The sequence below is a fragment of the Chenopodium quinoa genome, unplaced genomic scaffold, assembly GCF_001683475.1.
Source record: "Chenopodium quinoa cultivar QQ74 unplaced genomic scaffold, ASM168347v1, whole genome shotgun sequence".
Taxonomy (NCBI): Eukaryota; Viridiplantae; Streptophyta; class Magnoliopsida; order Caryophyllales; family Amaranthaceae; genus Chenopodium; species Chenopodium quinoa.
The window spans coordinates 7,314,001-7,386,089 of NW_018743331.1; the positions used below are offsets into that span (position 1 = coordinate 7,314,001).

The 72,089-nt window shown below is 38.1% G+C and overlaps 2 protein-coding genes and 1 long non-coding RNA gene across 10 annotated transcripts in view; 2 read left to right on the forward strand and 1 right to left on the reverse strand.

The window, feature by feature from the left end:
• The first annotated feature begins 21,901 nt into the window (after positions 1-21,901).
• Positions 21,902-34,315, forward strand: LOC110737862. Of its 7 annotated transcripts, none has more exons than XR_002514488.1 (5): positions 21,902-23,063; positions 24,050-24,459; positions 28,379-28,646; positions 28,749-29,052; positions 32,076-32,515. XR_002514488.1 is itself a non-coding variant. In XM_021918211.1 (5 exons), the coding sequence occupies exon 1, from the start codon at positions 24,924-24,926 to the stop codon at positions 26,355-26,357; it is 1,434 nt and encodes a 477-aa protein (XP_021773903.1). In that variant the 5' UTR covers positions 24,466-24,923; the 3' UTR covers positions 26,358-27,454; positions 27,555-28,138; positions 28,379-28,646; positions 28,749-29,052; positions 32,076-32,515. The 7 variants fall into 7 exon arrangements, 4 of the variants coding, with proteins under 4 accessions (XP_021773903.1, XP_021773902.1, XP_021773901.1 ...); XR_002514489.1 differs by having other exon boundaries at positions 24,345-24,459; XM_021918211.1 differs by lacking the exons at positions 21,902-23,063; positions 24,050-24,459 and adding exons at positions 24,466-27,454; positions 27,555-28,138.
• On the reverse strand, positions 34,155-38,517 carry LOC110737863. 2 transcript variants are annotated; one of them, XR_002514491.1, is made up of 6 exons: positions 38,084-38,517; positions 37,889-37,997; positions 37,057-37,118; positions 35,277-35,375; positions 35,049-35,098; positions 34,155-34,366 (listed from the first exon to the last, which is right to left on the reverse strand). It is a non-coding gene; the product is annotated as an uncharacterized LOC110737863 (long non-coding RNA). The 2 variants fall into 2 exon arrangements; XR_002514490.1 differs by having other exon boundaries at positions 37,889-37,914; positions 38,084-38,504.
• Positions 38,518-63,183: 24,666 nt separating this feature from the next.
• Positions 63,184-72,089, forward strand: part of LOC110737864 (zinc finger BED domain-containing protein RICESLEEPER 1-like) — a 9,799-nt gene continuing 893 nt past the window's right edge. Inside the window, exons 1-2 of the mRNA XM_021918214.1 lie at positions 63,184-63,363; positions 70,376-72,089. The exon at positions 70,376-72,089 is cut by the window's right edge and continues 279 nt beyond it. Of these exons, the coding sequence (XP_021773906.1) occupies positions 70,406-72,089 (1,684 nt within the window). The 5' untranslated portion in view covers positions 63,184-63,363; positions 70,376-70,405. The remainder of the gene's footprint in view (positions 63,364-70,375) is intronic.

Genomic DNA, 72,089 nt, shown 5'->3' on the forward strand with positions numbered 1-72,089 from the left:
GCATATGCCATGGAAATGGTGAAGAGGTGCGATAAGTGTCAAAAATTTGGTAAACTCATACACTGTCCGGCTACTGATCTAACGACTATCTACAGCCTAGTGCCATTCGCAAAATGGGGCATGGACATTCTGCGTCCATATACATCTGCAACAGGCGGACGAAGGTATATTCTAGTTGCCGTTGATTACTTCACTAAATGGGTAGAGGCAGAGGCGGTCAAGGGCATAAATACAAAGGATGTCATCTCCTTCATTTGGAGGAACATTGTCACTCGGTTTGGGGTACCTATCTCTATGGTTTTTGATAATGACCCTCAGTTTGAAACGCCTACCCTCAAGAGCTGGTTGGGGGATCAAGGGATCTCACATTGCTTTGCCTCAGTCGGCCGTCCCAAAGCAAACGGCCAAGTTGAAGCCTTCAACAAACTCATCTCAGACGACATTAAGAAGAAAATTGAAAGGGATGGCGGTCTATGGGCAGATGAGTTGCCTCATGTCCTATGGGCCATCAGAACAACTAAAAAAGGGGCAACCATTAAAACCCAGTTTCTTATGAACTATAACACAAACGGCGCTACCGATTGTCTAGATTTAAGATAACTCACAGTCGTTTCAATGATCAATTGAAACTTGGATATAACCGGCTATTGCTCAAAGGCAATACAAACGGTAACTAAAATCTTGGTTGGATATAATCGGTCATTGTTCAGTAACAATACAAACGGTTACCACAATTGAAGATTTACGTTAAATCAAAACCTTAGCAGTTAAAACATAACTTGGTTATGACACCTACACACGGTCAATGGCCGCTTGTTATTAGATAATTGGCAAAGACTGACTAACCCAAGGGGTAAGTCACAGCCGGTTGATTCAAAAGATTCAAAGTTGGAACCCAAACGCCATAAAGAAAATCGCCTGTTATTCTAACTTGGAATTAAATAATAAGAATTGTTTCAGAGACGGACAATGACCGCTCGACGTCCATCCGGATGTCTATTGGACGACTGTTCGCTTGGGTAGGGACAATTGCCAAGCAAACACCCGTCCAGGGGCAAAATACGCCTGTTGTACCTGATGAGCCGCATGCATTTTGGCACTTAACAAAAATTCCAGAAAACAAAGTGCACATCCGTCTAGGGGCAAATTAGCCTGTTGCAACCGGTTAACCACCTGCACTCTGGTACTTAACAAAAAATGCTAAAAAACAAAAACTCGCACGCATTCGGATTCTTAGCAAAATTGCAAGAATTGGAAAAACCCGCATGCATTCGAATACTTAGCAAAATTGCAAGAATTGAAATTTTGAAGCGAGAGTGGACAAATACTGACACAGCAGCCGGTAGAAAATTTCATTAAAAGTCGGCCAAAAGGCCGATAGAGTAATTGTTAACCGGATCCCCATCCGGTGGAAAGACATAAAATACACGACATGCAGGCCGGAAGTACAAATAGCTTAATTATTGAGCCGGGGCAGAGGCAACATCCTTGGCAGGCAGGGCCGGAGCAGAGGTCTCTTGGACTTCCTCGTGATCCTCCTCCTTTCTCTCAGAGTCCGCCTCATCCTCCTCCTCGACGACTGCGGCTTCCTTCTTCAGCCAGTCTTGGAAGGGCTCGGGCGTCGGCTGGTCTCTTCCTTATCCAGAATAGCAAGATCAACATATTTGTATACACGTTCCTAGGTGTTGTACTCTGCCTCTGGACTCATGAGGGACCAGGCCATCCTCATGCGGTTTTCACAGTCGTGCTCATTCTCCTCGATGAGCCGGCTCTAATTAGCCTCTAAGGCGGCCCTAAAGTTTTTCTCAACAGCGGCCTTTTCCTTCAACAGGCGGTCGTTGTTAGCTTTCAAGGGGATGTTCTCCTTCTTGGTTTCATCTAAGGACTTGAAAGCATCGTCTTTCTTTTTTAGCTTGAGCTCAGCATTGTCAACTGCCGCCTCAATATTATGGATTTTGGTGTTGTCCTCATCGAGGGATTTTTGAAGCCGCTTGAGGGATTCCGCCTGTTGCAAAAGCTCAGAATTAGTCTCGAGGTCATGAATAATCATTTGATACTGAGCAACATCAGATTTGTTGATAGCGACTCTTTTCGCCCGCCTTACCTCTCCTTGTTTCCGGGCATACAACTTCTTCAACCCCTCCACCCGCAGCATCTTCTGTACAGTAAAAGTGTTAAAGTGCAGCCGACAAATACTAAGAAGTCAAAAACTAAAAGTGAAACATTCATACCTCAGCCAGCTGGGCTAGGATGCGGTCAACACTGTACGCATGTATACTTAGGATGGCCTCTTTGTCTTCCTTGGATATGGCCTATAGCATGGCCTTGGAAAATTGATGTACATCCGGCCATCGGGGAGACATATCTGCACCAGAAAGAGACGGTGAGAAAGCAGCATAACCGCCTCCAATAGATTGCCGGCTGCCAGAGGAACCGTCTGACTGAAGACGAGAATGTGACTTAAGCCGCATGGGCCAGCCAAGCTCAAGGGAGTTGAAGAATTCAGCAATACCTTGGTGAGGTGGCTGAAGGCTCAAATTGCCTGCAGCCCAAGGGGACGGGACACCAGACGGCGCCGCAGCAACATCCGGCTGGGAGGCAAGGTCTACGTGTACTTGTAGACTCTTTCCTCCAACAGACGCCCGAGAGGCCGTCTGAGCAGATGAGGTCTTCCTGGCCTTGTTGTCAGACGTCTCCTCACCAGACCTTGGAAAAGGATCTAGGAGCCTTGTCTTCCTCCTAGAAAACAAGTCAGAAATTAGACATAAAGCTGGGATCAGGCACAAATTATACAAACGGTTTGTCACCGTCTATACACCAAGAAATAAAGCAAAAAATTAGAAGCTAAGTTAGGCGTTTAATACCTTGTTTTTAGCCACCTGCGAAACTATGTTCTTCTTCGCATTCTCCCTGCGGATGTCCGCGGTGGACTTAGCAAGCATTTTGTCCACTAGAAGCATGTTTAATGCAGTTTATGCAAAAGAAAACCGTTTGTTAGATCATCGAGCAAGAAAAATACAAGTTATAAAAGATAGAGACGGCAAAACATAGCCGAAAAAACTATATACATACGTCTGTTAAATTGGGTGCTCAACCCACAAGCATACAAAAACACCTTCTTCCTCAAAAATTCATGTTTAGGTACCCAGTTTTTGGGTACACTAATTAATTCACCGGTTGAGAGGGTAGTGGTTGTAAGTCAAAAAACCCCGCCTCTATTATTTTTTCGTAATCCTCATCCGGGATTTGAGGCAACTTGCACTTCTGTCCTAGAAGGTCTGGTTTCCGATTGTATGTGCGAAGTTCAAAGTTTTCTCTCTTAGTGGGGGCAGAAACCAGATAGAAGCGGGTTTTCCAGTCTGACCACTTAGACGGTTTTTCTAGGGTCATCAGGTATTTAGGGTACGTGGTTAAGGTGTACCATGCCCTCCACCCGCCTGGACTTCGGCTTAGATAGTGCATCTTGGCAAAGGCCTCCCAGCCGGGATGAAGGCCCTGCATCTCACAGGCGGCGATGTAGCCCAAGATGTTAACCTAGGAGTTTAGGGTTAACTGCCACACGCCTAGGCCATATCCTCTAAGGATAGTCTTTATTGCATTATGAAGGGGGAAGCAGAGCCTAGCCAAATATGCCGCCTCATAGAAGCCGAAATATTTGTTGGCGCCTGGCTGGTCGTCATTCTAGGCTATGGTCCCAAACTCAGGCAGCACCTGGATAGTGTATCCCGCACCCAGAGGATGCTTGAGTTTAACCGTCTCCAGGTGCCTCTCCATATTTGCCCTATCTTTGGCAGAAATATAGATTTGAAGTGGATCCCCTTTATTATTCCATGTTGGCCTCTCCTCTTCCTCGCAATCCACATCCGGAGTTAGAGAGCTGCTTGAGCCAGAACCAGAGGCGGATTCACTCCCGTCTCTTTTAGAGGCACTTCCACCCGCCTCCTCCTGACCAGACGCGGAGGCGGCCTCTCCTCCGTCTCCATTTTCGGACTCTAGAATCCCATCACTAGGTGTGCAATCATTAATTGCAGATATTCTCTTGGAATCCGAGAAAATTCTTTACTTTTCGCACTTTTTACAGACTCCATACACGTTTTAACTTGATCGTTGGAGGCGGAACTCCACCCACCCGGAGTCTCCGTTGCAGGTACAGTCGTTCAGAGACCAGTCTTGGTATTGTAAATCTCCTGCAAGACATTAAAAAACCCCGAAACACCACCCAAAAGAGATTTTTTTTACTTATCTTGACTTAAACACGTTGACTAAGGGGAGATAGATTTTGAAACCACGTTAAAACTTAGTCTAACGATGCGCTAATTTTTAGTTGGAATCACGCCCAGCTATCGCTGGCTGGTCTCCCGCAACACAAATGAACAATTACTAGAAAAAAAATGAACATTTATTTCTAATCATTATAAAAATGAACATTTATAATATAAGAGTAAAATAAAGAGACTATAAAACTGAAGAAAAAAAATTATACATCTAATATTATATAACTGAACATTTCAGTTGTAAATAAAAATGAACATATATGTTGTTGCTTATTCATCTAACATTTTTTTTTAGCTTCAAGTGAAATACCTTGATTTGTTCAATCCTCTTGAATGGATATCTTGTAATTCGCTAAACTATAAGATTTAATACCAATTAAATAAATCAACAATATGTTTTTTTAATAATGAACATAATGCTAATGTCTAACATTATTAATGTTAATGTTAATTGAACATCCTTTACTATAAAAACGAACATTTTAAACAATTGAACAAACACAAAAATTTGTATTAATTAAAAAAGAAAATGGAACATTTATTTTATAAGAATGAACAATTTTTTTTTTTGAAAGATTATAAGATTGAACATCTTACTGCATGAAAATGAACATTTATTTTATAAGAATGAACATCATACTGCATGAAAATGAACATTTGATTATTGAGAAATACAAAATTGTTGTAAAATATGTTCAGTTAGAAATTGTTCATTTTTGTTATAATAAATATTCATATCTCAACAAGGGACCAGCCAGAGCTGACTAGGCTCGAGTCCAGCTATTAACGTTTGCTAACGATGAGAGTATGATTGAATGAACGAGGCCCAATTGGAAAGCCCAAAAATAAGAATGGAACCAGTTATAAAGCAAATAGGGTGCTTTAAATTTCAAAAGGGATTGGCGCCAAGAGCCAAAACCGTCTAGTGGTTATTGGAGTTAGTGGAGTAAGCCGCATCAAGTTTGGCTATAAATAGAAAGAAACACTCAAGAGAATGACATCAGGAAATCAATCAACAAAAAGCATTTCATTTTCTTCAAGCTTTCTTGTTAGCTTTCTTAAATTTCCCTAGGCTTAGTAGTCAAGCGATAGTTTAGTTCCTTAGCATCTTTTGAAGATCTATCGTTTCTTCCAATTTATGAATATGAAGGTACCTTTCCTTCCACTTGTACAATTCTAACCCTGACTTTATCTTTCAATTAGTTAATGAAAAGTATTTGTATCTTTTGTCATATGTTTGTCTACTCTTTTCTTTATAAACCCAACTTGTTTAACTTCTTTAATGACAACTTCTTTACTATTTTATTGTGTTGAGTTAGCGAGGTTATCAATCATTTGAAACTAGTAACAATAGGTAGGCCCCTTGATACTTTAGAGCAAGATAGGGTATCTGGCTTGTTGGTAAAGAACAATATTTACCTTAACAAATGTAAAAGTCAAATGGTGTCAACTAAAAAAAAGGAGGACGTATATATAGATTAGTTACATCTATTTTTAAAATATTTTTTTAGTATATGAAAGTACTCATACTATTTAAAATATCAGCGCGTTTTTTGTGTGGTACTGCCGCCGTGGCACTGCCGCCTTCACCACCACCACTACCACCCCCACGAAACCACCACCACTACCAACCCCACGAAACCACTACCGCCCCCACGAAACCAGCACCACCCTCACGAAAACCCACCATCCCCACGAAATCACCACCGTACCACCCACAAAAACCCAGACCACCACCTCCAAACAAATATCCCCTCATTCGTCTTCCCCTCTCTTTTCCGGCAGCCTCCTCCCTCGTCTTTTTCTCCTTTTTCCGGCAGCCCCCTCCCTAACCTAAACCCAGAAATCCCAAACCCAAAAATTCAGAAATTGTCACCCAAAACACATAAAACCCACTCCCTAGAACCCTAATTCAGAAATCGTCACCATCATCACCTTCAATAAAACCCAAAACCCACGCCCTGAAACCCTAACCTAGAAATCCGACCATCATCATCACCTTTAATCGAAATCAAAACCCAAAAATCGAAATCAAAACCTTGAAAATCAAAACTGAGAAAATTGAAATCAAAATCCAGAAAATCAAAACTTAGAAATTCGAAATCAAAACCTAGAAAATCAAAATCAAAACCTTGAAAAATCAAAATCCAGAAAATCAAAACTCAGAAATTCAAAATCAAAACCCAAAAAATCGAAATCAAAACCCACAAAATCGAAACTCAGAAAATCGAACGGTGGCGGGAGAGACTCAAAACCCAGAAAATCGAAACTCAGAACATCGAAACTCAAAAAACCCAAAACTTGTGAGGGAGGAGAGATGAAGAGGATCATTCGTGGTGGTGGGAGCTAAGGGCTGTGGTCATAGGGAAGAAAAAGACGCTGGTACGTAGGATGGAAGGTGGTCGTGAAGGAGGAGAGAGAATGGTGGTGGGTGGGGCGGTGGTCGTGACTCGCGAGGGAGGAGGGATGAAGAGGTTGAAAGAGATGAAGAGGGTGAAGGTGAAAGAGATGAAGAGGGTTATAGAGATGAAGAGAGGTTGAGGAAAGAGATGAATGGGTGGTGGGTAGACTAGGAGATGAGTAAATGGGGTGGGTAGAATTAGGTTAATGATTTTAGATTAGATTAAAAAGGTTATTGTGATTAAAATAAGATAAGGGTAAAATTAAGAAAATCAAAATTTTTAAGTAAGGGTAAATATATTATTTTCAGGGTTTTTGTTTACTAAAAATAGAAAGAAAGCAGAGAGTTGCACATAACCCTGATCATCCCGAAATGGAAAAAGTTGCACATAACATTTAATGGAGGGAGTACATTAATTTCGTAATTATAACATGGTTGATAATTGTAGACACCTAAAAATATCTTCCCAAAACCAAACCCGATGATGAACAACCTTTCACCGCCATTATTGGTCGGGTCAAGTATTTAATCTCGGGAGTGCTTAAAAGCCATATTCAGTCAAACATATTCAGTCCACAAATTAGTCCAAAAATTTAGTCAAGCTCAGTCTAACTCGATCACATTTCAGCCGAAACCCTTTTTAATCCATTCCGTTATATTTATTAATTAAGCCCGATTAAAACCCTAAACCTAAAATAAAAGATATTAATTAAGTCCAAAGCACTGAAACGACGCCTTGATTAACCCGTACTTAATGCAAAATAAAAGATAAAAATGAACTTAGACAATAATCCAGAAAACACAAATGTCGCAACACGCCAAAATCTACCGCGTCACGAAAATTCTGCTGTGACACGGCAAATTTGTAGGGTTTCTCCACGGCGCATTTCATTTTCTAGGGTTTCGTGCATCACCCTGCTCATTTCCTCTATAAATACGAGGCTGATTTCTCAGTTTCGTGGCACCAAACAATTCTCTCTTTCTCTCTTATACCAAATCATTCTCTCCCTCTCTCTTATGCTCTAGCCTAAACACTGGCCTTCCCTATTCTTCCACAATACATCTCCTAAGCACTCCCCGGAGTCCATACAACACCCAAAATCCCATACTTAAACCAAGGCGTGAAAGGTAGAACCGATTTAGGATTTGGACCAAATCAACTCTATTTTCCTTTAATCTTATTTCAATTTTATTTATTATTCTTTGAAGTTACTAACAATTCATTCATGATGTAGTGATTTAAAGATGTAGTGATTTAAAGAAGCGTGGAACGTGAGTAATTAATTCACTTAATTACTCTTATTTTTATTCTTATTGCTAGTATCATGATCAGGGTTAATATTAACGTGACTAAAGTTATTATAGTTAAATTGCTTCCAATATTATTGTTTATTCTATTGTTGTTGTTGATCACTATATTGCTTGTTTAATGGGAATACGTAATTGAATATCACGACTAATAAGATAATTTAGACAACCGGTTAGGATCCTTTTTAATCTTGTTTTTTAATCAAGTGACCAAAATATTTTAGAATTATATATTGCATTAATATTCAAGAAATTTAGCTTAATAATAGTTTGGAGCAAATTGAATCTTTGTTTGCATGCCTTTGAAATCCCAGTAATCACTTTTCTTAATAAGAATCGAGTAGAGGCCAATACGGGCGAATGTGACTCCATGACTCACTTCATACCATCGTCCCCGATCTCCTTTCGTGGTTCCGAACCATATGGAGTTAGTAATCTCATGGATTATGAATGGGGTGTAACCTTCACGGGTCAATCGTTGTTGCTTATCGTTGTCCCTTATCGTGGTTGCGTTTTATGATACGTGGACAGTTTACAAGTTCCTTAAAAACTTGTTGGCGGCTCCCTACTTTGCTTTGTCCCTAATCGTGTCCCTAATCGTATATCAATTTTCCACTTCCTATGAGTGCCAAGCATATTCCTAACATGATTACGTAGGCGCGCTTCAAATGACGCCTACAATTTAGCGACTCCACTGGGGAGGATTCTTGGTTATTCATCGATTTGATTGATCGATATTTAATTGAGATGAGTGGATGAGATTTAAAAGATTCTTGAATTTTATTTCTCTGATTAATTTGGCATTTTTGCATATGCATCGATGTTTTAACGTCGTATTTAGGTTCACCTCGTAGGAAAAATTGAATAACCTTATCGCGAACGAAAAAACAGAGGCACTGGTCAGATTTCCTACCTGCCACGCCACGGCAAAATTTCTGTGTCACGACACAAATCACTGTCACGAGGCAATATGTAACGTGACATAGTATTTTCGGCCGTGTCGCGGCAGTCCTGAAATCCTTCTAGTGGCTTTGTATTTCTCTCGTTATTAGCTTTCTTCGTTTTTTCTGAAAACCGTATGTGTTAAACATACGTTTTATCCCCAGGGGATTTAAGCTTTATCAACCCGAAAACGTTCATGACAATAAGGGTTCATCCGAGTTATTAAATCCAGCCAAACCATGGAGTCAAGTTTGATTTAATCGCGAACTTACGAAGCCGCCCGTTGGCATACACCTTCAAGGGAGGTTGCCTTGCTAACGCGTCCAAACTCTTAATCATGGTACCCTTTTGACACCAAATAAACCTGACCATAGTGGAACATAGAACTTGACCATAGGTTGCGAACTTCATTGCATCTCTATGACTACGTGCCTTATGCATGTATATTTGATCGTTTTGATCCTAACCTTAATGATCATTCTTTGTCTATGGTGTTGTTTTATTTCATGACTAACAAATGCCATCGGACTGTACTTATTTATTAATTAGCGCAAACTCTAAATTTGACAATAACCTGAAAAAAACGCACAAAACAGAACCTGGAGCTGAATACTGTGCCACGACACTACTGCCGTGCCACGACAATCAGTGTCGTGTCACGACAAGTTTTACCGCACCACGGTGCTTTTTGCCGAGTCACGACAGTAGTGCCGTCCCACGGTGCCTAGGTTTAAGATCAGTTAGTCCGTATTTTAGTCTTCTGTGCTATTTTTAGTCCTCACGTCAGTCGTTTTGATACTGTTTACATGTCTAGCCATGCGATCATACCACGAGACTTATAACATCACTCAATCACTCACGAGTCAAGTATAGTACTATAGTCCACACACTTTTTTATGTTTGATTTGAGTCGTGCACCATGTCGTTTATGATCGTACACTAAGTTCATGCATGTGTCTCCTTTTTTCTGTCACAATAAAGAATGAGTGGAGTTTTCTTATCTATTTTTGTAAAAAATTTCCTCCCTCTTTTTCTTTCCTATTTGGAATGTTGAGTCAAACCATTATATGAATTTTTTTTGTTTCAAAATACTTGGTCAAGAAGCAGGGGTAGATTGGTACGATTCGAGTCACTGCCACAACAACCTCTTATACCTAAGAGGCGTACAAGGAAACCACCATAATCGTTTCCACGAAGTTCATCTCCATCACCATCTCCTGTTTACTTTTAATTCATTCCAATGGCCACTAAGGAAGATATTGAGGGCATTCACAAGTCCATCGAGGCACTTTCTGCCATGATGCAAAAACTCACTACCCAAGTTAATACCATAGAACAAACCAAGGTCACTGTCGCTGTAGTTGACAGGATCAAAGAACAAGTGAGCAAGATTTTTGAGGACTTCACCTATGTGGAACAACCTACCACTTCTTTGGATGTGAATGACAAGCTCCCGGAAAAGTTCTCCATTGCTGATATATCAAAGTTCAAGCCTATTGACAACCCAATGTTCCATTTGAAGGCTTTCTCTGCAACTATGGCTCTTACAGGACTAGATGTAACACTCTTCCCTACGGTGTTCCCTCTCTCCTTAGATCATGCTTGCCAACAATGGTTTTATTCTCTAGATGCCAAGCACACTGCAACTTGGCAAGATGTCATTAAAAGTTTTATGAATCATTACAAGTGTAACATTCAAGCTAGAACTTCTAAACGTGAACTCTCCATTCTCAAACAGAAAGAGAATGAAAGCTTCACCGCTTATCTGAACAGGTGGAGGGAAAAAACTGCACTCTTAGTGGATCTCCCCAAAGAAAAGGAGATGGTTCTTCTCTTTATCCAAAATTTGACTCACAAGTACAGGCAACATCTCAAATTCTTGCCATTGAACACTTTTGAAGCTGTATACGATATTGGCATCAATATTGAGGATGAGCTAATAAAGACTGTTAGTAGTAATAACAATAATAACACTTCGAAAAACAAGAAGAATGATCTTCCTTTTTCTTCGTCTTCTAAGCCCGAAAATACTACCAACAATATAAGCTAGGTTGATCTAAATGAATTTTGGCTCTTGATGCTCCATTTCCCAAGAAAAGGAGAACTTACACTCCTTTGGGAATGATATAAGATGTTGCCTTTGATCGCCTTTACGGTCAAGGCTTGATCACACCTATTGGACCATTCCTAGAGCCAAAACCTGAAGGAAAGAGCGCCAAGTGGAATCCTAATGCACACTACAAGTTCCATCAAGGAAGGGGCCACACTACTGAGCAATGTTGGAATTTGAAGGACGCTATTCAAGATTTAGTGGATGCCAACAAACTTCCTGTCCTTCCAGGCGGCAAGAAGTAATAATAAGCAATGAAGACAAGGCGCACGACGAATCCTTCATGCAAGATTTCATGATTTCTTTTGTTGGGTTTCGTAGTGACCCACACTACGCGGAAAGAAACCCGCCAAGACCCGCCCCCATAATAAATGCAATTAACAAGCAAAACATAATTAAACACAAGAAAGGATAAAAGATTATACCTTTGACGCGTGCTTCGCTCAACAATGAGCTCTTACTTGAACCCCGAAAACACGAGGTCTCCAACGGGATCATACCCTTGAACCCGACCCGAGCGTCCTAAGTCTTGAAGGTTAGTCGAGACCCGGACAAATAAAACTATGATTTTTACGAATCAAGGTTTACTCAAATCAAGAGTTGCCTTTTAATTCCACTCAAGGTTGTGTTTTCCCAAATACCCAAGCCTTTGGTATTTATAGGGAAATGCACCCTTGATTTCTAATCTCCCACCAATGTGGGAGAGTTGGTAAAAATCAATAATTTATTTAATTCCAAATTAAATAAATAATTAAGACCAATCACAACGCGACAAGTGGCATAATTATATGCTTATGAGTGATGCCTAAGGTTAGGTGGGGGGGACCATAGCCTTGCTCCCCAAGGCATTGCTTGGTCCCCACACCCACACACAAACCGCCTCAAGGAGGGCTGTGCTGGCTGCCAGCTAGCACCAGCCAGCAGCCTTGCATCCCCAGCCAGGCAGTGTGTGCTGGAGCTGGGCGATGCTTGGCGCTGGTGCGTGCTAGTGCTAGGTTGTGCCAGCATGCTGGCGCTGGCCCAACACTCCCATGCATTGCCTCGCACACACTCGTATCCCTCGCACAAGCTCTACGCATAGCCATGCCTGCCAGCCCCTCACGCACGCAAGGCCTAGCATGCGTGCTGCTAGCGAGCCACGCATGCTGGGCTTGGTGTTGGGCAATGGTGCACATGCACACGCACTGAGCGAGGCTAGTGTTGCTTGCTAGCTTGTTGTGCTTGGTGCTGCCATGCGAAGGCACGCACGCAAGCACACAGCTATGCGAATGCTCGGTGCTGCATTGCTAGGCTGCTGGGCAATGGTGCACACGCACACGCACACACGCATGTGCCTAGCACTACGATGGTGCTGTGTGTGGTGCTAGGGCTGCGATGGCGCCTAGGCATGATGCTAGGGTTGCGATGGCGCCTAGGCATCATGCTAGGGCTGCGATGGCGCCTAGGCATCATGCTGAGGCTGCGATGGCGCCTAGGCATAATGCTACGCCTAGCACACCATGGTGCGCCTAGCACACACATGGTGCGCCTGGGCTTGGGATGAGCTAGCCTAGCCTAGATACGACTATGCTCGTACTTGTCGCTTGTGATTTTGCGATGCTCGGTCTCGACGCCCTAGACTCGATATCCGACGTTTGTATTCGTAAAACTCTGTCGACTCATTAAATCCTTCGGATTAATTCGTCGTCTCGGATCGGTTGTTCGATTGGGTTCGACCCGAAGGGTTCAGTAGGATTAAGCTGTAATATTAATTGTACCTTAATATTACTGATCGGAAGCGGCCTCTACCTAGGCATTCCGATCACTTGACCTTACTGAAGAATTACTTTTGTAATAATTTTAAACCCTCTATTAGAATAATACACTTGTTAGAAGGACACCATTCCTTTCAATCTCCCACTTGTCCTTCCGGACAAGTGTGCATATAGTGTATAGCCCATTTCCTATGTCGCTTAATGTCTCTTCGTGAACTATATGGTAAGATTCATCGTCATCCTTATTATGTTCAGAAGTGTTTTTCAATCTCCGAGTTCGACTGTCAATAAGCAGATGATTTCTAAAATCCATCTGAGCAGGACCATGCATTTTCACAGTCTCGCTCATCGAGCGGCCTTGTAAACAACAAAGACATATTCCCTATTGTTAATAGGGGGACATTCCTAGTCTTGCATTGTAAGTTTCTCTTACTAAGAGGACCTAATCTCCTGAGTGTTGTTATGATCCCCAGTTACGTCAAACGTTAGGCAACGTCAAAGAGACTAGTTCTTAAACAAGAAAACTTCACAATACTCATGGTCGAGGAAACGAGTTCCGATAGCTATAATGAGAAATGTACTTATGACAATTTTTGAATCTCTTAAAGTACTCTCATAGGTCGATCTAGTGCAGTTCCAAACTGGCACCTGTGCAAATGATTTATGACCATCATGTCCTTGCAGCACAAGAAACGGTGTTGTAAATCATACTACACACTAATCTCTGGTGGTCATCAATCGTCCATCAGTTAGATGACCTTGATTAGGGATAATTTTCGATTTAAATATTCAATGTTCACTTAACAGGTGTTTCTTTATCCAATACATGGTCTTGATACCCTGTTTTGAATATTTCCATAAATCGAACGGACTCATTATTTAATTCTAAACCACAATTAAATAGCAATGGAGTGAATGATAATTTTTCACAAAATTAACTACTCCATTAATGAATGGTTTCAATACTATGTCTTACATTAAAACAACTAGTTTAATTAAAACACATGTACAGGGAATTTCAAAGCCAGTCTCCCACGTGCTTGATTCCCATTGCCTCAACGTGCTTGTTGTGTTTCACTTGAGGTAAAAGGTTTAGTCAAAGGATCGGCTACATTATCATCCGTGTCGATCTTGCAAATTCTAATTTCACCCTCAGATTTCCATTCCCTTATCATGTGAAATCGCCTTTGGACATGTTTGACCTTCTGGTGCTCTCTTGGCTCTCTAGCCTGAGCGATAGCTCCATTGTTGTCACAGTAAAGATCTATCGGACCCTTGATGGAGGGTAAAACACCAAGTTCACTGACGAACTTCTGAATCCAAACAACCTCCTTAGCAGCTTCTGAAGCAGCCAAGTATTCGGCTTCAGTTGTAGAGTCTGCAGTTGTGCTCTACTTGACACTCTTCCAGCTAAATGCTCCTCCATTTAGGCAAAATATGTACCTTGACTGTGACTTAAAGTCGTCTCTGTCAGTCTGGAAGTTAGCGTCGGTGTAACCTTCAACAACCAGATCTTTATGGCCACCATAAACCAGGAATTTATCCTTGTTCCTTTTCAGGTACTTCATGATATTCTTGGCCGCAGTCCAATGCGCCTCTCCTGGGTTTGATTGGTATCGGCTCGTAGCACTCAAGGCATACGAGACATCTGGCCTGGTATATATCATGACATACATGATCGACTCAATTAGCGAAGCATATGGAATTTGATCCATTCTCTCTCGCTCAACAGGTGTCTGTGGACACTGTTTCTTGCTGAGAGTTACGCCATGGGACATGGGTAGATGCTCTCTCTTGGCATTCTCCATGTTGAATCGTGCCATTTCTTTATCAATGTAAGTACTCTGGCTCAATCCAATCATCCTCTTAGATCTATCCCTGTAGATCTTGATGCCCAATATGTACTGTGCCTCTCCTAAGTCCTTCATTGAAAAGCACTTTCCCAACCAGCCCTTTACGGACTCCAGTAATTTTATGTTGTTTCCAATGAGCAGTATGTCATCGACATATAGGACTAGGAATGCGATGTCACTCCCACTGACCTTCTTGTATACACAAGATTCATCTGGATTCTTGATAAAACCAAACTTGCTGATGGCTTCATCAAATCGTAGATTCCAACTCTTGTTGGCTTGCTTTAGTCCATAAATGGACTTCTTAAGCTTGCAAACCTTTCCAGTGTTGCTTGGACCGACAAAACCTTCTAGCTGTGTCATGTACATAGTTTCTTCCAAAATCCCATTCAGGAAGGCGGTTTTGACATCCATCTGCCATATTTCATAATCGTAATATGCAGCAATCGCTAGAATAATCCAGACAGACTTTAGCATTGCAACTGGTGAAAAGGTTTCATCATAGTCAATCCCGTGGACTTGCCTATAACCTTTTGCCACCAGTCTAGCCTTGTATATCGATACATTTCCATCCTTGTCTGTCTTCAATTTGAAGATCCATTTGCAACCAATGGGTGTGTAACCCTCGGGCAAATTCACCAAGTCCCAGACTTGATTTTCAGACATGGAGTCCATCTCGGATTTCATGGCCTCTTGCCATTTAGCAGAGTCGGGGCTCGTCATAGCTTGCTTGTATGTCGCTGGCTCATCTCCATCCATAACTAGGATGTCTTGATCATTGGTTAAGACAATACCAAGGTATCTGTCTGGTTGAGATCTTTGCCGTTGCGACCTACGAAGGGTAATAGGTTGAGCATTTACATTGTCTGTTTGATTCTGACCAATCTTCCCAGCTGCTTCCAAAGCACTTAGATTGTCAGTTTTATCAGGTTGACATTGTTGCTCGTCCTCTCGAACTTCGCCGAGTTCGATTTTCCTCCCACTTGTCATTTTGGAAAGGTGTTCCTTCTCCAAAAAGACACCATCACGAGCAACAAACACTTTGTTCTCGGATTTATTGTATAAGTAATACCCTTTGGTTTCTTTTGGATATCCCACAAAGAAACACTTATCCGATTTAGGGTGAAGTTTGTCCGAAATTAATCGCTTGACATATGCTTCACATCCCTAAATCTTGAGAAAAGACAACTTAGGAGGTTTCTTAGTCCATAATTCATATGGAGTCTTTTCAACAGCTTTTGACGAAGCTCGGTTCAGTGTTAGTGCCGCGGTTTGTAGAGCATGTCCCCAGAAAGAGATAGGAAGTTCACTAAGACCCATCATTGATCGAACCATGTCTAACAAGGTTCGATTTCTCCGTTCGGACACTCCGTTCCATTGAGGAGTTCCGGGAGGTGTCAACTCTAAAAGAATACCATTTTCTTTCAAGTGATCGTCGAATTCATGGCTCAAATATTTTCCACCTCGATCCGATCGAAGTGCTTTAATTTTCTTGCCAAGTTGATTCTCAACTTCTTTCTGAAATTCTTTGAATCTGTCAAAGGTTTCAGATTTTATTCGACATTAAGTAGGTATAGCCATATCTATTAATGTTTGTTAACGAAGTTGAATTCTTAGATGTCTTAGTTATTGGTATCATCTTTTGTCTAATCATATGTAAAAACATGCAGTTTCCATTGAACATATATTTGCAAGACAATTTTGAAACAACTATTGTCAAAGTCTTACATGCAAAATAACTAGGTGTCCAACACCATAGATCATAGTATGTTCAAAATCATGATGAAAAACTAAGATTAGTTTAATTACATGTCATAGACAAAATAGTGCATGCAAGCACGACCGAGAAACCATCTTCGTCGTCTACTTGTCCATGCACCAACACTTGATAAACTTCTCACTTGGTCCCTGAAAAGGCAACATAAAGTGAGTCATACTTGGTATCCAATACCTATGATAAGCTTAATTCACAAGTGTTTAGGAAGATACCTGAGGCAGATGCTCCATTTCTCTCCTCTTTTTCCTTGAAGAGCTTGCATTCTCTTTTGTAGTGGCCTTTCCCACCACAATAGAAGCAACGCATCTTCTCCTTAACCTTCTTGAACTCCCTTCTCCTTGCTCTTAAGGGCCTCTTGGTCATTCCACATGCGGTGGCTCGGCTGAGTAGTTGCACCACCTCCATTAAGGAGCGTGTCTCCTTTCCTGTAGCTATATGCACTCTAAGTGCATCATAGCCCGAGTGGAGCGAAGCAAGCAAGATATGCCCCACCATCTCATCCTCTAATGAGATTCCGAGAAGCTGCATGTGTTTGAAGAGCCTAGTCATTCCAAGCACAAAAGGTCGGATGGGCATGCCGGGTCTCAATTTGGCATTGTAGACCTTGGTCCAAAGCCGACGCCTTTCCTTAGAAAGACATCCCACGTTTAGTGGCTTTATCCTGATGTTTGAGAGAAACCTAGTCTAGTCAAACACGAGTCCATCAAAGTTGCCATTGTCACTCTTGGTGACTCTTACATTGACAACGTCTTCAAGTGCTTTGAGGAACATGTCCGGAAGGTAGGAGGAAAGGGTTTCCTTCCAATCTTCCGGGATGGAATTTGCCATAAGTCGTGAGACCCTTTTGCAATTGGAAGACCATTCTTCATGAGCCTCATCGTTCATGATCCCTTTGGCAAAGAAGCTTGGAATGGGAGTATTAAGAATATACTCCAAGGAAAAATTCCGGAGAGTTCTCCTGAGTTCCTCCTCCCATTCCTTGAAGTTGACCAAGTTTAAAGACAAGGCCAACTTTTCTGGGAGTTCCGGGCACACATGGTTGTTGTTTGAGTTACTTGCAGACATTGTTCTACAATTGAAAGGATTTAAAATGAAAAACCATTCATAAATCAATAAGTTGAAATTTAAAAGCGTTCATGCATATTTTCAATCTTATTGAGCATTTTATCCACGCATTAATAAATTGTCCCTTATGGGCGAGAATAAAATGATTCCGAGATCCCAAAGATCAAGAAATGGTTAAGCATGCTTTGGCTTGTCTTAATCATTAAATATCTCAAGGTAAGAAATTCAATTGCTAATAGCTCCAAGCTACTCTCGGTTTGATAAAATGTCGCATCTAATGCATCCTTGACATTTTATCTCATTTGCCACGACATCTAAGGACTCCTTACTGATATCGTTGAGCTTAACCAAGACAACTTGTATACCTAGTATACCTTACGTTCCTAGGGAAGTAGTGATGCCTCGCTTTGTCATAGCCCATCACATACACGCATTAGTTCGGTAAGTGTTGTTCTTGGAACGACAAATTTTAGCTCAATATTATTAAGGGACCTAGGGTTTCTATGTTGGTTTGATTTAAGTGAACTTAACTAATCGTCGCAACATATGAAATCCTAGACATGCATCTAACATTCATATATAACAATAATATATATAAAGCATAAATTAGATGCATTTGGCAACTAGCATGACCCCTTGAAATCTTCAATTTCCATGGGTCTTCATCTTGGCTCGTCTTCATCGAAACGCCGTCTTGAGACATCTTGGCCAAAATAAAATAACTAGCTACAACGACTAAGATTAATCTATAGTACAAAAATACTTAACGGTTCGCAGACCGTATTTTAGATTTACAAAAAATACATAACGGAACACAGCTCGTATTTTCTATCCTAGTCGGGCCCCACTAGTTGCCATTTCAATAACATGTTTTGAAAACAATCTTTCATTCACCCATTCACTATTTGTGAATGGCCCATGCATTTTACGAAATACACAATTAAACACGCAAAACTAGTAACTAACTTAGGTGGTTAATCCAATTAACGCGCCTAATTAAAACTAGATAAAGCTTTTTAATCCATTATTTCTAAAAACAAAATGCTCACGTAATTAACTTAGCTCCCACTAAATTCCGCATCCACACTTAATTGATCGATTAATTAAGTCGGCATAACCTATAATTTGTCAAAATCAAAAAATTTTGCAAAAGCCGGAAAAATCAAGGTCTAACCTCGTTAAAATAATTACATAAATAATTTAAAGCGGCAAAATTTTCGCAAAATTGCATAGCTCAAAAATTAAGCAAAATAGCCCCACCCAAGCATGGTGCATTGCGCACCATGGCTGCTAGGCAGCAGTGGGCTGGCTGGCTGGGGCTTGCTGCCTCGATGCCCAGCAGCAGCACAAGCTTGCCAGCAGCCTACGCCACACAGCACCAGCAGCATCAAGGGATGTGCTGGCGCTTGGTGCTAGCATGCTGCGCCCAGCACAGCACACTACGCTGGCCAGCATCACGCATGCCTGCTCGCATGCTGGCGCCTGCCAGCAAGTGGGGGATGGCTGGTGCTTGCTACCACACTGCCCAGCAGCGCTCCAAGCAGCCATCAGCCAATGCCACTGCCCAAGCCCAGCACTTTAGCACCCCTCGCCACACAGCCACGCAACATTGATGCTCAGCCATGCGCGCACCATAGGCAGCCTACATGTGGGCTGCTAGGCAGCCCGGCTAGCCTTGGTGACGCTTGCGTTTTTGCATCGATTTGCGTGCATTTTACTCGGAATTTTAATTTCGTTTTGTGTGTGACAAAAATTAATCCTAAATTACATTTTAGAATCAATTTGAGGAAAAATAAAATAAAATAAGTCTAACTTAAATAAATTTAATTTTAATGGTGCTCAAGCCTAAATCATCCAAAAATTTATTTTTGAACAAATTTAGGTCTTTCTTTATGCTTAAAACTAAATGAGCTATGTCCATAATTAATTTAGCCAATATGCAAATTAATAATGGATTTGACAAATGGGAGTTGGAAAAATAAATTAACCATCTAATGATAAAAGTTTTCCAACTTTCATACTTGTGTATAATAACAAGATTACATCTTCCAATATGAAGATTAATCAAAATTTAACTCACAAGTATTTGAACTTCATGGATTTTAATCAACCAAAATGAAAAATCCAAACTTTATTCAATATGGAATTTAGGGTTAGAGTTCCAATCATTTAAACCTTTAAAGGTTAGAACTTTAACATACTTGGGAACTTAAATTACACATTCACATCAAACATTCACACATCAATGCAATTAATTTGCAAAATTGTGAAAAACAAGTTTATGTGAAAAGGCATATCAACTCAAGCACTAATTAAAACTCCATAATTATGCTTAAGGATATTTAAAATAGCAGTATATTAGGGATGCAATAATGCATTTAATCTAACCTTGTAATGCTTGCATTAATCAAGGCTTAAAAAGATTTAAAATTTTCGCTGAAAAACGAAAAAACCCCAAAAACATGGGTTTCTGGTTCGAATTTGGCTTCTGGACAGTCCTCATAGAGAGATGAATCTGTTTCAAAATGTTGATTCCACCCAAAAATCACTATTTTTGAGCCAAAATCTGGGTTCGACAGCCAGATCGATAAAAAATACGAGTTTTAAAATTAATTAAAACGAGCTTCTAATCTAATTAGAAAAGCAAAACAAGAAATTAAATCTTACTTTAAAACACCTTAATTAATTAATAATTGCAAAAATTAAAAAGAGCGTGGCTCCGATACCGTTGTTGGGTTTCGTAGTGACCCACACTACGCGGAAAGAAACCCGCCAAGACCCGCCCCCATCATAAATGCAATTAACAAGCAAAACATAATTAAACACAAGAAAGGATAAAAGATTATACCTTTGACGCGTGCTTCGCTCAACAATGAGCTCTTACTTGAACCCCGAAAACACGAGGTCTCCAACGGGATCGTACCCTCGAACCCGACCCGAGCATCCTAAGTCTCGAAGGTTAGTCGAGACCCGGACAAATAAAACTCTGAGTTTTACGAATCAAGGTTTACTCAAATCAAGAGTTGCCTTTTAATTCCACTCAAGGTTGTGTTTTCCCAAATACCCAAGCCTTTGGTATTTATAGGGAAATGCACCCTTGATTTATAATCTCCCACCAATGTGGGAGAGTTGGTAAAAATCAATAATTTATTTAATTCCAAATTAAATAAATAATTAAGATCAATCACAACGCGACAAGTGGCATAATTATATGCTTATGAGTGATGCCTAAGGTTAGGTGGGGGGGACCATAGCCTTGCTCCCCAAGGCATTGCTTGGTCCCCACACCCACACACAAACCGCCTCAAGGAGGGTTGTGCTGGCTGCCAGCTAGCACCAGCCAGCAGCCTTGCATCCCCAGCCAGGCAGTGCGTGCTGGAGCTGGGCGATGCTTGGCGCTGGTGCGTGCTAGTGCTAGGCTGTGCCAGCATGCTGGTGCTGGCCCAGCACTCCCATGCATTGCCTCGCACACACTCGTATCCCTCGCACAGGCTCTACGCATAGCCATGCCTGCCAGCCCCTCACGCACGCAAGGCCTAGCATGCGTGCTGCTAGCGAGCCACGCATGCTGGGCTTGGTGCTGGGCGATGGTGCACATGCACATGCACTGAGCGAGGCTAGTGCTGCTTGCTAGCTTGCTGTGCTTGGTGCTGCCAGGCGAAGGCACGCACGCAAGCACACAGCTATGCGAATGCTCGGTGCTGCATTGCTAGGCTGCTGGGCGATGGTGCACACGCACACGCACACACGCATGTGCCTAGCACTGTGATGGTGCTGTGCGTGGTGCTAGGGCTACGATGGCGCCTAGGCATCATGCTAGGGCTGCGATGGCGCCTAGGCATGATGCTACGCCTAGCACACCATGGTGCGCCTGGGCTTGGGATGAGCTAGCCTAGCCTAGCTACGGCTATGCTCGTACTTGTCGCTTGTGATTTTGCGACACTCGGTCTCGACGCCCTAGGCTCGATATCCAACGTCTGTATTCGTAAAACTCTGTCGACTCATTAAATCCTTTGGATTAATTCGTCATCTCGGATCGGTTGTTCGATTGGGTTCGACCCAAAGGGTTCAGTTAAGATTAAGCTGTAATATTAATTGTACCTTAATATTACTGATCGGAAGCGGCCTCCACCTAGGTATTTTGATCACTTGACCTTAGTGAAGAATTAATTTTGTAATAAATCTCAACCCTCTATCAGAATAATACACTTGTTGGAAGGACATCATTCCTTTCATCTTTTTCTTATTATTCATTTCCATTCCCCTCTTTATGTCTAGCCTAGGTTTTTTTCTTTTAATTCCCAGACTCTATTGTGTGAATGTGTTCTGTTTATTCACCTTTTCATCAATAAAATGAGCATTTTTCCTTTACATCTCGATAATGTCATTTTAATATATATATATATATATATATAAAATAAAAAATCAATTGTCGAACCAAACACAAGGTATACCAATGATTTGAGGCACCCTTTGCAACCCATTATTCCCTTTTTTACCATTCAAACACATATTCCATTCTTTCATTAACCACTTTGAGCCTCATCTAATGTTTGGCCTCATTTGTTCAACCCACATTCACCTAACCTTGGGATGGGAAGGTTTGTGATTTGTGTAACGTTCAATAGCAAGTTCAAAAAAGAATGGTGAAAATAAAACAATGTCTAAAGGGTAAGTGTTCCAATGTCTTTGATATGAACATGTCTCGAATTGCGTCTCTCATTGAGTACTTGGCACCGTGTCTGAGAAACATGAATTCTAAGTGAGTGATGGACCGCTTGATCCGAGATTTCTCACATTAATAAAAAAAAAATTCAAAGCAAAAAAAATAATAAATGCAAAAACATATAAAGCTTGCAAAAATTTCAAGTTCCAAAACACGATTTCACATCTTGGGGGGTTTCTCTCGAGTCTTAAGCCTTTTCACCCTTTTGTCTTCAAACCATTAGCTTAACCACATTACAACCCTTGAAAGACCTCTTTGAGGTGTATATAAACTTGTGCAAAGTTCGGCTAGAGCTACTTTCGGCCTGATTTCATACCGTTGTATTAGACTAGGCTAATCCATTGTATTACACTAGAACAAGGCTAATGCAACGGTACAAAAATAGCTAATACAACGGCTAATTTCATACCGTTGTATTAGACTAGGCTAATTCGTTGTATTACACTAGAACAAGGCTAATACAACGGTTTATACTAACCGTTGTATTAGATATAATATTCCTTTGTATTAGATGAACTAATCCAACGGATTATTCTTCTAACACAACGGATAGTGTTCCCGAATTTTTTATTTTTTTATTTTTCAGTTGGAGCTAATCCAACGGATCAGCCCCAAAAAATAAAAAAATAAAAAAAGAATAAGACCTAATTCAATGGATGAGTAAAAAAAAAACCTGGAAATGCTGAAATATTAGAGCCAAAAATGAAATTGAAACCCCATTTCCCAAACTTCTCATTCTTCCTTCGTTTTCCTCCCTCGCCACTGCTCCTTCCTTCGTTCTCCTCCCTCGCCGCCGCTGCTTCGTTCTCCTTCCTCGCCATTTCGTTCTGCTGTGCTCGAATCTCTATCTAGGGTAGGTATACCTTGAATTTTCGTATACCAATTATGGATTTGTTGATTTTGTTTTGTATTTATTTTTAGTTTGAACCTTGCATGTGGCTGATCGCTCGGATTTAGATTTGTTGATTTTTTCGAATGTTGCATGTGGCTGATTGCTTGCTTGAGGGTGGTTTTTCTATTTATGAACCCTAATTTTTTTTTGGGGTTTATTTGGGAATACTTGACATACCTGTTGAAGTTAGCTGCTCGAATCTTTGGTTCTTCTTTTCTTCTCCTGCTAAACGTCTTGTTCTTATTGTTGGTACTCTACTCTTTAATTTTTTTTTCATCTATTTTGTTGATTTTTGTTCCATTTGTCAGAAATTATAATCTGGGTTTGCATTGTTTTTAATTTTGAAGTGGATTTTCTCATCAAATTTGCTGTTTTTGACTAATTAGTAGCGTGAAATATGATCTGGGTATTGCTATGGCTATGAGCTGACATGGATGGGTTCATAGGCGTTGGGTGGGGTTGGCCAGTGTGGAGGCTGAATTCTCTAAGTTTTCTTCTCGAATTCCTCATCTTTTTCTTAATTTCATCTTTAATGTTTGATTTCTGCATTTTGTTGTGAAATTTTAGTTGATTTTTTTATAGAATTTTGTAGTGTTTTTGAATTTTTCTGTGTTAATTAATCTGAAGAATCATGCTATGAAGAATTAGTTGAATGTAATAATCAAGGATTGACTTAGCTTGCTCCTTTGGCACCTAATATTTTCATGCTGAGAATTATGGAGTCTTTGAGATGAAGTTTCTGAGCTGTCAAATTAATGTTTAGAACCTATTCTTGACCCTTGATTTAATGAAAGAAGCTTAAGGTCACTCTTTGGATCAGTCAAGTCGATGATTATTATTCTTATTTATTATGTTCCTTGTCTTCCTTTCTTAGTATATTTTTCACAATGATTTTTGTTTTATTTGAGCCCAAAATGCTATTGATACAGCCTTTTTCTGTCCAACAGGCTAATTCAAAATGTAATTCACCAAACATGTGAACTAACATATCGAATTGTGAAATAACTGAAAAGGCTCTTAGGCAAATAGAAGATATTGGAACATTGAGTGAGTAACATAGACTTGTAAATTTTTTCTTGTATATCGTTGTTGGCTCTATTTGCCAATCAGCAAAGAAAGTCATTTGTATGAAGCTGTAATTTACTGGCCTAATTTGGCAAACTAAAATATTATTGTTTTGGTTAATTAGTAAATAAACTTTAACTTTTAGTGTACTATTTATGATTAGTTTGTGTTGAATAGCTACTGGTGCAGAACCCATTTTGATAGTCTGAAATAGGTGCTTCATAAAAGAAGTGTTAAAGAAGCAGAACTTTTTAGCAATCAAGATTCCTCACAACTCTCTTGAATTGGCCTGGTAAGTGTTCACTCTTTCATTTCAACCTTTTCAAATTTGTAATCATGATCAAGATAATAGGCATTTCTTGGAAAAGGGGGTACATTGCTATAAAATTGATCAAAATATGATTTTTAACCATTTTTATTTCATTCTCACGTCTTTATCCAGGGATAATGGTTATGTTCTTTTGCTTCATGTTTTTGGAATTAGCTGAGAAGTATGGACTTTAAAAATTGAATTAATTGGTTTGAATATAAATCTATAGAATTCTATTGCTGTCATTAGTAGAAGATTAGAACATGGTTCTTTATATCTATCTTGGATAGTAAATAAGACATTGAACTCTTTTTATTGCTTTATTATGATAAAAAGGAGATAGATCTGAATCAAGCAGTAATCCTGTATTAAGAAACTGGTTTCATATGTAGTGCATATCCTTTGGTACCTATTTACTCTGTTAATTTCTATTTTTACCCTAAGGAATGGAAGGTGGAACTAAGAATTGGTGGATGTTTTCCAAATGGAGTGATGAATATGAACAAGGAGTCGACGAATATGTCAAAAGGGCTTTTTCTATTAAGTCTCAAGGAAATCAAATCTGTTGTCCCTGTCAAATTTGTCATTATCGTTTTTGGCTGTGTGAAGGTGTGGTAAGAGACCATCTAATTTGTAATGGTTTTGTTCCAAGATCGGATAAGTTATCAGACTTAGGGTTCAATATCCAAAGAGAAGAAACTATTTTGGATAATGATGAAGGGTCAATCCCAAATGACTCTAGCGATGACGTAGTGAGGTTGTTGCATGATGCACGTGATGCTTTTAGAGAGGGGCCAAATGATGAGGCAAAAAAGTTTTTGAGGTTAGTTGAAGAAGGGCAAGAAGAATTGTATCCTGGTTCCAAATATCACTTAAAAATTTCCTTCATGATTCGACTTTTTATTTTGAAGTGTGATCATAATCTCACCAATGCCGCATTTGGAGATATATTGGAGCTTATAAGGGAGGTGTTGCCTAATGCAAAGTTGCCAACTTCTTTCAATGAAGCGAAAAGTGTTTTGAAAGTGTTGGGGTTGGATTATACAAAGATTGATGCATGTCCAAACGATTGCATAATATATTGGGAAGAGCATGAAAATGCAACAAGCTGCCATGTTTGTAAAACACGAAGATGGAAATCAAAGGACAAAGAGGATGACATAGAAAATGGTAAAGGAAAGACCTATAGGATTCCTCAAAAGATTCTTAGGTACTTTCCGATAAAGAAAAATCTTCAACGACTATTTATGTGTCAAGAGACGGTGAGATACATGACTTGGCATGCGAATGATCATCTTTTACACCATCCAGCTGACGGTCAAGCTTGGAGGGAATTTGATTCCTTGTACAAAGAGTTTTCTGATGACCCGCGCAATGTGAGGCTAGGACTAGCCACAGATGGCTTCAACCCGTTCAACTCAATGAGTATTGTACATTGTACTTGGCCAGTTATGTTGATCAATTACAACTTGCCTCCTTGGATGATTATGAAGCCTGAGTATTTGATGTTAGCACTACTAATTCTGGGTCCTTCTTCCCCAGGCAATGACCTTGACATATATTTGCAACCACTAATGAAGGACTTGAAGGATTTGTGGGAGTTCGGACTGGAAACTTATGATGCTTCGAGTAACCAGAGGTTTCACATGCATGTAGCATTGATGACTATTGTGAGTGATTTTCCTGCTTACGGGATGTTATCTGGCTGGAGCACAAAAGGATACTTGGCGTGCCCTGAGTGTCATTATGAATTAGATTCTGAGTGGTTGCCTTATAGTGGTAAGAATGTGTATAGGGCAAATTGTAAATTTTTACCTCCATTTCACCCTTGGCGTCGTGATAAGAGGAATTTTGATGGGAAAGTTGAGGAAAGACATTAACCTACTCCATTGAATGAAATTGATGTAGCTAATCTGTTGCGTGATTTTCCAAATGAATTTGGAAATAAGAAAAAGAAACCAAGACATGTTGTTGATGATCTGAATCCGTGGAAAAAGAGGTGTCATTTTCTTCGAGTTACCATATTGGAAGCATTGTCTTAATCGTCACAACCTCGATGTAATGCATATTGAGAAAATGTGTTTGATAGTGTCATTGGGACATTGTTAGACATTTCTTAAAGGACCAAGGATCATGTGAGTGCTCGTCGAGATTTGGTAGAGCTTAATTTGATGCTGGAGCTTCAATTAAGAGAATTGGAAGATGGTGGCGAAGAATTTCCAAGATCCCGCTTTTGGATGTCATTGGAGCAAAAACGTAAGTTCTGCCAAGTCTTCAAAAATGCCAAACTTCCTTAAGGCTATGCTTCTAACATTGGTCGATGTGTACAAGTTGGGGAAAGGAAAATTGCAGGCTACAAAAGCCACGATGCATATTTTATGATGAATTATTTGCTCCCAATTGCAGTGAAGACAACATTATCCAAAGATGTTGTTACTCCTTTGATTAGGCTTTGTGCTTTTTTAAAAAGTATATGGAGTAAAACTGTTGATCCTCAACATCTTGGAAAATTGCAATCTGAGATAGTTGAAACATTATGCCTACTTGAGAGGGTTTTTCCACCTGCCTTTTTTGATATAATGGTACATCTACCTCTACACTTGGTGGGCCAAATTAAGTTGGGTGGACCTGTAAGTTCAAGGTGTATGTATGGGATTGAGAGGTATCTTCATGGACTGAAGCAAGATGTTCGAAATAAAGCTCGTCCAGAAGGCTCAATGGCAGAAGGATATCTAGCCAAAGAATGTGTTGCCTTTGTAGCTAGATTTTTGAAAGGATCAAACTCGGCCACACCTTAGGTTAATGCTTGTAGTACATCACAATCATTTCTTCCTAAGGTAGGACGTCCAATAAAAGGGAAAGGAAGGACATCAAAGAAAAAAGACCGTGAACACATACTTGATCACAATCAATGGGTACAAGCGCATTGTTATGTCTTGTTCAATTGTGACTGCGAGGAAGTTGAGAAATATATAAGGTTAGATTACCAACCAAAATGTAGTTTCTTTTCTTTTTCTCTTGGTTTTCAATGTGTTTTATTTGTAGTGTTAATAAAGTAATCTTTTTATATTTCATAGTGAGCATAAGGAATTTGTAAGCTCTAGAGGAAAAAGGAAATGGAAAAGCGTTCAAGATCACAGCAAGGATTTTGTGGATTGGTTTAGGGAGAAAGTTGATTTCATTGTTGAAGAGGGTCAAGACATCATCCCTAACAATATCATATGGTTATCAAAAGGGCCTTCTTACATTGCTAAAAAGTATACAGGGTACTCAGTCAATGGTTATAGGATCCATACCATGAAGCGCGATGCTAATTGTGTAACTCAAAATAGTGGAGTCACTCTAACGGCCATGACACATAGCTTTGCGAGTTCCAAAGATCAAAATCCTATTGAGGCTAATGTCAATTATTATGGTTCAATAACAGACACCATTTCAATATCTTACCATGACTACTTTTGTGTCGTCTTATTTAAGTGTGTGTGGTTTCACTCTGAAAAAGATGATGATGAGCTTGTAATGATTAATATGTGTAAGACGATTTCTAAAGAAGAACCATTTATCTTGGCATCTCAAGCACATCAAGTGTTTTATGTTGAAGATCTTAATAGAGATGGTTGGCATTATGCTGTTCAAATCCCTCCTAGAGAGCTTTCTGATGGTTTTTTCCCTAACAATTTATATTACATATATTGCATTGCTTTCCATATTATATTATATTATGTTATATTATATTATATTATATTATATTATATTATATTATATTATATTATATTATATTATATTATATTATATTATATTATATTATATTATATTATATTATATTATATTATATTGCATTGTTTTTCATATTATTATCTTTTATGGTTTGTAAACATGTTCTCATTGAATGGCTTTGCAGATGAAGGGGAGTAAAGCAAAAGCTTCTGATTCCCAAAGTCAGCTTCCAGACTATGAGTTACAAAGGCTCCAAAAATTGAAGTATAATGATGAAAGAATGTCAGCCCAAGGATCGGGATCCTTGGCGAATAAGATACTACAACAAAAAACACGCGACATACTTTGTTCGAGTGTGAGGCAGACAGAAAGATCCATATGATGGCTCCTCAGGAGACTCTGATATGGAACATGATACTCTTGGTATTGGAAAAAGACAAGTATGTGAAAAGGTATCTTAGGTAACTTGAATTTGTTGCTTTGTATATATATGTATTACTTATATATATTACTTGTTTGATTTATGCATTACTTGTTTCACTTTTGTTTTATAGGTCTCTTCTCAACAACATCCAGTTCCCACATGGGAAATTCAAAGGAAGCAGCAAGAACAGCAATTGGGGTCAACAAAGGCACATGTGAAGAAAAGAGCGTTCTGTTCTCCTGGCTCAATGTCAGCGTACCTCGAGTTTTGAAAATGACAAAAAGATGAAGCGCTGATGATGAGCAGTGAGATGCCTGAACAAGGGCAAAATTATGATGATGAGCAGTTAAATGAGACCGCTGATGCTCTTCAGGAAGATTGTGAGGGCAATGAAGCAGCGGACCGAGCAGTTGTAGCACAGTTTGGAATGGAAGGTATGTTTTGATCATGATATTCTTGTTATATACATACATACATATATGTACTTCATGTACAAGAACAAAGATAGGAGCTAACAAAGCAAAGAAGAGGATTTTGCTTCTCAAATTGGTGTAGCATGAGACTAATTAGCTTTCAGGTATTTAAAAAAAGAAAAGAAAAAAGAGTCTAATACAACGGTATCAAAAGAAAAAAAAGGGGGGCTAATACAATGGATTAAAAAAAATGGATCTAATCCAACGGATTCCTCAATCCGTTGGATTAGGTCCAACTATTCCCAAAAACAAAAAAAGGGAACCTAATCCAACGGATTGCTCAATTCGTTGAATTAGGTCACTTTTGTCGTTGTATTAGACCTAATCCAACCCCAGCAAATGTGACGGTTGCTAGCCGTTGTATTAGGTCTAATACAACAGATTTTGACACCTAATACAATGGAAAAAGCCGTTGTATTAACTCTTAAATGTAGTAGTGTTCCTAACGAATACGTAGGCAACCTCACATCGAGGTGCGGCCACATTCATATTCATATCCATGCATGATCGAGTCAAAGAATATCCAATGCTTATCCCTATCCATTTAGAGCTAGACTTGGGGGCTTGAACCCACATCACTTAGCCTACCCAACCTAAACAGTCACCATCTCGAATCTTTTCACATCTCTTTCCATCACCATAACCTTTTTAGCCTCACCTTAGTATCACTTTCACACACTTCATTCACATATTCAAGGCCATATCCTTCTTCCCTTAGAACCCCTTATCATGAAATCTTGTTCCCACACATGCATGTGTAGGGAATATTTCAAACATCAACTTTGAGCCCCACTATGATCATGCAGTTAAGCATGGTGGCGTCCAAAGGGAAGAAAGCTAGAGATAAAAGAGTCGCCAACAAGTTTTAAGAACTTGTAAATCGTTCACGGTTGTGAAGGTACACCCCATTCACGATCACGGAGATCGCTAACTCCATAGTTGTCCGGAACCATGACTGAATATTCGGGGATGTTGGTATGAATCCAACCTAAAGGAGATTGAACCCACCCTACATCAACCTCTACTTAATTCTTATGATATTCATGTGCGCTTTCCGATCAACATACATCCAACAAGTTAGCCCTAAGCCTGTTTTAATCTATGTTGGTTGATTATTAATGCACAATCTATTATTGGTGATCACTTGAATAAAATCATATTAAGCCTTAATCAAATTATTAATTATCTAATAAGGCGTGATTTCAAGTACAAATTCCTTTTAAACCTGCAAGAAAGGGCGTGATCAAACAATACCAATAATCATTAATAATCAAGCAACACAACAATCTCATAATAATCAAATCATCATAATATCATCAATAGTTCAATTTGCAAGATCCTAGGCATGATACTAAATAGATTAATAACAAATCCTAGCATGTCACTAACAATAAAGATCAAAGCTTTAGCTTAAACATGATACTAGAAATCATAAAAGCATCCTAACATGATACTAGGAATTAAAATAATATTTTAAGCATGATTTCTATATCAAAAGCGAGGAATAAGGATAGTAGATCGACTCACTTTGATGCCTCGTATCTCTTTCTATTAAAATAATACACATGTTAGTAACCTGAAGAAAGATTAACTCAAATAAATCAAACAAGAATTGAAATATAGATTTGGGACCAAACCCTTAAAACTATCAACCTTTCACGTCGAGGTTGAAGGCAACTACAAGATTAGCTTGAAGTATTCAAGGCTCGTGAAGGAGGTATGGTGTGTGATACCAAGAAGGTGTTAGGATGTGCTTAGGCTAGGCTAGAAAGAAAGAGAGAGAGAAAAGCTTTTAGCTTAGAGAGAGAATTAGATGATGATTGTTGGTGATCAAGCTTGTTGATGATTGAAAATGGGGTGAAACGACCTTTATTTATAGGGAAAAACGAGGGTCGAAAGATCTGAAAAGAGTCAGAAACCGACTTGGAGTAAAACGGGCGCTATCGCTCAGCGATATTTCTGTCGCTCAGAGACATATTTAGAAGATAGAATCCGTACGGAATTCGAATTCCAGTCAAATTGGGTTAATCGAATATCTGTACGTATTCTAATTTTATCATAATTAAAATCATTGAAAAACAAGTGTTTTATCCGATGTAAAATTCTTAAGTCTTTATCTTTTCAAAAATAGGATAAATTAGATCCTTTTAAAGGATTCCAGAAGCTAATAATAAATCCTAAGGTATTTAGGATTAAAAACAACCTTCTAGAGGATTCTAGACACTCATAATAATTCCTAATTGGTTTAGAAATTATGTTAAGGTTAATGGACCCTCCACATGGTCATTGGGTCGTAGGTAAGGCTCGGTTTGGACTTGGTTTAGTATTTTGGCCATAACTTCTTCGTTATAACTTGCATTTGGCCTTATAATATATAGTTAGAGAGCTATTTTCAAGCCCCATCCAACTGCACAATAATTGGACTAGGATTATGGACCAAAATATTCTGGTTTTAACGACACTACAAGAAAATGGCCGGATTCCGACGAACATCTTCCGACGGACATGATATTCCGTCGGAAATCCTGTATATTCCGAGGGATTTCCTACGGAATAAAAATCTGCTGGAATTTATGGGCTTTCCGACGAAATATTCCATCGGAATATTAGTTTTCCGGCGGAAATAAAATCCGTCGGAAATTTTCGACGGATTATTCCGTCGTAACAAAAAAAATTTGACGGAATTAAAATCTGTCGGAAATTTCATTATTCTGACGGAATATTCCGTCGGAATGTGATTTAATAAAAAAAAAATCAAACCCTAAAAAACCCAGATTCCCCCCTCCCCTTTTATTTCTCATTTCTCTCTCCTCTCCTCTTGTCTCCGCCTCTCTGCGCCTTCTCTGTCCTCTCTTCTCCTTCTTCTTTTCCGTTTCTCTTTCCTTTCTCCATCACCTTTCTCCTTCTTTTCTTTCCTTTCTCCTTCTTCTCATTTCTCTCTCCTCTCTTCTTCTAACTCCGCCTCATGTCTCCCTCCCTCACAGAAAATTCTCGCAAATTCTGGGAAGCAAAACCACTTTGAAGATTTTTGAAGAACTTGAAGAACTTTTTGAAGAACAAAATAGCATCCGGGGTTTCACTGGAATTTGAAGATCTTTTTTTGTAAATTTTTTGGTTTTTTTTTTTCAGATTTTGATTTTAGATTTGTATATGTTTTTTTTTTTGTTTTTTTTTCGGATTTTGTTCTTCAATTTGTAGGTTAGATCTGTTTTTTTTATTTGTATATATTCAATTTTTCTGTATATTAGATTTGTTCAATTCGACGAACTCAATTTTCCTCTCCTCTCATTTTTTTATGATTTATTTCGGTTTTTTTTTTTTAATTCTGGGTGGGGGTTCGATTTTCTGGGTTTTCAAGTTCCTGGGTTTTTGATTTCTGGGCTTGTGGGTTAGGGTGTGGGTGGGTGTGGGGGTGGTGGGGGTGGGGTGGCCTGGGTGGGCGTGGTGGTGGGCGTGGTTGGGGGTGGTCTGGGTAGGCGTGGTGGTGGGAGGGGGTGGTCTGGGTGGGTACTGTTTGGTTAGGGTTAGGTGGTGCTCTGGTCTGGATGCTGGGTGGGTCGTCTGGGTGGGTGGTCTGGGTGGGTGTGTTGAGTGGTCTGGGTGGGTGTGTCGGGTGAGGTGGTAGGTGGGTGGGTCTGCTTAGGTGGGTTAAGGTGGGGAGGTGGGTTAAGGTGGTACGGGAGCTGGTGGGGCTGGTGGTGGAGGGCTTTTTTTTTTATATTTTCCCTCGAAAAAAGTCGAATTTCATACAAAGGGTATTGTGACATACTGTTTCCGAGGGAATTCCGTCGGAAGGCCGTATTCCAACGGATTTTCCGATGTTTCTTTCGTCGGAATTAAGCTGTTTTCTTGTAGTGCGATTTTATAAAGGGGACACAAAATGAACAATTTTCAAAGACAATAAATGAATGATTTTGGCTTAAAACATTTTAGGAAAGGTTAGAAATGGTCAAGGATTAGGGGAAATTCACAAGACTATTAAACTCTTCACCTAACTCAATAATCAAAGGCGTGAAAGGTACTCATCACTGGGTTTGGTTTTTAGGAGACACAATTAAGTATCTACAGAAGCCCCACTTTGACTGAGTTTGGAAAAATGCAAGTTTCAAAGTGAAAAGTCAAAGTAGATCGATAGGGACAGAGAATGATTAAGAACGTTCTGCGATTCTAAATCATTCTTTTTAACGTCGATACCTGCAAAAAAGCGTTAGTTCTACAAATAAAGGAGTTAGAAACGCATATCTCACTACTACAAATCCCGACCTTTTGAGACGCTTTTTTCCATTATTTACGACGTGGAAAAACGTCGCTAATTTTTTTCTCGACGCTTTATAAAAGCGTCGAGAAAAAGTGAGTCGAGAAATTCGCGACGCTTTTACGTGTCACAAATCTCAACGCCATTTTATGTCCCAATATTTTAGACGCTTTTTAGTGTCTTAAATATCGACGCTTATTAATGTCTTACAAAATATACTAACCGTCGAGAATTTCGGTTTTCAAGCTCCACCGCCAAATTTCTAGACGCTTTTTCCGTCTACATTGTCGACGTTGTTTTCAGTCTCAAAATCAATTGAGATGCTTTTTAATGTCCACACAGAAATAGTGGCGGGAAATTTTGAAACTGTTTAAAGTAAAATATCTTGACAACAAAAAGCGTCTAAAATTTTTTTCTACTGTTTTTTTTATATATAAATATATATGTGGTAATTACCAGAAACTCAGAACATAATAAACAGCAGAGCATGATTAGCACGTTAATCATAAAACATACAATAAGTTTTTTCAAATATATATATATATATATATATAATGTCCAAAATATCATCATTATTATTACATATATCAACTGACAACTAAATTAAAAAGTTAGATTGAAGCCTATATAAGTTAAATACTAACTATATAAAAAAAGAAGGTGCATAGTAGGCTAATTTCCATCTTTAGTAAATTTTCCTTGTTCTCCTGTTGCATTCATAACCTTCAAATATATATATATATATATATATATATATATATATATATATATATATATATATATATATATATATATATAATAAGTATAATATAATATTTAATTGTTAAAAGAAAATACAGGAGTATAATATAAAACTTAATTGCTAAAAAAATTACAGCAGACATTGCATTTCCAGTATCAGCTCGTGGATGCAGATTAATGAGCACTCTTTTGGTTTGCAGAAGGGTAGGTGCTGAGGTAATTGATAGGTGTTAGGACCTTTTGCTGGGTCGTTGTAGTTTGGGTTGTAAGGGCACATATCTGCACAACAGCAATGCACAACAACAAACAGACCACCAACAATGCACATCAACAAACAGACCAACAGCAATGCACAGCAACAAACAGACCACCAGCAATGCACAACATCACTCAACAGCAACAGCCACAACCACCAGCTACTAAGTAATTTATATTTCTGATTTGTAGATTTCACAAGATACAAATGTTTCCAGCACATTTACAGAATCAAACAATACATTCTTGATTTAATTAATTTCTTAGAATATCTTACTATGAAGCACCGTATGGACCTCGGTTTCAGACTTTCGGGCAGAATAATAGGCTTGAACTGGAGCTTCCTGAGCACTACGTTTTAAACTTAGCAGAATTTAAGACCACCAATACCCAAATCTATAGTACACTAAGTTCAAACAAAGCAAGAAAAAAGAAGAGGATAGAGACACAGCAAAAAGACAAGTTATAATTAAAAACTAAATAGTCATCAACCATATTTATCTATTCATCAGGTAAAATAATATTCTAGCAAGTAATAAATTACACACAATGAAGATATAGATACAACTTTAAAACACTTAGAATCCACTCTTGATAAAATACAAAGAATCTAATCTAACAACATTCATGCAATTAACCATTTAGTGCTATAGCTTTACTTGTTAGTCTTGTTAATGAAAATCACTGATAGTCTGAGTCTCCTTACCTCACCAGTGAACTGCACGATAGTATATTTGTTGTCAATTCCAGATGTTCCTTCAAACACATGTCAGAAATATGAGTGAATTTCTTTTCATAAGACAAAACTGCTTAAAATTCTCCCATTTGTAGAAGCATTGTCTAATAGTTAGGATTAGTGACAACAGGTCAGAAAAAACTAGTGTCACAAAATGTAAAAGATAAACAAACAGTTTAAAATATAAACTTTAAGTACCTGAACTACAGCCTTCTCACCATCAACTTCCAAAACTTGACCTCTACGAGTTGATCCGTCTCCCAAACGAATATTCACGATTTCTTGAAATTTAGGTCCCTGTCGCAAATAGGCACACAATTCATAAGAAATGTAAATTTAACAGTAAAACAAAAGTAAAATTGTTCCATCACTTAGGTTATTTTTAGCACTGTTAGTAAATACTTTACCAAGGTTTCCCCTTCTATAGCTTTTATATGGAAGATTGTAAGGAATTAAAACCACCGGCCATGTACTGTGATTTTATCCTTCTTATGTTCAGTTAGAATATAATTATGTTGAATTTTAATTGTTTTGAAGTTGAATTTTGATTAGAATGAAGTTTATTCTATTCTTTGGATCTTGATTTATCAATTTTCTTAGTTTTGGTCAAATGCTGAGTAGTACTTTTTGGTGGTATTCTTATACAGTTATACCCAATTAAAAGTTACTTGTATTAGAGTATGATATATGTTTTAGTAGGCAATTTAAAAACTATAACCTTAAATTTCATTCGACTAATTATTTTAGTTTAGCAACTTGTAATATAGTACGAGTATATTAACATTATCATGTAACATATGGTAAATTATTTACTAAATTAATTTTCAAAGGTGGTTACAGGTTAAAGTTAAGACAAAATAAAAGAGCTTCTCCATTATAGGTAGCATTATTATTGATAGGAACTTGACAATGATTTGTGTACTTGTTGACTTTTCAAAAGCTATATGTGTGAAGCATATGTGTACTTGAAAGGTTGGAAATTTTGGTGCTTTGAGAAAAAAACTAAAATAAGCTGCATTTTCAGGAAATAGTATAGAATTAGTTGGTTAACAAAAATACAAAGAGCACTTTTAAATTAGATTCAGATTTTTAAATGAGGATTTCACTTTACTCATGGATTGGTGGATTCAATTCCAAAATTGTTTTATCTCTTTAATTTTGGCACTAAGTATTAAGATAACGATTAATACAAAGAATCACAAGACAACTATGTAGATAGGATATGAAAATAACATATGGTCATGAGTTAATAATTTGCGTACTCAAAGTTTTTTCTCCGTACGTAACAACTTGACATTGGTAGACAGAGATTTTTAGTGAAAATATATACTAGCTCTGATAATTTTTAGTTGTAACAATGGGGGATTATTTGTGAGATATAAAAAATTCATTTGTAGCAACTAAAAATTAACAGAGATAGTATAATTTGTAGGGATAATGTAAACAACTTCATTTTCCCCAAAAAAAATTCTTTTATTGTCCATATGTGAATTGTCCATTAAGAAAATACTCCGTACCACCTTAAGTAGTAGAGTAATGAAGATAATCAAGGTCTAGATTAAGTTTCTTTACAAAGTACGACAAAGATAAAAAAAAGGAAAGATAATAATAAAAAAGCAAAAGCCCTAGATTAGTTTTTAGAACAGATAAAAAGTGGCATAATTTAAGGTGTAGGTCCATGTTAAAATACAAGTTGCAGAAATAAAACGTGGTAGGTCATTGTTTGATTATCTTTTACCTAATTGAAAATTCTAATGTAGTATGAAGTAAATTTAATTGCATTGCTAGATTTCCAAGAAACAATTAAAATACCAAGAATAATACACTAGACCACTCAACACATTTGTATGTAAAATTCTGTATTAAAATGAACTCCAAATAAATAACAACAGAGTGAACAGCAGTGTGCAAAAATAATAGAAGACTCTCTTTGCAATCCAATCCAATATATAGCAACACCAGAGTTCTGTAAACTTACAGGACTCTATGCTTTTCTTTCCAAATGTTTCCAGCAAGCCTTTCGTATCAAGTGGTGTATACCTGATTAAACCCATGTATATAAACTTATAATACTTTATAAATTAGATAAGTAAAAGGAAGATAGCAAAATCTGTGACAAAAGGGAGAAAATACAGAAATAGTGAGGCAGGATGTAGAACAATATTGACGCTAAACCATAATTTTTCCAATATTCACTACTACAACCAGCAGCCTGGAGTAGAACCCACAAAAGGCAAGCAGAGGATAGCAGCAAGCATCAAAGAGAAAAGGCAACACGCAGAACACCAAGAACAACAAGTAGCAACACAAATCACAAGCTGAAGGCAGCAAACAGCAGGCAGAACACCAACAACATACAACAAGCAACAGCACAAACAACAAGCAGAGGATAGTAGCAAGCATCAAAGAGAAAAAGCAGCAGGCAGAACAACAAGCAGCAGCACAAACAACAAGCAATAGGCAGCACAAACCCCTTTATTTTCATTCTAAACTATAATTTCAAATATCTTTAATCTAATTTGCGGAAGTTGTTGTCGATGAAGGGTGATAAATCAATTAAGAGTTCAAAAATTAATAAAATGAGGAAAACATTGTCTGATATTAGCAGTATTCATTCTCAACACAAATCTCCTTTCAAGAATCAGGAATTATAAAAAAAAATTCAACCCAGAAACCCCAAATAAAATTAAAATTTCACAAAATTAATACAATAAATCAACAATTCAATAAACATAATCAAGCAAAACAAATACCAATCAATAATAGAAAGTATTATATAAAAAAAAGTATCTAATTAATTAGACCATGACCTGCGTGATATATATTCTTGAATTCTCTGCGTCGGTCGTTTCGAAATCCCATTAGCAAAAAGAATTTCCATAACGTGCAATGAATAAACAAAGATTCAGCATAAGCAACCTAATTTGAGTGAATGATATATCAACCAAAACCTACAAAATTGATGCGAGATTACGGAAAATTGATGACAAGAGCGAGGAGATTACCGAAAATTGAAGATAATACTGAAGAGAGGAACGCAAAATTCAACAATTTCAAGTGATTTAGGAGATCAGATGAGATCGATCGAAGCAAAGGAAAGTTAGCTAGGGTTTCGATAATGGCGAACTAAAGGGTTTTTTTTTTTTTATTTCTTCCGTCTAACTTTTATTTTGGTATACTGTATGTCTGTATATGGGCGGTTTTTTTTTTAATTTTTTTGATTTAGCTAGCCCGCTTTTTTTTTTCTAAAATTTTTAACTCCCGGGATGGGCTGTAGTCACGTGCATTAAGGTCTGTGTATTTTGACGCTTTTATTTGTCGAGATCCAATTATGGCACTTAAAAGCGTCGAAAAACCACGGAAATTAATTTTTTGGCTAACGCTTGTTACCTAGCGTCGAGCATAAAGCGTCTAGAATGGACGGGATTTGTAGTAGTGTCTTGCACCGTCGAGTACACGCATCTTGTCAGATCCAATTTATTTTGTTTGGCAACCTCCACAGTCTTAGTGAACGCCATCGAAGATCGCCACATCTCATGCCATCTCCTCAAATCCGGTGACAACCTCCACAATCATAGCGAAAGCTGTCAAAGATCGCCCATCTCGTGCCATCTTCTCAAATCAGGTGACAACCTCCACAATCTTAGCGAAAGCCGTTGAAGATTGCCCATCTCGTGCCATCTTCTCAAATCAGGTGACAACCTCCACAATCTTAGTGAAAGCCATCGAAGACCGCCCATCTCGTACAATCTTCTCAAATCAGGTGACAACCTCCATAATCTTAGCGAAAGCCATCGTAGACCGCTACATCACGAACCGTCTTCTCAAATCAGGTGATAACCTCCACAATCTTAGCGAAATCCATCGAAGACCGCTACATCACGAACCGTCTTCTCAAATCAGGTGATAACCTCCACAATCTTAGCGAAAGCCATCGAAAACCACTGCATCACGAACCGTCTTCTTAAATCTAATGACAACCCTCTCAATCTTAAAGAAAGTCGTCGAAGACTACCTCATCTCAAGTCGCCTCCTCAAATTAAATGACAACCCTCTCGATCTTAAAGAAAGCCATTGAAAGATCACACTACTTAGCGATCTTCAAATCTTTTCATCTTCACTCCTGGAAGTGGTACCCTCTCCAGCTTTAGAAAATTTACCGTAAAACCCCATCTCAAAGTTTTACCGAGTTTCAAATTGACTTCCGTAGAAACCTTCCAATCTTAGGAATTCCTTGTAATTATGCTTAATCACTATTTAATCAACGTACTCCACCAATGCTTAGGCGGACTCAACCAATGCTCAGGTGTACGTGCTCTTCCTATCTTAGGTTTTTTTTATCAAATGTGCTTGGCCAATGCTTATTCTTAGGCGTATTTAATCAATGAGGTGATCATTATCAGGGCGATCATCATTCAAAATCGTAACCGGGCCAATTACTTATCAAAGGAGTTCACTCAATGTGTAATCAAAACGTGATCGTCATCAGGCCGCTCATCAATCAAATATGATCGTCATTGGGCCGATCAAATCAATTAAATCAAGATCTTTGGTAAACTGCTCATCACGAGGCCTAAAGAAGAATCATTTGCTCATCACAAGGCTTCTAGAAAAATCAATTGTTCATCATGAGGCCCTAAGTGGATAATTATCGTCCAGCAAATCGATTTGTAGGAGCTCAAGTCCGACGTGCCACGCCAGGTTTCATCGCGCGGAGACAGTGCTGTCATGCCACATCAGTGTGTATCGTGTTACGTTGTTTCTGTTGTGCTGCGCTGGACTCATTCTGCACGTTCAATTTTGGTACTGTCGCTCATGCCTTTTGCTCACTTAGCTTGTACTCAATCAAATCGCCTCAAATCTAAAGGTTGCTCGTCCACCCGGGACTTAGTGTACCTGCATCTATATTTTGGACTATAGGACTTTACTTATGTTTATAGTTATCCTGAGGTTGACCCAAGACTTGGTTTTACTTGACTCATTGTGTGACTCAATGTGCTCAACTCGACTCGATGTGATGATGTGGTGAAATAACATAACTCAATGTGCATGACTCATGTGTGTAAACTCAACTCAATGTGGTGATACGACATGACTCAATGTGCATGACTCGAAAAAGCGAAAAATTTCTGTCATTTTTTGTGGAGGGTACTGACTTTCTCCCGAAAAAGAAAGACGTAAAAATGAATGAAGGTAGAGTGTAGGTGAAAAATGAAGTTTTTAAACTTCCTTGAAAGGAAAGAAGATGAAAAGAATGAATCAAGTAATGGTGCATGTTGAATGAGCTTAATCAAGTGTATGCATTGATGTTGCATCTCATGATGCAAGGATTGTAGCATCCTAGGCTATCTTAGTTGATGACTCGATAATGAAAGTATTTGGGTAACTTAGGCGCGAAGGCTAAGTACTTCATACTTTGTTATCCAATGATGATTAGGATAATGAGTGATTCTAAGATGACAAGACATTCTTCAAAGTTGTATCAAGATTTCATGACAAAGGGTTCCTAAGGGAAGGATTATTGGGCTATGTATGTGTGATGTGTGTGAAAGTGACACTAAAGTTAGGATGCAAGGCTAAGGTGTGGAAAAATATTTGAGAAGATTTAAATGATGGTGACTCTTAGGCTGGGTAGGCTAATGAAGTAGGGTTCAAGCCCTTAAGTCTAGCTCTAAATGGATAAGGATGAGCATTGGAGATCCCTTGATATGATCATGCATGAATGTGATGAATGCATTTTTATTACGGCCGCACCCCAATGTGAGGTTGCCTACGTATCCGTTAGGAATCAGGCCGAACGTAGCTTTAGCCGAACCTCGCACAAGTGTGTGTATACCTCAAAAGGTCTTTCAAGGGTTGTAACAAGGTTAGGCTAAAGGTTGAAGAAGAAAGGATAAAGGTTTAAGACCCAAAATAAGTCTCCAAGGTGTGCAACCTTGCGTTTGAATCTTGGTATTTGTATGCTTGAAGTTTTCTCACTTCTGAACTCCTTTTTTTTTCTCTTGATTGATTTTTATTTGAATTTTTTTTGGATAAGTGTGGGAAATCTTGATCATTCGGTCTATCACTCACTTGGCATTCATGTTTCTCAGGCACGGTACCGAGCACTCGATAAGAGACGCAATCCGAGACGTGTTCATATCAAAGACATCGAAACACTTGCTCTTTTGCACACTTTTATTATTATTTGCTTTTTTAAACTTTTGAGATTTCTCAAGATTTTGTATATGGCTTTGAAAATTGCATAATTTGCACACCATCTCGTCCCAAGGTTAGGTAGACATGGGTTGAAAAAATGAAAGGTCTATCGTTAGATGAGGCTCAAAGTGGTTTATCGAGAAAGGGATTATAATTCATAGGGTGAGGGTGATATGATGTGGCTACAAGGGGTGCCTTAAATCATTGGTATACCTTGTGCTTAGCTCGACGTGGTTTTAATTTTTTTTTTAAGTAAAATGCAATGCAATGATCATATGCAAAGAAATAATTGCTCATGTTATTGAAATGGAAAAAGCAAAAAAAAAAAAAAAAAAAATTAAACTCATGAAATAAATCTAAGGAAGATGAAGGGTTCCTATGCTAGACTTATTAAGGGAAAGGGGAAAACAAAAAAATGAAAGAATCATGAAATCTTGTTATTAGAGCCCGCCTTGTGCTTTGTGCTTATCATCACTTGGTCTTCTTGCCGGTTGGAAGGAATGGAAGCTTTTTTGCATCGATGAGATCTTTAATGAGGTTTTAGAAACTATAACATTCATCTGTGGTATGACCATTGCCTAGATGATACTTGCAATAGGAATTGGGATTCCACCTTAAAGATCGCTTTTCCAGTGTTGGATTCTCAGTGGGACCAATAGGTTTGATTAAACCTTGATCATAGAGACGATTGAAAGCAACATCATAGGACATTCCTATAGGTGTCAATTCCCTTTTGGGTTTCTTGGCTTTTAAATCGTTTTATCAAGGGCCCAGATTTCATCGGCATCGATGTTGTTAATGTAGTTGCTATGGGAAGAAGCGGAAGAAGGATTGTTGATCTTCCTGCCCTTTCCATTGTTGCCATTATGACTAGCCTTCAAGAGGTCATCTTCGATGTTAATGCCTATGTCATAGACAGCTTTGAAGGTGCTTAAAGGTTGATATTTTAAATGTTTTTGATACTTCTCTTTGAGGTTCTTAATGAACATCCTTACAGATTCCTTCTCACTTGGAACTTCGATCAGCCTAGCGGAAGTTTCCTTCCATCTATTGTAGAATGCGGTGAAACCTTCATTCTCTTTTTGTTTAAGCAGTTCAAGTTCCTTATGATCGGTTTCTACTTAAATATTACATTTGTATCTATCTATGAAAGCATGTGTAATAGCATCCCAAGTAGCCATTTTCTCAGAGTCCATAGAAAAGAACCATTGTTGACATACCGATTCCAAGGAAAGAGAGAAAAGTGAAGGAAAAGCTTTCTTATCAATCCCCTTGATTCCCATGATTGTCTCAAAAGCTCTCAAATGAAAGTAAGAATTGTCAGTAGCCTTGAACTTAGGGATGTCATTGGCAGAGAACTTGTGCAGAAGAAGTTCCTTTTCCACTGAGACCCCCTTAGAACTTATCCCAAAGTATTTGTAGTCATTGGAAATTTGACTCAAGTTGTCTTCCATACTCTTGATGGTTTCAATGGGTACTTGCTTGTTAGGGTCTTCGACTTGAGTGGTGAGTCCCTTGAGTATCTTGGCAAGTCCATACACGGTTTCTTGAAGTTTCTCGAATTCTTCTTGACTGGCCATTATTACGAACTTTGTTCTTTGTCGAATCGGTCTATCGAAGAGGAGTACTTGTATGAAGGTGTTGTCCTTGATTAAACGCTCTTCTCTCTTTGACCAAACGTTGTGGAAAGGGAAACCATGGACACTCGTTGTCAACCACGTGACTCGAACTCGATTCAACATGCATAGGTGTATGAGGTGAATGATATGTATGGGGAATGCAAGTAAGATGAGAGAATGTGGAAAGTGTTATAAGAAGGAAATTCGAGAATAGAATGAACCCTCAACTCAAATGACAGAAATGACGACTCATGCATGGACCTAAGACATGGTCATGGTGTAAAAAAAGTATTTACAAGGTGTGTGTTAAGACTTGTGAGAGAAATTGATATGCTCAAGATTCGTGTAATGACCATGTGACTAAACATGAGAACGATGTGAAAAAACGAAGGACTCAAGGACCAAATAGCCGAAGAACTAAAAGATAGACAAACTAAATTGATTAATTTTGTCCAATTTTAATGTTTGTGCTATTTACTAGGTGAAATCAGTCCATTGGCAAACGTTAGTCATAAATAAGATTAAACCACAGTCAAAGACAAAAAAAACACATGTTAAAGTTAAGACTCATGGGATTAAATAAATTAAAATAAAAATCTACAATCCTATTTTATACAAGCTGACACGGATTAGAGGACTAAGAGAAATAGATGATTGCCTAGGACTAGGTTGACACGAAAAGAGATAAAAAAAAAGAAGGTTGGACGCTAAAAAAGAACTCCTAAACTTGGACAGGATGTTGTATTTCAGTCATAACTTTTGATATGTGACTTTGAATGGGACGAAACCAACGCCAAATGAATGATAAAACTCTGGGCTAGTGATCTATGAGTGGCACGAAAAATAACTCTTTCTAGAACTCCGGCTATGACCAAAACAAGTTGACGCTTGTGCAGGATACGGGAATAAAAAATCCGGGTTGACTCAAAATAAAAAGGACTATGACTAGACTAAATAAAAAAAAGGGTTAAATAAGAGAAACAAGTCCTTGGTTAGTATGTGTAGACACCTGAAAATGTCTCCACAAAACCAAACCCGAAGATGAACAACCTTTCACCGCCATTATTGGTCGGGTCGAGTATTTAATCTACGGAGTGCTTAAAACCCATATTCAATCAAACATATTCAGTCAATAAATCAGTCAACCATTAATTCAAACTCAGTCCAACTTATATCCAAGCCCAAATCCTTTTAATTCAATTCGTGTTATTTATTAATTAAGCCCGATTAATAAATAATAAAAACCCTAAGCCTGAAATTAATCCGGAATAGCTGAAACGGCGCATAATATACCACGTACTTAATTATTAAGAAAGGAATAAATTAATCTGGACTGTTTTCAAGAAAACATGTGCACCGTGTCATGGCAGACACACCGCGTCACGGTATTCCGCGCTGTGTCGCGGCACACATGCCGTGACGCGGCATTTTTTTAGGGTTTCTCCGCGGCGCCTGTTCACTTCTAGGGTTCTGTGCTTCACCCCTCACATTTTCTTTATAAATACGAACCTGTTTTCTCTAGTTTCGGGGCACCTAAAAATCATTCTTTTTCTCCTTGCACCAACAATCATTATCTTCTCTCTTTAGCCTAAACACTAGCCACCCTATTCTCTCATAATACTTCCCCTAAGCACTCCAAGGAGTCCATACTTGACCCGAAGTTCTATACTTAAACCAAGGCGTGAAAGGTAGAATTAACTGAGGGTTTGGACCAAATCAACTCTACTTTTCATTTAATTTAGTTCAATTTGATTTATTATTTATTGAAGTTACTAAAAGTTTATTCATGATGTAACATTTCAAGGAAACGTGGAACGTGAGTAGTTAATTCACTTAATTACTCTTTTTATTATTCTTGTTGCTAGTATCATGATTAAGTTTATCATTATTTGATTTAGCTAACGTTATTATGGTTAAATTGCTTCCAATGTTGATGTTGATTCTATTATATTTATTGACCACCTTATTGCATGTTTAAAGGGAATATGTAATTGAATATCACGCCTGATAAGATAATTTGGATGGTCGATTTAGGTTTCTTTTTAATCTTGTTGTTTAATCGAAGTGATCACGATATTTTAGAATTATATGTTGCATTAAAATTAAACCAATTTAGCTTAATATTAGTTTGGTGCAAATTGAATCTTTGTTTGCATGCCTTTGAGATCGCAAGGAATCACTTTTCACAAAAAGAATCGAGTAGAGGCCAATACGAGCGAATGTGACTCCATGACTCACTTCGTACCATCACCCCTGATCCTCCTTTCGTGGTTCCGAACCATATGGAGTTAGTAATCTCATGGATTATGAATGGGGTGTAACCTTCACGGGTCAATCGTTGTTGCCTATTGTTGTCCCTTATCGTGGTTGTCTTAAATGATCCGTGAACGGTTTACAAGTTCCTTAAAAACTTGTTGGAAGCTCCCTACTTTCCTTGTCCCTAATCGTTGTCCCTAATCATATATGTCAATTCCCACTTCCTATGAGTTCTAAGCATATTCACCACATGCTAACGTAGGCGCGCTTCGAATGACGCCCACAGTATGTTAAGACTTTATTTACAAGAAACAAGTCAACACAAGAGGTTAGTTTATCACAAGTAAGGAATGCACAAGTAGTCAAGTAGTCACAACATGATGCAATGAGTTTGCAACCTAACTATGGCTCTAGTTCTCTAAAGTTCAGGGATTATGGTAGTCAAAATAGGGTCCATGGTTATGATTCCGGATGCACCGCGCGCAGAAGCCTTACCTTTGGAAGGGTTGGAGTGTATAGATGGGACCCTGCAAGTTAGACTTGCTTTCATGGTCTGGTGAATTCACAAACTTAGATGTACCCGTCGTTGCACGGAGCGTTCGATTAGGTAGATGGAGCATGAATTCCAAGGGGCTAAAACCATATGTAGAGCACATATGGGTTTAGAAAATAAGGAAAAACTCAATCAGGAAGTAGAATCGGCGAGACAATACTAGAATTGGTCAAAACAAGAAGGCAGACTCCTGGCTCGATGTTGAAAGAACTCGGCGCGAGAAAATAGGGTCTATCGCACGGCGACAACCCTATCGCGTCGCAATAGAGTTGTCGCATGGCGATGGACACTGTCGTCTCGCAACAATTCTTGCGCGTTGCTGCAGTTTTATGTTTTCTTCGGATTTTTCGATTTTCGCAGTATCTTTTCAATTGTAGTTGTGAAAGATATTTTCGGTTTTTCCTACGTTTAAAAATCCTATGTTTTTGACGCATTTCGGATGGTCTTTCCAATGCGGACCTTTTTATGCTTATGCCACAATGTTAATCGAAATTACGCACATGAATATCTAAAGTCTTTCAAGTCTCATCCACTCATTCGTTCTAAGTTGACTGCTAAAATAAATTTTAGGAATCAACATAGAAATCCTCCCCAATGGAGTCACCAAAAAACTGTAGGGAATATTTCAAACATTTACTTTGAGCCCCACTGTGATCATGCATTTAAGTATGGTGGCGTCCAAAGGGAAGGAAGCTAGAGATAAAAGAGTCGCCAACAAGTTTTAGGAACTTGTAAATTCCATAGTGGTTCAGAACCATGACTGGATATTCGGGGATGATGGTATGAAATCGACCTCTACTTCATTCTTATGATATTCATGTGCGCTTTTCGATCAACCTACATCCAACAAGTTAGCCCTAAGCCTGTTTAATCTATGTTGGTTGATTATTAATGCACAAATAAATCTATTATTGGTGATCACTTTAATTAAAATCATATTAAGCCTAAATCAAATTATTATCTAATTAGGCGTGATTTCATGAACAAATTCCCTTTAAACCTGCAAGAAAGGGCGTGATCAAGCAATAACAATAAACATGAATAATCAAGCAACATAACAATCATCATAATAATCAAATCATCATAATATCATCAATAGTATAATTAGCAAGATCCTAGGCATGATACTAAGAAGATTAATAACAAAATCTAGCATGTCACTAACAATAAAGATCAAAGCTTTAGCCTAAACATGATATTAGAAATCATAAAAGCATCCTAACATGATACTAGGAATTAAAATAATATTTTAAGCATGATTTCTATATCAAAAGCGAGGAATAAGGATAGTAGATCTACTCACTTTGATGCCTCGGATCTCTTTCTATCAAAACAATACAGAGGTTAGTAACTTCAAGAAAGATTAAATCAAATAAATCAAATAAGAATTGAAATATAGATTTGGGACCAAACCCTCAAAACTATCAACCTTTCACGTCGAGGTCGAAGGCAACTACGAGATTGGCTTGAAGTATTCAAGGCTCGTGAAGGAGGTATGATGTGTGATACCAAGAAGGTGTTGGGATGTGTTTAGGGTAGGCTAGAAAGAAAGAGAGAAAAGCTTTTACCTTAGAGAGGGAATTAGATGATGATTATTGGTGATCAAGCTTGTTGATAATTGAAAATGGGGTGAAATGACCTCTATTTATAGGGAAAAATGAGGGTCAAAAGATCAGAAAAGAGTCAGAATCCGACTCGGAGTAAAACAGGCGCTATCGTGACGCGATATTTCTATCGCTCAGCGATTTTTTTTAGAAGATAGAATCCGTACGGAATCCGACTTCCAATCAAATTGGGTTAATCGAATATCCGTACGTATTCTAATTTTATCATAATTAAAATCATTGAAAAACAATTGTTTATTCGATGTAAAATTCTTAAGTCTTTATCTTTTCAAAAATAGGATAAATTAGATCATTTTAGAGAATTCCAGAAGCTAATAATAAATCCTAAGGGATTTAGGATTGAAAACAAACTTCTAGAGGATTCTAGAAACTCATAATAAATCCTAATTGGTTTAGGAATGATGTTAAGGTTAACGGACCATCCACACGGTCATTGGGTCGTAGGTGAGGCTCGGTTTGGGCTCGATTTAGTATTTTGGCTATAACTTCTTCAATATAACTCGGATTTGGGCTTAAAATATACCGTTGGAAAGCTCTTTTCAAACCCCATCCAACCACACAATAATTAGACCAGAATTATGGACCAAAATAAACTGATTTGGACGATTTTATAAAGAGGACATAAAATGAACGATTTTCAAAGACACGAAATGAATGATTTTGGCTTAAAACATTTTAGGAAATGTTAGAAATGGTCAAGGCTTAAGGTTTATTCACGAGACTCTTCAACTCTTCACCCAACTCGATAATCAAATACGTGAAAGGTACTCATCAATGGGTTTGGTTTTTGGGGAGACACAATCAGGTGTCTACAACATGCTTCATGACAGCATCCAACAAATTCATCATCATTCGATAGCATTATCACAAATTTACTTAACTTCCTGACCTAGCTTAGGTACATTTATCAAGATTCATGCAAGATGTGCTTAGCTCCCCTACCTAAGCAACATTCACTATTGCATACATTACATATCGTGCTTAACTCCCTGACATAAGCAACTTTCATTATTTCATGCATTACTCAACAATCACCATTGTATACGTTCTAAGTTTCTTGTCCTAAGTGACGTTCAAGATTGTTTCTTCATATACTATATATGATGCTTAGCTTCTTGACCTAAGCAACATACATAGACAATAAACTACGATTATATTGTGCTTAGCTTCATGACCTAAATGCATTCATTGATCGTGTCACATGATGTAATTGTCCTTAGCCTTTTGGCCTACGAACATTCATCATGCATACAATATTTTCAAGACGAGCAACTCAATCTAACAAGAAGAAAATCCATGCGATTCATATCGCTTTGCTCAACGAGGAAGCTCAAAACTTTTTCCCTTTTTCATGTCTGTTCTTTTGGGGAAGTTCAAAAACTTCTTCAAATTTTTCTCGGCGTGAAAGTAACGTCTTCTATTTTTCATCTTTTTTCTTTTGGGGAAGTTCAAAAACTTTTTCAAAATTTTTATCAAGGGAAGTTCGAAAACTCTTACTTCATTTTTCACGTCTTTCTTTTTCGGGAGAAAGTCGGTACCCTCCACTCATGACAAAAAATGACGGAATTTTTTGCATATTTTGCATTTTCGGTTGTTTGTGTCTATGTACACATACACATACACACACAGTCACAAGTTATACACATGTCATGTCATGTCAAGTCAAGCTTGGTCAAGTCAATCACAGTCCATACGAGTCCTTTGACAAATTCTATTCAAAAAGGTCTCAGGTACAATCAAACAAATTATCATCATCTACAACCCACGTTCGTGGAAAATCGAACCATTATCATTTATTAAATACCTAGTGATCATCTCCCGAGCAAGTACGATTCATGTTGCAAGTTTCTCGAGGCATGGAGACTTGTAATTTCTCATTATCAGACAAGCTTTTCCCGAGGCGTGGAAAATTGTCGGTTGTTGCACACTTCTCGAGGCATAGAAGTCGGCGATTGTGTCCCAAGGCGTGGAAAATTGTTGGTCGTTGCACACTTTTTGAGGCGTGGAAAAATATCATCTAACAGAATTCCCGAGGCGTGGAAAAATATCATCTAACAGAATTCCCGTGGCGTGGAAAAATATCATCTAACAAAATTCCCGAGGCGTGGAAAAATATCATCTAACAGAATTCCTGAGGCGTGGAAAATTATCAGCTGGTGTATTTCTCGAGGCGTAGAAAACTACCAAACGTATTTGCCACCGATACACTGGTGTCAGATACGCACTCTATCTCTTCACTCTTTTATTTGTAAAACTAACGATTTTCTGCAGGTATCGGCGTATTCAAAGTGATTTAGGATCGCCAAACGTCTTAAATCAACCACGTCCCAATCAACTACTTTGACTATCGCTTTCGAAACTTACGTTTCTACAAACTCAATCAAAGTGGGGGCTTCTGTAAACACCTAAAAATGTCTCCCCAAAACCAAATCCGATGATGAACAACCTTTCACCGCCATTATTGGTCAGGTCGAGTATTTAATCTTGGGAGTGCTTAAAAGCCATATTCAGTCAAACATATTTAGTCCACAAATCATTCATAACATGTAGTCAAGCTCACTCTAACTCACATTTCAGCCCAAACCCTGTTTAATCCATTTCATTATATTTATTAATTAAGCTCGATTAATAAATATTTAAACCCTAAACCTAAAATAAGTCTGGAGCACTGAAACGGCGCCTAGATTATCCCGTACTTAATGCAAAATAAAAGATAAAAATGAACCTAGACAAAATTCCAGAAAACAAAAATGCCGCAACACGCCAAAATCCGCCGCGCCATGGCAAAATCTACTGCGTCACGGCAAAATTTGTCGTGACACGGCAAATTTCTAGGGTTTCTCCACGACGCATTTCATTTTCTAGGGTTTCGTGCATCACCCTGCTCATTTCCTCTATAAATACAAGGCTGATTTCTCAATTTCGGGGCATTAAACAATTCTCTCTTACACCAAATCATTCTCTCCCTCTCTCTTATGCTCTAGCCTAAACACTAGCCTTCCCTATTCTTCCACAATACATCCCCTAAGCACTCCCCAGAGTCCATACAACACCCGAAGTTCCATACTTAAACCAAGGCGTGAAAGGTAGAATCGATTGAGGGTTTGGACCATACCAACTTTATCTTCCTTTAATCTTATTTCAATTTTATTTATTATTCTTTGAAGTTACTAACAATTTATTCATGATGTAGTGATTTAAAGAAGCGTGGAACGTGAGTAATTAATTCACTTACTTACTCTTATTATTATTCTTATTGCTAGTATTATGATTAGGGTTATTATTATGATTTGATTTTACTAACGTTATTATAGTTAAATTGCTTCCAATATTATTGTTTATTCTATTGTTATTGTTGATCACTATATTGCATGTTTAATGGGAATATGTAATTGAATATCACGACTAATAAGATAATTTGGACAACCGGTTAGGATCCTTTTTAATCTTATTGTTTAATCAAGTGATCACAATAATTTAGAATTATATTTTGCATTAATATTCAAGAAATTTAGCTTAGTAATAGTTTGGATCAAATTGAATCTTTGTTTGCATGCCTTTGAGATCGCAGGAATCACTTTTCACAATAAGAATCGAGTAGAGGCCAATACGGGCGAATGTGACTCCATGACTCACTTCGTACCATCATCCCCGATCCTCCTTTCGTGGTTCTGAACCATATGAAGTTAGTAATCTCATGGATTATGAATGCGGTGTAACCTTCACGAGTCAATCATTGTTGCCTATCGTTGTCCCTTATCGTGGTTGTCTTTTATGATCCGTGAACGGTTTACAAGTTCCTTAAAAACTTGTTGGCGGCTCCCTACTTTGCTTTGTCCCTAATCGTGTTCCTAATCGTATGTCAATTCCCACTTCCTATGAGTGTCAAGCATATTCACAACATGCTTACATGGTGCGCTTCGAATGACACCTACAATAATTGACTTAGATAATGCATGTTGGTTGATTTGGTAATGTGACATAATGATTAAGGTTGATCGAGTGTTGATGTGACATAATGAAGAGGTCTATGTTGCACATAGACGTTCTTAGGAATGCCTTCTAATATATTAATATATAAAAATATTAGATAGAGCAACACAACACTAATGGTTGTATTGAAGGACTTGCTTGGAATATTTAAAAGCCTCTATTTTATTGATGCGGATATTCAAAAGTCTTTGGGTACTATTAATAGTGTTAAAAAATGCCCCGAATTGAACTTGCCCCATCAGACCAAATGGAAAAAAAAAAATCGGCCCAATCTTCGGGTCGAGTAATTTAAAAAATGGGTACACGGTCCAGTCTACTTCGGTCCATAACCTTTTAAAAATCGATCTTGGACGGTTGGATAGGTTATTTTTTACTTAAAATCATAATTAAATGTAGATTAATGTTTAACTAAGTTTTGGTCATTTTTGAAAAAAAAAGATTATAACAAATTAAGTGAAATACAATTATTGATTAGTTATAATTATTTTGATATTGGTGGTTTTATAATAATAAGTACCATTTATTTATATGTTGTAACTATTATTGAGTAGCGAAATTCATTATTCAATATTTGGTAATTACCTAAATTTTATTTTATATTAGTTCTACCTTATAGGGGTCAAAATCCCATCATCCATTATTTAAACAATTCAGTCAGCCATGGCCAAGTAGGGTCAAAAGACTTCTAAACAGATGGTTCACTGGAAGAGTTGAGCTTATGTTATGTGTTTAACGATGCACTTCTTGGAAGACAAGGGTAGAGAATTATTGAAGCACCCAACTCTCTTCTAAGAAGGGTGACGAAGGCAAAGCGCTTCCTGAAATGCTCTTTTCTTGAGTCTTCTTTGAGCTCTGTTAGTAGTTTCTCTTGGAAGAGTATATTGGGGTCAAGATATTTAAATGTGGAGGGTGGGGAATAGTTCCAATTTTGATGTTTTGAGTGACTTGTGGCTTGCGGATTATTATGGTCGTTTTGCAACTAGTGAAAGGGTGGCTAAGATTGACAATACAAGGTCCAAGATCTTATTGACTTCGATACAAAGGACCGAAATGTGAGCTTGATTGAAGAGTATTTCAATGAATGAGATGTCAAGAGCATTCTCTCCATCTCTTTGATCATTATTGAGTTGCAAGATGAAATAACGTGGGCTTAATCTATGAATAGCGAGACGATTAAAACAGCTTATATGTTGGGTAAGAAATGTAACATGGATGATTTTCATACCGCTTTTGTTGATATATGGTCTTTGGATGTCTCTCCAAAAGTAAGACACTTCTTATGGAGGTTATGCACAAATACTCTCCCTGTACGTGATCTTCTACATAGGCATCACATGGAATCAGTTGGGTGCCCCTGGTGCCAAAGCGTAAGAGAAAGTGTTTAGCTTGATATCTTTGATTGCCTGAAGGTCAGAGAGCTTTGGGAAGATTGTGGTTGTGTGAGTATGACTAATAGGAGTAAGGGTGAGAATTTGTGCGATATGGTGGAAAGTTGGAGGAGTTTGGATGCAAAAACAAGACATAAAGGGGCTTTCTTGGCTTGGTGTATTTGGGGTGAGCGCAATTGCAAGGTGTTTGATATAATGTCACCCCAAATGGTGTTCTCTTAAAGCGTGTAATCATGTTGGTAGAAGAACATGGCAAGTATTCAGCTGGTGTTTATAGCAAAGGAGAAAGAAAGTTCGAAAGTCTGGCAGCCTCCCCCTCCCGATTTTATTAAGATAAATGCGGATGCTTCTTTGTCAACTAAGGGATGGGTGGGCTTGGGGACAGTAGCTAGGGATCATAAAGGCTACATTTTATTGCTGCAACACATTGGACTTGAGCTCACTGGTCACCACAAGTTGCTGAAACAAAGGCCATGGAGCTAGCTACTAAACTTGGCCGCAAATATGGGTATGAAAGGGAATAATCCTCAAAATTGACTACCAATTTCTCGCAACAAGGCTACATTTTATCGTATTACTCGTCTTTTATGTCTGTTAGATGGTATCATGTAAAGAAATAGGGTAATTTTGTGGCTCATCATCTCGCAAAACTTTTTCCGTTTGGCCATGAGCAAGCATGTGAAAACTGTTACCCACAAGACATTGCTCCCTATTGATGGATAATTCATCATCTACATATATAATTCTTACTATATGGTTTCTTTAAAAAAAAAAAAAAACCTACATATAAAAACGGACGTTTTCCCAAACTAAGCCAATTTTGCTAGATTTTAACCAAAATGGTTGCGTGGCAAAAGTTTACCAAACTAAGCTTCTAGGCTAAAACGCTGTCTCGGACAGCGTTTTATGCCTGGTTTTTTTTTTAAAAAATAATTGAACTTAAAAACGCTATTTAAGACAGCGTTTCTAGTTGTTGACTTTTTTTTTTGAAATTTTCTTAAATTCTGAGTTTTTAATAAATTGGAAAAAAAACATTACCTAAAACGCTGTCTTATAGATAGCGTTTTAGTCTTTACTAAAAACGCTGCCTGAGACAACGTTTTTATGTTTAAATGAAACGCTGCCTCAGACTGCGTTTCTATGGTTTTTGTTTCGTGTTTCGCAGGCTGCAGTTCATTCTTAATTCTCATCACTCTCACTCTCACTCTAACTTTCACTCTCAATCGCTGCCGCCACAAAAGTCAACCACTGCTGCCGCCGGTGCTGCTGCCACCGCCACTGTGTTGCTGCTACCCCTCTCCATTCAATTTCGTGGTAAACCCTAAATTCAAACTAGTGTAATGTTGCTAATAATTAATTGCTGCCCCTCTTAATTGTTCAAATTAACACAAATTGTTGCTAATAATTAATGAAAATGTTGTAAATTGTTGATAATTTTTTATGGTAATGTGGTGCATTATTGATGAAATTGTTCATGAAATTGTTGATGGTAATGTGGTACATATATGTGAAGTAGTTGAAATTATTGATGGTAATATGTGAAATATAATTGTTGATAATTATAGATTATTGGTGAGAAGACGGTTATTTCATTATTGATAATTTATCTACCATTTCATATTAGTTTATTGTTTAAAATATTAGTTTGTTAGTAATCGTTTTGCATTGAAAACTAAACTAAGAGTTTATAAATGGAGTTATTGCTTAGTTTGTGGGCAACATTTTTTACCTTACTCTAGATATAATTTATCCTAATATGTGTTTTGGTTATGTAGAATATGACTGGACAAAATGTAGTGTTGTTATGCCGGTGGGGAGGTGAAATTTTGTGTGATGGATCAAATGTTGAGTATAGTGGAGGAATATGGAACCAGTAACACTTGAACCGAACATAACAGTCAATGAATTGATGAACGAGGTTCATAGTAGTATTGGTCCAAACCCAATGAATGTTGAACTGAACATTAAAATGAGGTTTGATACTAGTCATGGGGTTCAAGTGTTACCTGTCTCTACGAACCGACATTTGAAAGCTTTGAGGAGCATTGTTGCAATGAAGGGTGTTCCCAATGAGATATATGTAGAAACGGTGCCTATATGTACCCAACAAAGTACTCGGGCAGAACAACAAGCTACATATGTCTCTGATTACAACACCGTGTCCTTCCAAGCGCCCTCAAACCACATTCCATCGAATGAATATGGGATGGGATCTTTTAGTCAAATGCTGCAGGACGACCAATTTCACTTGCCGTTAAGTTCTCTTATAGCTTCACCAGTACATGCGGGGGGATGTGTGACAATGTCCGGCTAACTCGGTACGTCGTCATCGAACACCGTGGCATCTTCACCGATGCAATTGCATAGATATTCGCCTATGAAAGATGATGTTCAAGCATCACCGTCTCGAAAAGAGCCAAATCATTTTGATGGTATTATGAATAATGAGTTGTCGGTGTATGATGTGTATGCGGAAACAAATGATGAGGACGATATTGAAGAGGAAAGGCCCGCACTGGGAGACATGTGTCACTGAAGTACTATCTACTGATCACCCATACTTGGATCGTCCATAATATATGTGAAGTCGTTTGTGCGGAAAGATCCGTCCTTGAAAGTTGAATTCATACAGGAACTAATCTCCAAGCAATTTCATTTTGATGTCCCGTATCGACGAGCGTGGTATGCCAAGGAGAAAGCTATAGCTGAAATATTTGGGGATTGGGAGAGTTCTTACGGCAGACTTCCGCACTTCATGCAAGCACTACTACGGTCAAACCCGGGTACATGTGTCGTAGGGAAACACAAAGCTTTGGTGGACGGTGTGTACTACAGCAACATGGAAGTGTTTGAACGAGTGTTTTGGGCCTTCGGTCCTTGTATCGACGACTTTAAACATTGTATTCCTGTTATCTATATCGATGGGACGCACTTGTACGGGAGTATAAAGGAACACTGTTGGTTGCTACAAGTGTTGATGCAAGCTTCCAAGTATTTCCTCTCGCATCTGCGGTGGTTGAAGGGGAAAACACATCCAGCTGGTCTTGGTTCCTAGGATGTATTCAGGATCGTGTCACGCAACGAGATGACCTCTATGTTATATCTGATCGACATCCTGGGATCATTGCAGCAATGAATGATCCTAATGTAGGATTCACTCAGCCGCGAGCCTATCACAGGTTTTGTATCCGCCACATAGCTTCTAACTTGAAGACTCACGTGCGAAGTAACGACATGAGAGATATGTTCAAGGCTGCGGCGTACCAAAGACAGGAAAGAAAACTTCAAGCTGATTTGTGTTTCATTGGTGTGGCATGTACCAAGGCCATGAAGTACATTGCTCAAGTCCCGTTCACTATGTGGTCTCTCTTTCACGACAATGGTCACAGATATGGGATTTGTACTACAAACTTCTCGGAAACATTTAACAATGTGTTGAAGGGAGCTCGGTTTCTACCGATCATGTCCCTTGTCGAGTTAACCTTCCATAGAGTTAACACGTATTTCACTTTGAGAAGGGAGTCTTCCGAGGCTAGGTCTGATCAGGGACTTCCATACCCCCCAAAGGTCACTGCGATCCTGGAGAAGAACACCGCAAAAGCCAGATATCATAGAGTGGATGCGTATAATCGCCGTTTGCATATTTACCAAGTGACAACATAGAAGGGAGAGCGAAATGGTAGTAAAGGAGGCCACAAGCATACTGGTAACTGGCAGTTGAGAACGTGTACATGCAACAAACCGAAGATATTCCACCTCCCATGTTCTCATGTTCTAGCAGTCTGTGCAACGTATTCACTGTTGGAGCGGCCGTGGGTGGATCCTTTACTGCAATCGGCCGCCTACACGAACACCTATGCACCACAGTTCTAGCCTATCCCCTGCGAGACAACCTAGGCACAGTGGGCACCGTACGTTGGCCCTAAACTCATTCCGGAGGGCACCATGGTTCGTGGAAAAGGTCGTCCAAGAACGAAGCGCATACGCAATGAAATGGATGACACCAACCGGCCCCCGACCTAATGCAGTCGTTGTCACCTGCTGGGTCACAACCGAACTACTTGTCCATCTAGACCGACGTAGGACCTAAGTTTATATTTGTTATTTGTTGTAGTAGTATCTAGTAGTGTTATTTTGAATATTTTGTACCAGATTATCTAAAGTCTGTATAATTGCGGTCACTTGGATGATTTATATGTACTACTTTGGATGTTGTAAGAAATTTTCTGTCTTTGCCTTTAAATCGTTAAATCGTCCATCTTATGTTAAATTGCTATTCCACTTATTCTGTTGGTGTTTGGTATGTAACGTTTTTAATGAACAGACACCATGCATGGACAGGATAGGACACCCAGACCCCTTGACCCTTCTGTCCTGACTCTGCAGGACACACATCGGAGCGTCGACGTATGGAACCAGACAGTAATATTTCATCTGTTACTTTTCTGGATTCATTGATCATGTACTATCTAATATTAATTACAAACGGATCATGCTTTTTCAGGGTGACATAGCAAAGGTGCTGATTTGCAGGCACTACATTACCTGGGCTCTGGGCGGTTAGGTTGTCGATGAATGTTGTCTTGTGTACGTCGAGTACGCTGGCTTTGGCGGTATTCATCGGGTGGCGTTCAGGGAGATCGACCGACAGCTTGTCACTGCGCTAGTGGAGAGATGGAGGCAGGAGACGCACTCCTTCCATCTACCAGTTGGGGAGGCCACCATAACATTGTGGGACGTCGCGATACTAATGCGCCTTCCTGTGCATGGGACTGTGGTGACAGGATATGCGATAGTCGATCCAGCTGGTTTGGTAGTCTGGGTTCTTGGGGTGCAACCGGGTCCCGACGACATCAGGGGCTCCGGGTTGAGGACCGGCTGGTTACGAGATACTTTCGGTGCCATGCCTGCGGACGCTGATGACGTCACAGTTCAGAGATACGCTCGAGCATACCTCTTCTTGCTCATATCCGGCGTGTTGTTCGGGAACAAGAGCGGGAGCCATATGCAGCTTATTTACCTACAGCTGTTATACCACGACTGGGATCATATCCGTGGATACAGCTGGGGTAGTGCCTGTTTGGCGATGTTGTATCGCAACCTCTGTAGGGCCTCCCAGAGTGGTGCAGTCGAGATCTGTGGACCTCTGATCGTGCTTCAGGTAACCAACCTAGTTTTTCACAAGCTATTTAGGCAATGACCACGGATCATACTTAACATAGTTTTTTATTTTGCTATTGCAGTTATGGGCTCGGGAGCACATCCACGTAGGAAGACCAAGTAGGCCTGCTGTACATCGTCGAGGGCAGCAGGACAGGGATGACCAGTATGAGCCGTACATTGCTCCACTGCTCCTTGCAGCTGATGAGGCATACAGTTGCAGGTTTGTAACATTTGTCAGTCTTTTTTGCCCCCATACGGTTTCATTTTGCTAACAAACAAAACAACTTTGTTGCCATAGGTGGGTGGTCCCCAGACTCACACAGGCGCATGCGGTGACAGGTCTTCCGTACTACCGAGACGCCCTTGATCGACTCACTAAGCAGCATGTGGAAACTTTTTAGATATTTGTAAACAATTATGTGTTGTGTATACTGTATGTGGACTAACTTAAGTATAATATTTATTTTTGATGTGTTATTGCAGATCACCTGGGATCCGTATGTATCGGAGTTGGTAGATGCCATGCCTGCACATCTACTGGACCATCAGGAAGAGTGGCGTGCCAGAGTCCCCCTGATTTGTTTCAAGGTCGTGGAGAGTCACCTACCCGACCGCGTCATGCAACAGTTCCAACTACGCCAGCCTATTCCCCAGCATTGTGACACTAGTGTATGCCTTCACGACATTGACTGTCAGGGAAAGGGGAAGACGAACTGGGCATTGGAGCATTGGCGTTTCCTTGAGCTATGGCAGCAACGGCTGGAGTTCGTCGTTGGCGGTGACCCGATGCAGAGCGACATGGATCCTCATGATCCGTACATGGTGTGGTACAGGCGTATCACACGCCGTTTCATCAACCCCAGCTACACACCACCGTCCACACATTATCGGCCAGCACATGACGTCATTCGCGGATATGTGAGTTTCATTTTTGTACTTATCGTCCTCATTTTTTTATTTTTTTATATATCATGTAACTGACTGATCGATGATTACTGCAGGCGGTGGATATGGTGTCGATGTTTGATGCACTGTCACTCACCCTTGCAGACGGACCCACCAGATCCCAAGTCGTGCGGATGCGAGATATGTCCGTGACTTCCTTACAGAGACATGGTCACAGTTATCTCATCCACCAGCGGGACGGTCAAGATAGTGGATCCTCCTTCTAGGCACAGCTCGACCCCAACCAGAGTAGCGGTGGATGTAATCCCCCATATTTTACTTAGTAAATAATAGTTATATTTTTTTATATATACAATATTTTATAATAATTCTATACTTGTATAAATAATTTTTTTGGAAAGATTTGACAAAAATAAAAACAAGAATTTTTAAACCCATATTTCCATTTTAACTAAGTAAATTTACTCCTTATTTCCCCTCATTCACATTTTAATTAAGGAAATGTACTCCTTATTTCCATTCTTAAAACCCTCCTAAAAACCTACTGCTTCCCCTACTCCTTTTCCCTTGCTTCCCTACCTCATTCACGAAACACACACACACAAAAAAAAAAAAACACACACACACACAAGAACCCTCGCTGCTGCTGCCTTCGTTGCTACTGCTGCCTGAAACCGTCGTTGCTGCCTCCACCACCGGCGACTTTCGCTGCTGCTATGGCCGCTGCCCAGCCGGGTTCCTTCCCCTTCTCTTTTAGCTTCTCTCTTTCTTGTTTAATCTCCTTTAAAGTTTCGATTTTTACATGAATTTTTCAATGTTTAATAATTATTGTAGTTTGATTATGTTTATGAGTTATGAAAGATTGTAAATTTATGAATTATACTTTACTTGAATAATGGAATAAATTTCAGATTTGGTTTATGTGAAAATTGAGGGTTTAAATGTTGATTTTCATGATTTTAGGGTTTAATAACGTGTTGCTAAAGTTATTCAATTTAAGCATGATTTTGTTGTGATTTTGCTATGACTATGATGATGTTTAGTTCAACAGCAAGTTCTAAATTTTTTCGTAATTAATTTCTGAATTTCCGTTCGAAAATTTTCTTAATCATGTTTTAATCGCGTTTTGACTGTAACTCGTCTGATTTTCGCAAAAACAATAGTGTTTTTCATGGGTAAACGATGCTCTAATCAAAACTCACTACCTATGGTAGTGAACACCACCCTCTCGTGGCCAAATTCAGCTTTTAAGTATGGTTTTCGTGCAGTTTTTTATTTTTATCGAAGGTTTAATTGAGTTTTTATGAAACTAATTAAATTATAATTATATATTTCAAGTTTAGATTATAGTATTCATACGCTTTACTATTAAATTAAATTTTCAGATTTTAATCTTAGTTTAAATATCTTTAAATCATGGTTTTATGATTGATTTTCAAGTTCTCAACACACTAACGTGCTATATAACGATTATTTCAAATGAAAACGTTTATGCAGTTGTTTTATAATTTTAAACTAAATTTTCAGATTTATAATTTTACTTTAAAGTGCTGAATTTTTATGCTATAAGCTATACTTTTATGATTTTTAGCATATAAACTCATAGTTCAAGTACTAAATTATTAACTTTGGCTGTTGGGAATAACTTAAGGGCATTATTTCAATGATTTAAAGGATTTTAAGTAGTTTGGTATCGCTGTAAAATATATTGCTTGGGTGTTGATTGAACTACTGTTATTCTTTTTAGGAGAGGACTTCGTAGAAGGTGACTTCTAGCCTTAAAGTGGCCAACCAATTCGTGTACTCAAGGTACGTACAAGAATACGAGGAACCTTGATTTAGGAGCATGCTTAGGGACTTGGAAAAACCTAGAATCATGCTAGGGAACTTGTGGATTGGTTGACATTGTTTGGTAATGAGTTGATTGATGATAAATGTGATGATTACTTTAATTCATGTATGAGAAATTTGCATCGATTTTCCTTATGGGCATTATTTATGCAATAATTTGCAAAGAGAGCTTAGAGGCAAAGCTACAAGTATACATATGGAATGAATAATTTTGGTTACTTATTCATTTATATTGAAATGGAATTAATAAAGGTAGAGTTAAAGTCTTATAAGACAAGATTGTGGATATGAGGTGCCTTATGCATTTAAGGTGTTTATACACCGAGGTAGTTAAAGGATTCAATAATAAATGTTGTTTGTCACTGATAAATTAAGAATTGAACTGGAAACTTGAATGATTTGAATGATTGATGTATGATTGGTTGTGTTGTTTGCATATGAGTCATCACCAAATTTAAACTAGTAAATCACGTAAAGTGCAAGAAGGATGAGCAATAAAACTCTAGATTTGTGCACATCTAGAGTAATGACAAACAGGGGTTGGGGTTCACGGGGTATTAGCCGTGCACTTTTCAGAGGCCGTCTGATCTACGAGTCTCTTGTTTTAAATTCTTTTAAAATTATAATAAGTTAGATGAGATCTCATGCTAGCTATGGCCACGGAGTCGCGCCCGTCTGCCATTGGATGTTTATTAATGTCTTCCGAAAAGAGGCTTAGGGTTTTCTTATTTAATGTTCCGGAATGGAGCACAGGGGGACAACCTGGTCTATTGCTTAATCCAATCAATTAATGAAGTGATCAATGCTATTTAAATAAAAACTTAGTAATGAGTAACTATGGAGTCATGTGTTTGAGTCAATGATAATATTGTGAGTGTGTGGAATGCTTGTTAGTATCATGCTAGAACTCTTTACTATATTTCGTAACTTGTATGTACTCAGCGTTGCTGATTGCGTGCTTTTGTGTGTTTTTTTTTTGTCATGGCCTTCGCCTTCAATGACCCTGTAATGATCCAATTATTACACTTGTAATATTGGGGAGCAGATTCATCACAAGTTTTTGCATAAACTGTCTTGCATCAGGGTGATGGGATTTGAGTGGAGCGTTGGTTAATTACTTAGCTTATTTCACTTCATAGACTGAGTTTATTTTGACTATAATTTTACTTACTTCCTATTTTATATGGATTTTGAATAAAGCATTTATGGTTCCAACTTGTAAGTCTAAAGCCTAATTTTGGTTTTTAGTTTCAAAACTTATATCCTTTTCTTTAAAAAAAAAAAAAAAAACTAAGTCAGTTTTCCGCTGCTGATTTCTGAAACTAGCTTTAACGTTTGAACACGTGGTGGTAGCACTCCAATAATTCTCTCACATGTTATTACAGGTTACACGTTATATAGGTTATTACAGGTTATGCAGGTTAATACAGAATTTTACAGGTTTTTGTAAAGAGAATTATTGGGGTGTTACAGTGGAGGTGATCATACGACACCCACAGACGCAGAGGAGTACATCATCCACACTACTGCGCCCACCGGGACTCAGGAGGACACATCATCTAGCCAGCTCACTCCCCCACCGCCCTGAGACCCATTCACTATCATTTCTCATTACACTCGGCGTCATAGACGGACGGATGACAATCAGGCTAGGGAACCTTTATCCCGAATTGATGAGTAGGGATAATATCGTATGATTTATTTGTTGTAGACAAACATTTTCTAGAATGCTGTATATAACGATTACATTATTAATATAATACATGTTTGTTGAATGAATCTGTGCGTGGTTTGATGTTTAGTTTCCTTATTATCCAAACCGGACTTATGTTAGTCAAAATAGATCCTTCTAGGCCGATTTGTATCAAACAACAGACATTTGAGATCCATAATCAGAAACGGGGTAGAAGCGATGGCCCGTGGTGGTTAATGTGGTGGTTCATGGTGGTTTTAGTGCTGTGGTGGACGGTGGTGGAAAGGTTGGGGCTGGTGGTGGAGGTGGTTGAAGTGTTGTTGGGGGTAGTTGGACCGTTTTGAAGTGCATAAGGGTGGTCGAAACTGGTGGAAGATGGTGGTCGATGGTGGTCGATGGTAGGGGTTGGTGGTGGGGGTGGTGGTTGACTGTGGTGGCTAAATCAAGGCAGGGGGTGGTGTGTTGGGGCAGAAATTAGAGTACAAAGGCTGCAAACTGCTGTTGTATTGCAGACCAGCAGAGAAACGCTGTCCCAGACAACGCTTTATGTTGTACATAAGACGCTGTCTCAGACAGCGTTTTATGTGTTTACTATTTTATTTTTTCCCTTTTAATTTTAAAATATCTGAAAATACAAAAAAAATTTACAAAAAAGTCAACAACTAAAAATACTGACCGAGATAATAAAAAACCAGACATAAAACGCTGATCGAGATAGCGTTTTAGCCTGAAAGGTTAGTTTGGTAAATAATTTTACCACGCAATCATTTTGGTAAATATTTACCAAAAATGGCTTAGTTTGGAGAAAAGTCCTATAAAAACGAAATTTCACCGTTGATAATATTTAGATCTAACTGTTACATTATGTGTCGTGCCATTAATCTATATTTTCATATTTATGTTTTTATTTTTGGCCCCTTTGAAGCTTTTCACTTCTACGCTGCATCTCTCTCTCTATCTCTCCTCCATTGAAGCGTATTTCGAGTTCTCCATTGAAGCGGCTTCTGAGCTTTCTCTTCTCTATTGAACCAGCTTCTTCGGTAAGCTACTTTTTTTCTTTTTTTCATTCTATAATCGAATTTCAATTTCACAATCTAGGGTTTATCGTTAATTTAATCGTCACTTTGTCAGTATAGTCAATTTAGGGGTTCTTCTAAGTTGTATTATTGAACAATTTATTGGTTGTAATTACTGAGCTATGAATAATTATAGTGAGCAATTTTGTTGATACTCTTAACTTCTTAAGCGAGAAGAATTTTATGTGATTTTGGAGCCTAATTTGATGATTGAATTACATTTGGTTGCTAATGTGTTGCACGATTTTGTTTTTAACCCTTAAATGTTAAGATGAAAGTATGAAATTGGATCTTTTCCGCTCCGCCATCTTGGCTCAGGGACGGGCCTAATTGGAATCGGAATTGAAATTATCTACATTTTGATTGTTATCATTATTAATTGACAAGTATTAGTTCATTATTTGATATAATTCAATTGGAAGTCTACAGTAATTGATGGTTTACAGTGTTATCACATTGTGTGTTTGATGAAACTGGATTATTTAATCGAACTAAACATTAAAGCCAATGAATACATATCAGAGTGAAGATGTAAAATAGGATGGATTTGACTTTTTCAAATGTTGTATTCTTGTTTATGAAAAGAAATACTCTGTTTAATCCTCCTCTACTTCAAGCGAAATTTGAAATACAGAACTCCATGATCATGAACAGAATACTCCTTGATTGCAAGCAAGTCAGCAAAATTCCTCTCCATCACATAATTTTTTTTAGTTTGTATGAAAGATTATTACTTTTTATGTTTATTTTTGATTTTATTTAGTACGCGGTCAGTGTGCCCTATCACTCTTTAAGTCCTGGATCCACCACTGCTTTCAACCATCTTTTGTCGTGTATTTTCTTCACTTATCAATTTGGAAAAATTAACAAGAAAGGTCCCAACTATTACTAGTCTTCTTTAAAAGGGCCAACCTTTTGATTAACTTTGGACAAACCCAACTATTTTGTGTAGTTCACAAGCTTGGACCCAACCTGTATCCGACCTACTATTGTAGGTAAAATATGTCACGTGTATATCACGTGACCTTGAATTTACAAAAATCAAAATTTTCCCCTTTCTTTTTGATTTCAATAAAACCTCCCTCCAATATTGCAATTTTTTCTTCTCTTAAAATTGTTGCAACTTTTTAAAACTTAAAGTTATTGCATAAATCAATCCAATATGCATAGTGGTAAGCAACAATCGTCAGATTAGACTACAAGTTAAATTATGTAATAGGAATTTACGTAGTTATTAATTATCTACCAATTTATGTAATACATGAGCAAAATCTACATTATAATGGATTACATATTGCCACAACCACCCCACGTCCCCTACCAATTAATAAATCATCACCATCAAAGCAACCCCAGCCACAAAACCACCAACCCAGACCACCCCCACATACCAACTACCCACGCACATAAGAAAAATCACCATCATCTTCCCACAAAAAAAAAAAAAAAAAATCACCATTGTCAATGACACCACCAGTCCACCACCACCACCTACCTGCGAGCCTAGATCCACTGCAAAATTACCACCGATTAACCCATCCATCTCCATAGCAAGTTTAAAACCCACCCTCTCAACCACCACAAAATCGTCACCAAGAACTTACCCATCGACAACATCATAATAATACACCCCCATCAATGACCTTTTCGAAGCCACCAACTCACCCTTACAACAACCCACCTGCCGATGCTAGTGAGGCCACCGTAAAGCCCCCAACACAATAACCTTATCAACCTTCGCCTGGAGAAATTGATGGCCATATATGATGTATAGAAGAGGAGGTTAAGCAAAGAGAGAGAAGATGAGTAGCCATCAATTGGCCATGGTTGCGGGATAGCAGAAACGTAGGCCTGCCAGTTTGAGGTGGCTTGAGTGTTGTGGATGGGAAGTAGTGGAGAGAGTGAAATAATGGGAACTAGAAGAAAAATGGTGGTGGTGGAAATTCAAGTGGTTGACTGGTGGTTATGTTGTGGAGATTAGGAGGACTGAGTTGTGGTGGTTATGGTGTAATAGGTTTATAATTGAAATTTTTTTTTAATTAAAAAGTTTGCCGGTTCAATAGGTAACAAGTCACACTACTACACTAGACTGTTTTGAGAAAACATAAGTATAGCTGGGTCTGTCCAAAGTTAATTAATAGGTTGGCCCTTTTAAAGAAGATCAGTAATAGTTGAAACCTTTGTTGTTAATTTTTCCTATCTATTTGTATATTTTCTTTTTTTTTATTTGAATTTTCCTGTTGATTTTTACTATCTTAGTCACATGTGAAAATGATGGATTTTGCCTGATTTGATGTTTTACTGTTGAATTCTTGTTGTTAACATATTCAATTGGGTTTTTGTTGACTTTGTTTTGTTGGTGTTATATGTCTGATTAGAGTCTATGTCCTGTGCTTAATTGTAGTTGAATGATCATATTATCTTGTTTCCAATATGTTATTGATTGAATACTATGTTTTGGGGTGATTTGTCTTTTTAAGGAGGGAGCAGAGTAGAAAAGGGCAATAAAGGGCATAATAAAGTTTTGTTTGATTGAATTAATTACTATATATAATCTATGAATTTGATTGAATAAGAAATTGAGCATTGATCTTTTTTTATTAAAATGAATTTGAGCTGTGGAGGAAATACTTGAAGATGAAAAGAATCACAATACAAAAAATGCCTAATTGCACAATTAGAGTCGCACATCAACACAAATGCACAAGTCAAATTCTTACAGCCACCAAAAAAAAAACTCAGAATACCACTCATCACTCCGAATAAAAAATCAACTTATTCATACCAAAAATCTATTTAAAAGAACAAAAAACGAGGGAAAAATTGAAATACAAAAATTGAACTTGAAACGATGGCCTTTTAATCTAGTACTTGAACAAGATTTGGGAAAAAATTTGAGTAGAGAAAATAACCATAAAAAAGCCCTAGAAATTTATAAGTTAACTGGATTAGGTCATTTTGTTGGATGAGAAGATAGTGTATTAGGTTAGATTCTAACCTCTGATACGTTATGAAGTTTGATGATTAACATGACCTCAATACTATTGGACCAGTTTAACCATTCAACTTATTTTGGCATGAATGGCTTTCTGACCATTCTATGTTAGGATGGAAAACAATAAAATGGGCTTTTTCTTCCTGTGTGCCTACCCTCCTGACATATCTTAGGATGGGTCTAAATTTTGAAGGAAGGTGAGCTGAGTCAGAGATATAGATTGTGAAAGGTTATATGAGAGGTAGATGAGTAGATAGAAGGGTTTAGGGGTAAAGGGGAGAAGGAAGGAGTTCATTTTTCGTTATTTGGATCACAATTAAGTCATTGGGAGAAAGGTAGAAAAGAAATAATAGAATTGGGAAGTGAAATTTAATCTTTTGTAAAACAATTCTTGCTATCCCAAATGATATCAGGCTTGATTAGTGCTCCAACAATAGAAAGTGACAATAGTTAGATCCCTACCTTATTAACCATGTTTTACTAGCCCACCCTTGGAATGACTTGCACCTTAATTAAATTGGTATGATACTTGAGCTAGAACAAGTAAAATTAGATTTGTTAGCTAACATGTCTGGAGACAAACAGAGACAATACAACTGCACCATTTTGTCAACACAGGTGGAATGTGGAGCATTTGGGTTGTACTCCTGCTGATTGCTAGGTGCTTTGAATGCCACAGTTGTTGCTGCTGTAAGATCCCACTTTCCAATCAGGGTGTATCAGTACATGTATTGTTTGTTAAGAAATGAGGATTTGCTTACTTTACTTCTAATCCTTTTCCCCCTTTCCTTAGTCCAGTCCAATTATTGTCTATATAATGGTAAAAAGATCCCATCCTTCCCCTCCAGTTTTTTTGATATAAACCTCCTTTTTTTTTTTTTTTTTTTTTTTTTTTTTTTTGGGAAAACCGGGTAGTACTACATACATGATCTTAGAGGAATCTACTTTGGCTTATTTTGTACATTTAGTTGACTCTATTTCTTTTTAGGTTTCAATAAATACGTTTCCCTAGTATGGGCATTTCCTTGCTATTGGAGTACAAATGTAGGTCAATGGAGGGTAAACATTGCTAATTATTTTATCTTACTGTATTATTTGATATGTATATTTGTTTATTGATTTGAAATATTGATGACACAAGAGTTGTGATAGATCTTAGAATCATAACCAAATTGCGTTCCATTGTTGTAGCTTTTGATTCTATGAGGTTTGAATGTGTTTTCATGTCTGTTTTAAATCAATTTCAACTCACTGAAGATTTTGATAGGAAAGCATTTTTGTTTTGTATTTACTCTGTGTTAGTTTTGGTTAATTCCCTTGGAAACGAAGAAATTACTACCTCCCCCATTGAGGAAATATTAGATTTGTCCTTGATATGCTTGAAATTTTAGTTTGATAATTTGAATCAAGATTCCCTTTTTTTTTTTTTTTCTTTTTTTTTTTTGGAGGAAATAGCATTCCTAATACTTGTGTATGTGAAAATATTTCAATTTGCCAACAGTAGGCAATTTGGTTTTAATGGTTCTGCTAACCATATCCTTTAAATGTATCCATTTTGATGAGGTGGGAACCATTGATTTGTAAGATTAGAAGTCTTTAACAAATATTATTGTGATAATAAAAGGAAATCTCTTCTTTTCTTCTTTGTTACCAATCTTTTGCCTGGCTTAAGCTTTGATGCTTCGTTGTGATTTTTGCTTGTAGTACTAGCATATCTTAAGGGTGAAGTGTTAGAATGTTTTGATGGTAGCCTTTTTTATTTGAATTATATAATGTATTAATTTTGTAAGGTAATATAGAGAGTTGATAAACCAGCCTCTTAGTTTTTTAAAGATCCCTTCCTGCTGGCTGTTTATTTATGTTTGAAGGATTTTCTTAATCATATGGCTAACAGGATTATAGGAGTTCCTACAAAGACAACCTCTAGAGCCTAAACTGGCCCATACAGTGGTATATGTCTTCATATACTCTGCTTGTGGCACTTACTAACTCTCATATTGAATGTTGTTTACTTTTGATGGAAGGCTTTTTTGTAGTTTATCTAGGTAACACTCCACTTTTTGGGCTGTGGGTAATGCATACCTTCTTTGGTAAAGATGACATAAATAGGCTCTCAATTATGTTCTATGGTGCTAAATATTAATGTTATTTGCACCATTGTACTTGTATCTGAATGCTTCTTTCGTAAAGGTGTATGTCGATCTATACTCCATGAGAAGCATTCCTTATTTTGAATATGGTTATGTTGTTGGGATAGCTGTTTATGTGCTGGTATGGTTGCATGTTTGTTCTAATCAGAAATAGATTAATTGGTATTTTTATTAAGTCCTTTGGAGGTAGACAGGTAGCAAAAGACTTATGCTTGCCTTTTTAATTATACCATTGCAAATATGTCCTTCAGCCTTCACATTATCTTACTATCAGTGACTATGTGGTGGTTTGAGTTGGTTTTATCATTTACATTGACTCTATTTTATCACTCCTGAGTCTTGACCATTCTTAATGTCCTTGGATTTACCAGCTAGGCTGTTATGTAATTGTCTTTGCATCTCCCTCAACCTGGATTTCCTTTGCTGAAGAAAATGAGTTTGACAATATCAGATGTTTCACATTATATCTAGCAATAGTGTTAGGGATTACATTATTCTTCTTAAGTCTTTTTATAGTTTTATGATGAGTAACGCATTAACATCTGATCTTTCCCCTAGGCTGGAGCCTTGTTGTACGCATTGACATATTGACTATGATGAATAAGGCATTTACATTTGATCCCCTAGGCTGGAGCCTTGTTGTAAGCATTGACATATTGACTATGATGAATAAGGCATTTACATTTGATCCTTCCCCTAGGCTGGAGCCTTGTTGTAGGCATTGACATATTGACTATGATGAGTAAGTCATTTTATATCTGATCTTTCCCTAGGCAGGAGCCTTGTTTTAGGCATTGACATAATGTGGTATATACAGACATGGGACTTTTACAAATGCAGCATGTTGCTAGAGTAGCTTTAGTTCTGAGCCCTTTGCAACCCCTTAAAACTCATCATGGCTAACTTGATATTGCAAATGATATTGAAATATTTGCTTCAAATTAGAGATTCAGGTTGCTGTCTTTTTTCTGTTTTGCTTTTTAGTGAATAAATTAATTGACAGCATTAATTCTTCACAATTTCCTCCATTTGCTTATAATTTGCTCACTTGGCTTTACATCAATACCAATGTATCCCTTACATTATGTGAGGGAAAAGGTGAGTTGTGATAGTGACATGCATGCAGTGTATGTGAGAATAAAGTGGTGGTCCATTGTCTAAACATGGCAAGTTTAACGAGTGTAGATTTAAGAAGAAATTTTCAAACAAGCAAAGTTAGTAAATTAAAAATAAATAAATAAATCAACAACAACAACAACAACAAATAACAGGGGGAGCATGCTACAGGCCTATAGCTCCTTATTGAATAAAAAAGAAAAGAAAAGTAAAACTAGTAAATTAATAAGTACACTGCTTGCTTTGTTTGGAAAGATGGCATTTTACTTTCCATCGGTATGGTAACACAACAATGGTGATTTTTTTTTTACTACAGCAATTGTTGCATTGTTGTGTGTGTGTGTGTGTGTGTGTTGGGGGAGGGGAGTGGGGGTGAGGGAGAATATTCATGCCTTCAATGGTTTTCATATGAAATTTGTGAAATTCATTAGCTAGATCTGGAGCTTTTTTTTCTGGTTTATGGATTGGGTGATCTTATTGTTGTTCTCTGTCCCCATGATAAGCCTATACTTGTGTACTTCTTGGATAGGGAAGAAGGAGACCTTATATATATATATATATATATATATATATATATATATATATATATATATATATATATATATATATATATATATATATATATAGGGTCTTATATGGTTTTATGCGTGTTGTTCTTATCACTAGGCTGTATCAATCCATTGAAATCATTTTCCTTTTGAATCTTGTTCTGCAGATATTGACACCTAGCCCTACTGCCCATGTGATGGAGATAACTAGTGAGACAGTGATTAAGAAACCGAAGCGGTTGACATCGGTCGTCTGGAATCACTTTGAAAGAGTAAAGAAGGCTGATATATGTTATGCTGTTTGTGTACATTGTAATAAGAGGCTAAGTGGGTCAAGTAATAGCGGAACAACACATTTGAGAAATCATTTGATGCGATGTTTGAAGCGATCCAATTATGATGTTTCTCAGCTGCTTGCTAAGAGAAGGAAGAAGGATAACACCGTAACTCTTACAAGCTATAACTTTGAAGAAGGGCAGCCAAAGAATGAACATATTCCAGTTGCCGCTATTAAGTTTGAGCCAGGGCCTAAAAGGGAAGAGGTTATTTCTATTGGGAGTACGAAGTTTGACCAAGAGCGAAGTAGGATGGATCTTGCTAAGATGATCATATTACATGGTTATCCTTTGGCCATGGTTGACCATATTGGCTTCAAAGTTTTTGTGAAAAATTTACAGCCAATGTTTGATATTGCAACAAACAGTTCACTTGAGCTGGACTGCATTACCATATATGAGAAGGAGAAGAAGAAAGTTTATGGGACCATAGGCAAACTAAGTGGCAGGATTAGTGTTGCTGTTGATTTGTGGAATTCACCTGAGAATGCTAGATACTTGTGTCTTACAGCCCACTATATTGATGAAGAATGGAAATTGCAGAAGAAGATACTAAATTTTATCATGATTGATGCTGCTCATACTGAAGATATACACTCTGAAGTGGTTATCAAATGTCTGATGGATTGGGACATAGAGAGGCGCCTTTTTTCCATGACATTTGGTGATCTTTTCACCAGTGATGATATTGTTTCTAGAATTAAAGACCATTTATCTCAAAATAGGCCTCTTCTTAGTGATGGTAAGTTGTTCGATGTGCGATGTGCAGCACATGCTCTGAAGTTGTTGGTTGGAGATACTATGGAAGTACTAAGTGAGGTGATACACAAGATTAGAGAAAGTATTCGTTATGTGAAAAGTACACAAACAATGCAGGGGAAGTTCAACGAATTAGCCCAACAAGCTGGAATAGATAATCAGAAGAATCTACTAGCGGACTGTCCTACACGATGGAACTCGACATCTGTGATGCTTGAAACAGCACTAACATACAGAGCTGCTTTCTCTCTATTGCAGGAACATGATTCTGCCTATACAGCAGGTTTATCAGAAGAAGAGTGGGAATGGATGAATTCTATTACGGGCTTCTTGAAGCTTTTTGTTGAGATAACCACTTCAATTACCAGCAATAAATCTCCTACATCAAACATATACTTCCCTGAAATTTGTGATGCTCATTTACAGCTTATTGAGTGGTGTAAGAGCTCTGATGAATTTGTCAGATCTATGGCTCTGAAAATGAAAGCTAAGTTTGAAATTTATTGGAATAAATGCAGTTTGTCATTAGCCATAGCAGCTATCTTAGATCCCAGGTTCAAGATGCCATTGGTGCACTATTACTACCAGGAAATTTATGGTAGTAGTGCAGACGACCACATTAAAGAAGTCTCTGATGGGGTCAGGGAGCTTTTCAACGAATATATGATTGGTTCTACATCAGTTTCATTTGATCATGGTGTTGGAAGCAGTTCCAGTGGAATGGGGAGTGACTCTAGGGATAGATTAAAAGGCTTTGACAAATTCCTGCATGAAACTTCACAGGGTA

What these genes read in the sequence shown, in the direction of transcription:
- LOC110737862 (XM_021918210.1), top strand. Translation starts at nt 24,924, where the DNA reads ATGGAAGGTGGAACTAAGAATTGGTGGATGTTTTCCAAATGGAGTGAT.